Below are 71,033 nucleotides of genomic sequence, written 5' to 3' on the forward strand. Positions count from 1 at the left end.
GAATGTTGGGGTGGGTACAGTTTCCTCTGCGGTGGGGTAGGGTGGGCTGCTCCGGGTCCTGTGGGGCTTGGCGGTGCTGCTGCCGTAGGCCCCGGTCTGGATGGACCTGGGCTCCCTTGCCTTGGTGGGTACCAGAGGACGGGGGTGCCTACTGGGATCAGCGGGGGAGCTGGCCCTAGGGAGGGGCATCCTCCCCTCGCTCCTTTTCCTCCCCATCCCCGGCTACCTCCCTCTTCCCGCTCCACCACACTCACCCACACAGGTAGGGCCTTGGGGTGCGGGTGTGTCACAAGGGTGCAGGGGAGACATTCCCCCCCCACCTCTGTCCCCTTCTGGCCACCTGTGCCTCAATTTTATCTCACAACTTAGACATCCACATTACTACTCAAACCTACCTCTGGCGCTCGTGCCCACCTCTCAATTTTAAATCCATGTAGACATTGAGGGTTCTCGGGAGGGGCCGTGTTAACACCTGCTGCTCTCTGGCAGCAGCACCATGCTCTCCCTTGTTTTAAATGCACTTTAGAACAACACGCAGCAACACTACACATGAGCGGGAGGAGGGAGGTATGGGGTCTTCACACACCCCCCGTTCTCTGCTAGCCATTGGGGCGGGGCGGCTGGGAGGAGATGTTAGCTGTCTGATAGGCCTCCCTGCTGCTGCGGAGCCTGGGACGGTCTGCTTGCCTCCACCCCGGGGGGAAGGGTAACATCTCTTGGGTCTGGGTTCTGTTTCCCCCTCTGGGGGCGAGGGTACCTGGACCCGGGGTATAGAGTATGTTTGGGGAGTGTGATTCTGTGTACATGTCCATTTATGTCAATCCTTACGTTGGGTGAGTGCTGAGTGTTTGTACACTCAACAAAAATATAAACGCAACACCTTTGTTACTGCTCCCATTCCCCATGGGATGGACGTAGAGACCTAAAATTCATTCCAGATACACAATATAACCATCCCTCCCAAACAGTGGTCACAAATCAGTCCAAATGTGTGGTAGTGGGCACATCTGCTATATTGAGATAATCCATCCCACCTCACAGGTGTGCCACATCAGGATGCTGATCTGACATCATGAGTAGTGCACAGGTGTACCTCAGACTGCCCACAACAAAAGGCCACCCTGGAATGTGCAGTTTTTTGCGCTATTGGGGGTCTGGGGACCCAGAACCGGTCAGTATCTGGTGTGACCACCATTTGCCTCATGCAGTGCAACACATCGTCGCATGGAGTCTATCAGATTGTCAATTCTGGCCTGTGGAATGTTGGTCCACTCCACTTCAATGGCTGTGCGAGGTTGTTGGATATTCGTGGGAACTGGTACACGCTGTCGTATACGCCGGGCAAGCACATCCCGAACATGCTCAATGGGTGACATGTCCGGTGAGTATGCTGGCCATGCAAGAACTGGGACATTCTCAGCTGCCATCTGCCCTGAACAATGTGAACCATGATTCATCCGTGAAGTGCACCCCTCTCCAACGTGCCAGACGCCATCGAATGTGAGCATTTGCCCACACAAGTCTGTTACGGCGACGAGCTGGAGTCAGGTCAAGACAAATTTCCCACGTGTGGGACTAATAAAGGTTATCTTATCTTATCTTACCCCGATGAGGACGACGGGCATGCAGTTGAGCGTCCCTGAGACGGTTTCTGACAGTTTGTGCAGAAATTGTTTGGTTGTGCAAACCAATTGTTCCAGCAGCTGTCTGGGTGGCTGGTCTCAGACGATCTTGGAGGTGAACCTGCTGGATGTGGAGGTCCTGGGCTGGTGTGGTTACACGAGGTCTGCGGTTGTGAGGCCGGTTGGATGTGCTGCCATATTCTCTGAAACGCCTGTGGAGACGGCTTATGGTTGAGAAATGAACATTCAATGCACGGGCGACAGATCTGGTTGACATTCCTGCTGTCAGCATGCCAATTGCACGCTCCCTCATTGCTTGTGGCATCTGTGGCATTTTGCTGTGAGACAAAACTGCACATTCCAGGGTGGCCTTTTGTTGTGGGCAGTCTGAGGTACACCTGTGCACTACTCATGATGTCAGATCAGCATCCTGATGTGGCACACCTGTGAGGTGGGATGGATTATCTCAATATAGCAGATGTGCCCACTACCACACATTTGGACTGATTTGTGACCACTGTTTGGGAGGGATGGTTATATTGTGTATCTGGGATGAATTTTAGGTCTCTACGTCCATCCCATGGGGAATGGGAGCAGTAACAAAGGTGTTGCGTTTATATTTTTGTTGAGTGTATATGTGTGCATGAGGGTGGGAATGCATGATTGTGTCTGTGTGTGCCTGTTTGTCTGTGTCTATATGTCAGGTCGGGTCTTAGACTCCACCTCTCTGGGAACTCCCAGGCCCTCCAAGGCCTATCTCCCCTCACCACACTCCCTGCCGGTGACTGATGCCCTCAGGGGTCGGTGCATTGGTGGTTCTTGGTGTCCAGGGCTGGGCACTCAGGTATGTACCGGCTCACTCCCGGCGGCTACCTGGCGGGGCCTGGCGCCTGTTGCTCGGTCAGGCCTCCTCCGGGGTGCGGGGGGCCCTCAGGCCTCCGGCCTCTGGGCCTGCGGCTCGGTTCACTCTGGCAGAGCCGGCGGGCACGCCGCTGCAGCCCCCTCTAGCTTCTGCTCGGTGGCTACTGGGTGACGCCTCGTCTGGGGATCCTCAGCCCTTCCCATGAGGGTGGCACGGATGCCCCTCCGGTGGTCCTCCTTGGGCTCTCGCACTCTGAGGCCTCTGGATGTCTGGGGCCTGGATCTCCTCCATGCCTGCTTCATGCCCTGGGGGACGGGGCTATGGCTCACTACATCCTCTTGCAGACCATTACATGTGGAAACAAGTTCATACCCTTAGGGGATTTATTGTACTTTGTCCACTCTCAGTGTTCTGTTTGTTAAATTGTATTATAAGCATTAAACTAGAACAAAGTTTGGTTTGGAATGTATTTTTTATAGATAAGACTGTAGATCCAGTATATTCGATTGAGGGTTTTTTTTCTTTCTTTCTTCTTTTTCTTTCTTTTTTCCTCCTTAGACTAAATTATGGGTTCAGCCTGGACTATCGGGGTACGGGAGAGCGGGGCTCAAGGCAGTGGTAGTTAAGTGTATGATTACGGATTTTGGTAAGGGGGGAATCATTGCCTGGGGATCCCCAGCATGGTTGAGGTATTGTTTTAATAGTTTTGTTTTATGTGGGGTTTTTTTCTTTTATTAATTCTTGATGCCAAATTTGCTAATCATTATTACAGGTTTCTGAACCTCTTGCTTTATATGTACCTTAAAATTATCTATTAGTAGAAATAATCTGAGTATCATGAGCTGGAACGTCAAGGGCCTCAATAATTCTAGTAAGAAAAACAAAATATTGTCCTTTATAAAATCTAAGAAGTGTGACATTGCATTTGTTCAAGAGACCCACCTGTTGCCTCAAGATTCTCAGAAGCTATGCGTGGGTTGGGTGGGATACGTAGGGGCAGCCAGTGGTACTAGTAAAAGCAGAGGAGTGGCCACTTTGATTGGTAAACATTTACAGTTTAAATGTATCCAAAAGAGTAAGGATGATGCTGGGAGAATAATGTTAATGTTGTGTGAAGTTCAGGGGAAGGCGGTCATCTTAGCTAATGTATATGCTCCTAACGTAGATGATCCATCCTTTTTTGGACAATTAGAGAAAAAAATATCTGACATGGGAGATTACCCTATTATTATTGGGGGGGGGGGGGGGGGATTTTAATGAGGTTGTGGACCCGGTACTGGATCGGAGTTCCAGATCAGTCTATGCTTCTAGGGCTCATAGGGCCCTAAAAGGGCTGACTGAGGCGTGTGGCCTCATAGATGTGTGGAGGTTACAAACCCCCTCTGGAAGGGACTATACTTCTTTCTCCCCCCCTCACCACTCCTTCTCAAGGATAGATTTTTATTTGGTATCCCAATCACTAATGCCTGCTGTTGTATCGAGTAATATTGGTACCATAATCCTCTCGGATCATAGTCCTGTTTATCTCCTCATGCTACTATCTAATGATACAGCTAGGACGCCTACATGGAGACTTAATTCGACCCTTCTATTATATGCAACATTCAGAGAGTCTCTTCGATTACAAATCAATCTGTATATAGAGACAAATGTTCCTACTGCCCCTTCAGCAGGAGTAGCATGGGAAGCACTAAAAGCTTTCCTGAGAGGTTATATAATACAGTATGCCTCATTTAAAAAGAGGGAAAATATTACTAAACTTCAAAATCTAGAACGTCAAATTAAACTTGCTGATTTAAAATTTAAAAATGATCGTTCTTCATTAAATGTGAATGAATTGACCAAGTTAAAATATGAATTTAATGCAATACTGTCACAAAAAGCTGAATTTTCTCTATTTCGTGCTAGACAAAAACACTTCGAGGAAGGGGATAAGGCCGGAAGGCTCTTAGCGAGATATATTAAACAGAGAGAGACTATGGCTATGATCTCAGCTGTTAAAGATAATAATGGATGCCTTTTCTTTAAACCTAAAGAAATTAATACAATATTTAGTAATTTTTATAAAGATCTTTATAGCTCGGAATCAAGCTATAAAGATCTTTATAGCTCGGAATCAAGCATTTCAGAGAGTGATATAAAATTTTTTTTGTTATTTTTAAATCTTCCTAGGGTGACAGTGGATCAACTGAAATATTTGGACGCTCCCATTACCATTGAAGAGATAGTGGGAGTTATTAAACACCTGCCTTCTGATAAAGCACCAGGCCTGGATGGCTATACGGCTGAATTTTATAAATCCTTTCCAGAAGATCTAGCGCCACTGCTTTTAAACACTTATAACGAATCCTTTCAAGAGGGTAGGCTCCCACCTTCACTATCTGAAGCCATCATTACACTTACAGTATCCTAAAGAAGGATAAGGACCCCACTGACTGTAAAAGCTACAGACCGATAAGTCTGACCTCCTATGATAGTAAGATTTTATCTAAAATTCTGGCTAATCGATTAAACCGGGTAATAACCTCTCTTGTACAGGTAGATCAAGTTGGTTTCATAAGCTCACGCTCTTCAGCTGATAATGTTAGGTGGTTAATTGATATTATGTGGGCGGTTCAGGACAACCATTCTCCCATAGCTGCGATTTCGCTGGATGCCGAAAAGGCATTCGACAGAGTCGAGTGGAGATATTTATTCGCCACTTTGGAGTGTTTCGGTTTTACCAAAAGCTTTATTAATTGGATTCAGCTTACATATGTACACCCCAAGGCATCAGTACTCACAAATGGAATAATAGGGCCTTCTTTTGAACCAGGTAGAGGAACCAGGCAGGGGGATCCCCTCTCTCCAATTCTTTTTGCTCTGGCCCTTGAGCCGCTGGCAGTGGCTATTCGTAGGGAGCCCAATTTTCCAGGTGTCAGTATAGGGAGAGATTGTCATAAACTGATGTTGTACGCCGATGACATTTTGCTTTTTATATCAGACCCAGAAAAGTCTTTAAACTCCTTGCAGGCAATAATAAATACGTTTTCAGCTATTTCTGGTTATAAGGTGAATTGGACCAAATCAGAGGCCCTTCCGTTAACTAGTTATTGTCCTAGGTCACTTTTTCAAACCGGTATGTTTTCCTGGCCTCAGAAGGGCATTAAGTATTTAGGCATCACCTTCCCGCCTCATTTGTTAGACCTGATAAATATAAATTTTGAACCTTTACTCAGCGATATGAAAATTAATATTGATCGCTGGTCTCAGATGTATCTCTCAATGTGGGGAAAGGTAAACGTAATCAAAATGGTATGTACACCTAAGTTCAATTATTTGTTGCAGGCTCTACCAATTCATGTTCCTTTGAAATACACCAAACAATTTGACCAGCTCTGTAAGGCTGTCAGGGTTCCTGGGTCGTTGACCCAGTGATTTCAGTTTGTTCATGTTCAGTTTGGTTCGCCACATTAATGTTCTCACTTCCTGTTTTTTCCCGTGTCAGCTTGTCTCCCGTGTCATTAGTCAGATTATGTTCAGCCCTGTACTCACCTGTTTCCAATCATTGTCATCATCCACCTGTGTATTTAAGTTCCTCGGTTTCACCAGTTCTCTGTCGTGTCATTGATGTTGATGTTGATGTCGTCCCTCCGTCTGTATGTTCAGTTAGTCAGCCAGCCATTCTTCCAGTCTTTCAGCCAGCCAGTCACTCCATCTGTCCTGCTTTGTTCACTCGCCCTCCAATAAATCCCCTTCATTTCTGCACCGTGAGTCCAGCGTTTGGGTCCTCCTTCTTTCGTCCACGACCTCATCCTGACAGAATGACACGACCCGTGCCACGAAGACACGATGTGGACCCAGCGGACTCGGACCTCTTCGAGCGGCAGGACGCAGCGCTCTCCATTTGGGCGGAAAAACTCAAGGAGAGACAGCGGCTCTTCGCAGAGCGAGAGCACGTCTTCGAGGGCACTCGCTTGGCTCTGGGCGGGCCTCGGAGACGCCGCGTTCCCCCACCTGCTGCCTCGCCTGCACCGGAGCATTTGCCGCGGAGAGTGGACGTTTCACGCCGCGTTGCGGCCGCTCCCTCTCTCGCCGCTCCGCTCCTCGCTCACGCACCTGCCGCCTCATTCGCCGGACCTCCACCATCGCCACGGCACAACGGCTACGCCTCCCACCTCGGCTCAACGGAGGCTACCGCGCCAGAGGCTCAGCTGTTTATCCCGGCCGCTTCCTCTTCCCGGAGAAAGCGGCGCACACGCCGCCATAAAATGGACTATTTGCAGCAATTCCCCGTGGTGAATTCCAGCGACTGTTTTCCACCCTCATTTGACTCTCCACTTCAAACCAATAGTAAACCCATCTCTGATTCATGGGACGTTTCCCTCCTAGAGGATGAAGTGGACTGGGAGGATTTTTTCTGCTCTGCTCCCCCAAAGACTGTTCAGTCAAAAACTGTAAATAGTGGTGGCAGAAGGACCAGAATAAATCCCAATAGACCTGTCAGTGTCACTCGCCCAGTCGTTATTTCCACTCCTATCAGTCAGCCTACACCCACTCCAGTGCCAGCTCCCAGGAGGAGGGCAGCTGCGACCCAGTCTACCTCCACACCCGCTCCTGTTTCTCGGGTGGGGGTGACTGGTGTCCAGCCACCTTCTGTGCCTGTCCCAGCGCCCAGGCTGAGGGCAGCCAGAACCCAGCCTGACCTCCCTGGAGGCTTGGAAGAGCTAACCGGTCCACCTACTACTTCACCCTTTCATCCACCTCCTGATCCGGCTTTTCACGCCCTCGCAGTATCCCTAGTTAGGTTAGCTGAACTGTCCCCTGCCCAGGCACCAGCCTTACGAGCCCAAGCCGTAATGTTATCTCCGTCACTAGCTCACTCTTTAGCTCAGCCATTAGCCTCACCGGCCTCTGTTTATCCGTCAGTCTCCTTAGTTCATTCGGTTCCCTCACCTGCTGTCCAGTCTCCTGCTGCCCTCCAGTCAGTTCAGCCACCTGTAGCTCAGTCTCCACCTGTCCTCCAGCCACCTGTAGCTCAGTCTCCACCTGTCCTCCAGTCACCTGTAGCTCAGTCTCCGCCTGTCCTCCAGTCACCTGTAGCTCAGTCTCCACCTGTCCTCCAGTCACCTGTAGCTCAGTCTCCACCTGTCCTCCAGTCACCTGTAGCTCAGTCTCCACCTGTCCTCCAGTCACCTGTAGCCCAGTCTCCACCTGTCCTCCAGTCACCTGTAGTCCAGTCTGCCGCCCAGTGCCCTGTAGTCCAGTCGCCTCCTGTTTCCCAGTCACCTGTCCACCATCCCGTCCAGTTCCCGGACAGCACCCAGAGCCAGCTGTGAGCCTTCCTGCTCCTCAGCCAGGGGTTTCCGCACCCGCTGGCCCGGCCGCTCCTCAGCCAGGGGTTTCCGCACCCGCTGGCCCGGCCGCTCCTCAGCCAGGGGCCTCCGCGCCTACTGGCCCTGCCTGTCTCCGGCCAGAGGCCTCCGCGCCTGCATCGCCCGGCCCGGCCTCTGCCTCAGCTGCACCCACGCCCGGCCCGGCCTCAGCTGCACCCACGCCCGGCCCGGCCTCAGCTGCACCCACGCCCGGCCCGGCCTCAGCTGCACCCACGCCCGGCCCGGCCTCAGCCTCAGAGCCTTCGTCTGCGGCAGCCTCAGAGCCTTCGTCTGCTGCAGCCTCAGAGCCTTCAGCCTCGCCTGGCCCAGCCTCGTTTGGGTCTGGAGCTAAACGGCCATTTTCTAGACCGCTGGCTGAGCCACTGGCCGGGCGCCATCGCCGTCGTGGGCGGCCCCCGGACCGCCTTCGCCTGAGTGGCCGCCGTCGCCTTCCGCGCGGCCGGCCCCCGGACCGCCTTTGCCTGAGTGGCCGCCGTCGCCTTCCGCGCGGCCGGCCCCCGGACCGCCTTCGCCTGAGTGGCCGCCGTCGCCTTCCGCGCGGCTGGCCCCCGGACCGCCTTCGCCTGAGTGGCCGCCGTCGCCTTCCGCGCGGCCGGCCCCCCGAACTGTGTCCACGTCGCCGCCGTTGCCTTCCGCGCGGTCGGCCCCCGGACCGGTGCTGTCGCCGTTGCCGTCCGCACGGTCGGCCCCCTGAACTGTCTCGTCTCGGCCACGGGCCGCGTGGACGCCCACCTGAACTGTCTCGTCTCGGCCACGGGGGCGCCCACCTGTACTGTCTTGGTGTGGACTCCGTCCCTCCGTCCTGGGCCCCCTCCGCCCACCCTGTTCTGGTTTTTTTTTCTTTCTCTTTTGGCCGTCGGGTGCCGGCCTTTGGAGGGGGGGGTACTGTCAGGGTTCCTGGGTCGTTGACCCAGTGATTTCAGTTTGTTCATGTTCAGTTTGGTTCGCCACATTAATGTTCTCACTTCCTGTTTTTTCCCGTGTCAGCTTGTCTCCCGTGTCATTAGTCAGATTATGTTCAGCCCTGTACTCACCTGTTTCCAATCATTGTCATCATCCACCTGTGTATTTAAGTTCCTCGGTTTCACCAGTTCTCTGTCGTGTCATTGATGTTGATGTTGATGTCGTCCCTCCGTCTGTATGTTCAGTTAGTCAGCCAGCCATTCTTCCAGTCTTTCAGCCAGCCAGTCACTCCATCTGTCCTGCTTTGTTCACTCGCCCTCCAATAAATCCCCTTCATTTCTGCACCGTGAGTCCAGCGTTTGGGTCCTCCTTCTTTCGTCCACGACCTCATCCTGACAAAGGCATTTATATGGAATAATAAAAAGCCTAGATTGAATCTGAGAAAACTGCAGAAACCAGTGGACAGAGGTGGGTTAAGGATGCCTAATCTACTTTTATATCATTATGCTTTTTCTCTTCGGCATTTGGCACATTGGTTCTTACCCCCTGAGAAAGCGCCTCCTTGGCTTTCCATTGAAAGTACTGCTTGCTCGCCATTTACACCATTAGCTTATCAACTAATTTGTCCCCCCGTATCCAATCACATCTGGTACTTTCTCATTTGAAAGAAGTATGGAAAAGAATGTCCAAATTATTCAAATTTGATCCATATCTTAACCAATCTGCTGGTATTTGGTATAATCCCAAACTTTCTATTGCTAAACTACCCTTCTTCTGGAAGCTCTGGTTTCAGAGAGGTATAACAGTGTTGGGGGATCTTTACGAAAATAGTATATTTAAATCATTTGGAAAACTTGCAGAAGAATTTGACTTACCTAGACAGGAATTTTGGAAATACCTGCAACTAAGACATTTGATGGCCAATACATGTGGTTCATTCGCAAAGTTCCCTTTAAGCTGTGACTTTCTGGAGGAAATAAAAAAAACCTTTGGGCGTGGACAAGAGGCATCAGCTTATTACAAAATGCTTTTATTAGCTTCTGATCCTAATACACTGTCCCTCAAAAGAACGTGGGAAATGGACTTAAATCTCAACTTTACAGTGGAGGAGTGGAATGGCATCCTCAGGAATCTGAAAAAAATGTCACGCGAATTGCGTTCAAGATTGGTTCAATTTACTGGACACCCTCACGGTTGCATAGGGTGGGTCTAGCGACTGATGATGCATGCTGGAAATGCCAGCAAGGAAGTGGCACACTTTTACATTTGCTTTGGGGGTGCTCCAAAGTCCAAGATTATTGGATTCATATTTACACTGTAGTAGAGAAGGTTGTAGGTCAAGGGGTCGCATTTATGAACAGTCTTTATGTATTAGGAGACCCTTCAGCTTTGAGTCACTTATCCACTTCTCTTGCTCATTGGGTGCAAACGGCGATTATGCTGGGGAGGAAGCTGCTGGTGAAAGAGTGGAAGGCCTCATCGACTCCTACCTTCTCTCAGTGGTATACCTCTTTGGGACAAGTGGCAGCTTATGAAAGATTATCATATAGACTGCTAAATAGATTGGACGACTATAAAGATAAGTGGGCTAACTACTTTTTACATACAGGTCAGTGACGTATCCGGCTAAAGTAGTTAAGGTCGGACTAAATAGGATGGCTGTAATCTGGTCTATGTGAAATGTTGGCATCATTTTTTTTTTTTTTTGGGATGGAAATATGCATTGATTCTCAATTTGTTCTGTTTTTGTTACTGGGAATGTCCATTCTGCTGTCTTTTGGGTGTTTTTTTTTTTTGGGGGGGGGGGGGGGGTTTGTATATTAAAATCTAATAAAGTTTGAGTCATAAAAAAAAGACTTCTAACTGCACTTTTGCACATTGTACTTTTTTCCACAGTGTTGATAAAGCAGTATTCTTCATATTTACACAATACTTGTACCATAGCTAATACCATGCAATGAGTCCCTTGGCTTTAAAAATTATATTCCTTTACCAGGGAACAAAAAGTAGTTGGTAAAAAGGAACTGTCCTCCAATAAACTGTTCAGTTCCCTTAATTATGAAGACATATGACAAGGACAGAATCCATCATAATTCCCCACTTCTTGCTACTAACACCCCTGTTGTCTGTTCCTAGAACCACACCTAAGCTTATTTGCTTCTTTTTTAAAACCTATTTTAACAACTTGATTTTCCTAATGATTTACATGTTGGTGAAGTAGAATCACCTTTGTTTAACCTTGATTATGTTTCTCTAAGCATTGAGGCACGTCACTTACAGAAAATTTGGTATGGTATGGTCCCATGACAAAAAATACCATTATATTTAGTGGCACTACTTCCAGAACAACATGTTGTTTTTTTGTCAATAAAAATCTTTGAAACATGATCATCATAAAACGCTTGTTCGTCAGTGACATAATCGGCCTTAAAATGCGGCCTTTAAGGCTGTAGACCCTGAATTGGGATACAGCCACAGAGAGCTGCGCTGCTAAACTTTGATCCCTGAGAGACTGAAGTTTTTGAGTTGGAAAAAGTATTAGATAGTTACAACCAACTGTGCTGCACATAAGGTCGCTGGTTATCAGTTACCTTTCATGTTAAAAGTAGCCACAGTGAGTAAACAGGCGAATGCTGCAATTGGCGACTTTAGAAAGTACCGCGTGGAGCTAAACTGTTAGCCTTCATTATCTCTAGTTGTTATCAACTGCCTGAAAGTTCATCTCAGTCTGCTTCCAGAAGTAAGGTAACACTAGAAGCGCAACTTATGTATACTTTCCTTCACGTCGTATTACTGTCATTAAAGAGAAAAAAAAAAGTCCTGTCAGGTTATTTAGAGCCCCGCATTTTCCGACCGAGAGACACCATACCATTGTCTTCGGCCGTGATGCACTGAGATCAGTTAGCACATATTGTCTGTCTCAGTTTAAGCGTGTATTGCACTTTATTGTTCAGTAACTGAATTCATTTGAATTGCTTGATTAATAATTGTCGCATATGCAATAACTTTACTTAGTTTGGTTGTAAGTTGTAATGTTTTCATAATATATTTGAAGAAGTGTTCTGCAGTGTACAAACAGGAATATTGACAATATATTGCAGTAATGCACAGTGTAAAAGAGATGTTTTATTTTTGCAAATTCGAGTATTTTAATTGCTGATTGATGTCGAATGTGATGTCAACAAAATTCCTAAGTTGTGAATTATTGTCATGAACCGAAGTTCAGCGCACAAGCTGGACCCAGGAGCAGAGCCAACACACACAGGAGTACGAGAAAAAAAATAAACTTTATTTTAACTGAAGGCGTCCCGGGAGGGTAGAAGGAAAACCCGTGTGAAACTCGAGAAACCAAGGGACCGGGAGATGAGTCGCGCAGGAACGCCGAAGACGGGACTGTGGGAGGCTGCAATAGAAAAAGGACAAGAATTATTGGGGCGCGGGGAAAAAGCAGCATACGTGGGGGAAGAGTATGAGTCTTACAGTGACAGCGGGGCCGTGGGAGCCAGAGGGAGGGGTGAGGGTCCGTGGGGGAGCTCCAGAAAAGTAGAGGTGGCGAGTACTGAAGGCGATCCAAATTCCAGACGGGCAGGTGGACAGGCAGGTGGCTCAAAGAACACGCCGAGTTGTTATCTGAGTGCACAGGACAGAATTAGCGCTCGTTTAGACAAATGAGTTTACACAATCGCTTTCCCGCAGGTGTACGTTACCGCTATGAGGCGAATACGTTCCTTCGCACGCAGGAGGGCGCGGCGAACGCTGAGCCACACCCGTTGACAGCGCCGGAGGTGATGTGGAGCCGACGGGACGGAGAGAGCCACGTCCTCTTCTGGAAAGAGCGGAGGCTGATAACCGAGGGACGCCTCGAAAGGAGATAAACCGGTGGAGGCGTACTCCACCCAGGGCAGGTAGGTGACCCAAGAGGAGGGGTTTTGACTAGCTACACACCTTAGCATAGTCTCCAGCTCCTGATTGAGACGTTCGGTCTGCCCGTTGGACTGCGGGTGGAAACCGGAGCTCAGATTGACCTTGGCGCCCAGAATGGAGCAGAAGGTCTTCCATACTTCAGGAAGACCAGGAAACACTTGACCCCTGTTTCAATCCAGGGGGTCAGTGTTGACATTGTGGAGGACTATAAATACCTTGGAGTACACATTGACAATAAACTGGACTGGGCTACAAACACCACAGCACTTTACAGGAAGGGCCAGAGTCATCTCTATTTTTTGAGGCGACTGAGGTCCTTCAACATCTGCCACAAAATGCTGAGGATTTTCTATGAGTCTGTTGTGGCCAGTGCGATCCTCTATGCTGTTGCATGCTGGGGGAGCAGGCTGAGGGTCGCAGATGCCAACAGACTTAATACACTAATCCGTAAGGCCAGCAATGTTGTGGGGATGGAGCTGGACTCCCTCAAGGTGGTGTCGGAGAGGCGGATGCTGTCCAAGATAAAGACAATGTTGGATAACACCTCCCACCCACTCCATGACATGCTGGTCAGTCACAGGAGCACGTTCAGTGAGAGACTGAGATTACCGAAAAGCACCACTGAACGACACAGGAAATCTTTCCTGCCTGTGGCCATCTCCCTGTACAACGCATCCACTTAACACACTGGTTACTGCTACAACTACACATGTTTCTTTTCCAGCTATTTATTTATGAGTGATTTATGTATATATGTATATATTGTACTATTCTTAGTTAGCGTATTGTCTGTCTTGTCTTAATGTTGGATTATAATGGAGCACTGTAACAAAAAATAATTTCCCCCAGGGATCAATTAAGTAGTCTGATTCTGATTCTGATACTTGTGAGGAGAACTGGGGACCTCGATCGGAGACGATTTCATGGGGGATTCCGTGGAGCCTAAAAACATCAGTAATCAACGTTTGGGCTGTTTCAGCGGCTGAAGGCAGCTTGGCTAGTGGGATGAAGTGAGCGGCCTTAGAAAACCTTTCCACAACGGTACTGTCATGATCCTGGGTCGTTGACCCAGCGTTTTGTGTTTCTTTTTGGGTTCATCTTGTGTTTGGTGTTTATTCTGATTCTGTATTAATTCTTTGGGTTGGTTGTCGTGTTTATTATCCCTACCTGTGTCTCCCCTCTGTGCTCCGTTCAGGTCCCTGCGTTTTTGTTGCAAAACAGTCTGGGTGTTTCCGGTTTTACTTTGTAGGTCTGCCTCTCATCATGTCCATTAGTGTCAGCTGTGTCCACCCCTGCATGTCATCTCCTCATTACCTAGTGTGTATTTATAGTGTTTGTTGGCTTCTGTTCATCGTCGGATCGTCTGTGTTTCTCGGTGTAACTACGTCTCTCTGCATTCTCCGCTCCCCATTTCATGCTTAGGTTTGTTATTTAGTTTTCCCAGTCTAGGTTTTTTCAGTCATTCGTCTTTTCTCACTACCTGTTCAGTCGCTCCACTTCTGCAAATAAAACTTCACTCTCATCACCAGTCAACTGCCTGCATTTTGGGTCCTTTTCCTCCTACCCCACACGGCTCACCCCGCCAGCCGTGACAGTTGAGAACGACACACTTTCCGGAAGCGGCAGGGAGACCGGTAACAAAGTCAAGGAAGATGTGAGACCACGGCCGGTGGGGTGTAGTGAGCGGGTGGAGCTGACCTACGGGGTGCTTGGTGGATGACTTATTACGGGCGCAGACGGCACAAGCAGACACATACGCCTTCATGTCCCTTATTAGTGACTTCCACCAGAAATGTCTTCTGAGGAGGTGTGTCATTCTGCTCACGCCCGGGTGGCATGTGAATCGTGCAGTGTGGATCCAGTGGATGACAGCCCCACGGGCGGCAGTGGGAACGAAGCGCCGTCCGGGTGGTCCGGTCCCTGGATCAGGGTCCTCCGGGAGAGCTTGGCGGATGGTCTCCTCAATTTCCCAGGTGAGAGCGCCCACCACGCAGGCGGCGGGTAGGATGGTGACGGGAGAGGACGCTTCACTGTCGGAGGAATACTGACGGGAGAGCGCATCGGGCTTGATGTTCCGTGACCCTGGACGATAGGAGAGGGTGAAGTTGAAGCAAGTGAAGAACAGAGACCAGCGGGCTTGGCGTGGATTCAACCTCTTGGCGGTTCTGAGGTACGTTAGATTCTTGTGGTCTGTCCATATAAGGAAGGGCTGTTCAGCCCCCTCCAGCCAGTGGCGCCATTCTTCTAAGGCGAGTTTAACAGCTAGGAGTTCCCTGTCGCCGATGTCGTAATTCTTCTCCGCAGGGGTGAGTCGGCGCGAGAAGAAGGTGCACGGCCGGAGTTTACTCTGAGGCCCGGACCGCTGGGAGAGAACTGCTCCAACTCCAGCATCAGACGCGTCAACCATAACGATAAACTGCTTAGAAGAGTCTGGATGGGTTAGAATGGGTGCGGATGTGAATAATCGCTTCAATCTGACGAAGGCTGCGTGGGCCTCCGGGGACCAGGTGAAAGGCACCTTGGATGAGGTGAGCTGGGTGAGAGGCGCGGCCACTTGGCTGTAGTTCCGAACGAAGCGGCGATAAAAGTTCGCAAACCCCAGGAAGCTTTGGAGCTTCTTCCGTGACTCTGGGACCGGCCATTCCAGCACCGCCTTGACCTTCACCGGGTCGGTCTTCACCTGCCCACCTGCTAGGATGTAGCTCAAGAAGGAAATAGATGAAGCGTGGAACTCACATTTCTCTGCCTTGACGTACAATCTGTTTTCGAGCAGCCGCTGTAGCACGCTCCTCACATGGACGTGATGTTCCTCGAGCGTTCTGGAAAAAATCAGGATATCGTCCAGGTACACAAAAACAAACACGTTCAGGAAATCCCGTAACACGTCATTGACTAGGGCCTGAAAAACCGCCGGGGCGTTGGTTAAACCAAACGGCATCACCAGATATTCGAAGTGCCCTAATGGAGTATTGAAGGCGGTCTTCCATTCGTCACCCTCTCGTATCCAAACCAGGTGATAGGCGTTCCGCAGGTCCAGCTTGGTGAAAACTGTGGCTTCCTGGAGTGAGTCGAAAACAGAATTGATTAGCGGGAGGGGATATTTATTCTTAACAGTGATGTCGTTTAGACCCCTATAATCGATGCACGGTCGGAGTGACCCGTCCTTCTTCCCCACGTAAAAAACCACGCAGCGGACCATGACAATTATAGCTAAAACATAATAATTAATATTTGAATTGCTGTTCTGACCTTGTCTGTCTACAGGTCGCGGCTTTTTTTGTATCCTGAATTGTTCCTGAGGTGGATTCCTCCAGTGAAATAGATGGCGAGCCTTCCCACCTGGACTTAGAGAGACTGAGATTTGCTTCTTTTCCACTTGATGGTCTGCTGCACCTTGCGGCGTGGTAGGACTGTATCACTCACACTTTCACACACAGCTGGTTATACATGAGACCACTGACTGACATTCTCTCACCCATATTTTCTTTCACACCCTGGGAATCTTTTGGACTTTACCCCTTGGACATTTTTTATTTGGGACTTTGAATAATAAGCCGTTGTGTTGAACATTCTCCACATGTGAAAAGAGTGTGAGAGTTACATTTGAATTTACATTAGAGTTGTGTAATCTGTTTCTATAAGAGTTAAGGAGTCAGGTTATTAGGGTGCACCCGAGCTTTGAAACCCTACATTGAGAACCAGAAGTAACACTTGGCCAAGTCATTGTTTTAGTAGTTTATGTGTTTTACTTTTTTTCATTTTTTCAGTTACATTGTTGTCTGTGTCTCATATAAACACACCCCTGTGCTCCTATAGTCGAACCCATTTGCCCATTCATATATTCTTTTCAATAATTCCCCTTACTGTGTTACAACAACATTAACTAATTGTTATTTACTGGCTAATCTTAAAATGACTGTTCACTACAGAAATGAAGCCCAACAGTCATGTTTTTACATACTTATGAAATCAAAGTGATGTTATAAAAAAAAATAAACAAACAAATAAACACTTTTTCTCCTTCCTGTCAAACAATGCTGTATGAAACGTTTCTTATGGTTAATATCATGGTTGCTAGACAACCTGAGCAGCACGACGAAGACCAGACTGTCCCATTTCACAAGCCTCTCACTTCTGCACTTCACACAGTCGTAGTACCCATCGTAAGTAGTCAACGGAGTACATGGACTACGAAGCGTGCGGTCGCTGAATTGGGACACAGCCTATGTCAAATGTGAACAACCATCTTTTAACAGAGGCGGTGGCTTATGACACAAAATGTCTGCCATCTATAATCTACTACAATCATTAAACATCTATGAAAATAACTTGATAAAATAACAATAGGAAGTTAAACAAGGTGTGCTTTAGATGGTGTCAGTAGTCGCTAAAATAGACAATCCTTCACCTTCTCCATTTTCTCAATTCGACAGCCAGGAGGACTGAGGTACTGAGGAGCTGTTTTCATGTGACCAGATAGACCATCCTGCCCACAATACCACATTGTTATGGAAATGTAATTAATAAAACCTGCAGAGACAATGAGCAGTAGCCACCATCTTTTAATAAACCTAAGCTTGAGTGAGAGAGAAGCCATCGCAGCACTGACAGCAGTCTCTCTGAAGATCCCAGCATAGTCCTGGGTTACATGTTACATAGCTGTTGCTTACACATTTGATCTCTCCTACGGAAAGATTTTACAATCCCTTATCACCTCTTTGCCACTTGCCCAATCCTCAAAGACATGGTAAACAAAGGGTCTTGAAATGAAAAGTTCATGTTCATAATGATGATATGTTAAAGAAAAGTGAAACAAAATGTTCTCCCGTACCAACAAAAAACACCTGAGAGCATCTTGACCACAGCAGAGAAAGAGTTGTATACTGGGGGTGATTTTGAACTATGGAACTGTTGGCAGTCTGACCCAACTTCAGGTTTTGGGTCAGACTGCTGCAAAATCTTGAGCCATCAAGCCAATTGAAAAATTCCAACAGTTTCTGAAAGCAACAAACCCTCTTTTGTATATATTTTGTAACCCTCTTATGTACAGTGGGGCAAAAAGTATTTAGTCAGCCACCGATTGTGAAAGTTCCCCCACTTAAAATGATGACAGAGGTCAGTAATGTCATGATCCTGGGTCCTTTTGACCCAGCGTTTTGTGTTTTCTCTTCGCGATTTTGGTTCTGTTCTCCTCTAATTGGTGTTTACCCTGTTCCCCCCCGTGTGTTCCTGTTTTATTGTGAAGGTCTGCATCTTATGTGAGTGTTTTCAGTTTGCCTCCCTGGTCTCGTCATGTTAATCACTCCCAGCTGTGTCTCCCACCTGTGTGTAATCTCCCTGTGTTCTGAGTGTATTTAAGTTGTATTTTCTGTCTTAGTAATCGCTGGTTCGTCTGTGTTATTTCCCTTCCACCCTTCTGTGTTGATTCTCTGGTCATTCTCCCTGCAAGTCACGTTCGTATTCCGGTTAGTGTTTTATTTAGTTTTCCCAGTTTAGAGCTTTCACCGTTCTGTTCCTCGCCACCCTGTCTGTTGTACCTTTTGGTTGCAAATAAACTCACCCTCCACTTCAGCAGCCTGCAGTTTGGATCCATTATTATTCACACGGCTTGCCCCGGCAAACCGTGATAAGTAATTTGCACCAGAGGTACACTTCAACTGTGAGAGACAGAATGTGAAAAAAAAATCCATGAATTCCCATGGAATAGGAATTGTAAAGAATTTATTCGTAAATCAGGGTGGCAAATAAGTATTTGGTCACCTCAAACATGGAAAATCTCTGGCTCTCACAGACCTGTAACGTCTTCTGTAACATGCTTTTCTGTCCCCCACTCGTTACCTGTATGAATGGCACCTGTTTGAACTCATCATCTGTATAAAAGACACCTGTCCACAGCCTCAAACAGTCAGACTCCAAACTCCGCCATGGCCAAGACCAAAGAGCTCTTGAAGGACACCAGGAACAGGATTGTAGACCTGCACCAGACTGGGAAGAGTGAATCTACAATAGTCAAGCAACTTGGTGTGAAAAAATCAACTGTGGGAGCAATCATGAGAAAATGGAAGACATACAAGACCACTGATAATCTCCCTCGATCTGGGGCTCCACGCAAGATCTCATCCCGTGGGGTCAAAATGATCATGAGAACGGTGAGCAAAGATCCCAGAACCACACGGGGGCACCTGGTGAATGACCTGCAGAGAGCTGGGACCAAAGTAACAAAGGTCACCATCAGTAACACACTACAACGGCAGGGAATCAAATCCCGCAGTGCCAGACGTGTTCCGCTGCTGAAGCCAGTGCATGTCCAGGCCCGTCTGAAGTTTGCCAGAGAGCACATGGATGATACAGCAGAGGATTGGGAGAATGTCATGTGGTCAGATGAAACCAAAGTAGAACTTTTTGGTATAAACTCAACTCGTCGTGTTTGGAGGAAGAAGAATACTGAGTTGCATCCCAAGAACACCATACCTACTGTGAAGCATGGGGGTGGAAACATCATGCTATGGGGCTGTTTTTCTGCCAAGGGGACAGGACGACTGATCCGTGTTAAGGACAGAATGAATGGGGCCATGTATCGTGAGATTTTGAGCCAAAACCTCCTTCCATCAGTGAGAACTTTGAAGATGAAACGAGGCTGGGTCTTCCAACATGACAATGATCCAAAACACACCGCCCGGGCAACAAAGGAGTGGCTCCGTAAGAAGCATTTGAAAGTCCTGGAGTGGCCTAGCCAGTCTCCAGACCTCAACCCCATAGGAAATCTGTGGCGGGAGTTGAAAGTCCGTGTTGCTCGGCGACAGCCCCAAAACATCACTGCTCTCGAGAAGATCTGCATGGAGGAATGGGCCAAAATACCAGCTACTATGTGTGCAAACCTGGTAAAGACCTATAGTAAACGTTTGACCTCTGTTATTGCCAACAAAGGTTATGTTACAAAGTATTGAGTTGTATTTTTGTTATTGACCAAATACTTATTTTCCACCCTGATTTACGAATAAATTCTTTACAAATCCTACCATGTGGATTCATGGATTTTTTCTTCACATTCTGTCTCTCACAGTTGAAGTGTACCTCTGGTGCATATTACTGACCTCTGTCATCATTTTGGGGGGGGGAACTTGCACAATCGGTGACTGACTAAATACTTTTTTGCCCCACTGTAATAATAAATACATGCGTTATGAAAGTCGGGCAGCACGCTAACGTCCTCCACTCTGTATGCTCGTACGTGTCTGACCCTTTAACTCCTTTGATTTTTTCCTCATCCTTTTTTTTGCCTTTTCATCAAGTCTGTCTTTGTACAGACCTGCCATGATCTCTGTTGTTTTGTACATAACTGTTTTGGGGGCAAATAAAATGCAAGTAGGGATTAAAACCGCAGAATTCATGATTACCGATGCTGGAAATGCTAGCGCTTGATGCAGTGTTTTGATTTTGTTGCCACGGGTACCCACAAAGCAATGCACGAAAGTCACGTGGTCTGTCAATCTCTATTGTGCTTTGTACATTGTGCTTTTTCCACAATGTTGACACAGTAGTGTTCCTAAAATTTAGACAATACTTGTACAATATCTAATTCCATTCAATCAGTCTCTCTTCTTTAATAATGATATTTCTTTACCTGACAACAGAAAGTAGTATGTAAAAACAAATTGCTTGCTAATAAAAACTTCAATTCCCTGAATCATGAAGACAATTTATAAGCACACACTCTATAATCCTTCCCGACTTCTTCCTACTAACCATGTTGTTTGTTCCTAGAACCACATCTAACCTTATTTGCCTTTCTTTTAAAACCTACTTTAACAGCTTGATATCCCTAATGATTTGAATGCTGGTGAAGTCGATTCACCTTTATGTAACCTTGCTTATGCTTCTTTAAGCATCAAGACACGTCACTTACAGAATTTATGGGTTTAAAGTAGCATAGGTATGGTTACATGAGAGAAAAATGGCGCTACATTTAATTTTGGGATATCTCGAATAAGAGATCTTAATCTTAAATTACAGAAGGTAAGGTGAATAATCATTAAACTGATTTTGCCTTTGATCAAAGCTCAGAACATACAATACAAGTATAATACTTGTAATACTAGATAAAAGTTTACAGCGTTTCCTTAACTACAATCTCTGATCTGAACTATCATTAACTTCACGTCTCGATTTTCTAGAGGATATTCACTCTGTTTTCGTGTCCTCATTTGACAGTAAAATCTGTTAGAAGAGTAAATAAAAACCTTGTTTAAAGCTTCAGGCATGTTAGCATTTATTCTTTTATAGGACATAAATAGACAGAGACTAGACTAGAGATGGCACCAGAAGTATGGCTGACTCTCTGAGAGAAAAAAAAAAACAGAGCAATCAAGCAGTTATTAGGGAATGGCCCCCGCTCGCTTTACAGGCCTGACAAGAGATGGTTGCCATGGTGATGTTAGAAGCAATGTCTCCTTATAGGGAGATGTCTGAAAGGTGCAGGAGATGAAACATGAGCTTTTGAGCTTTTTGACCAATCACGTTAACATTCTGTTTTTATGACATGTAATAAAAGTGTTTACTGTCTGGGTGCGGCAGCACTCTGTGTCGGAGCCAGAGAGACGCAGGTCCATGGTACCACTGAAAACTAATTTAAAATTCTAAATGTTTGATAATAAGTTATAAAAAAGTATAATTTAAAACATATTTGTCTTCTTCTCTGAGTGAAGAGTCAACAGATGAAAAAATAAACTGCCAGGTAAGTTATACATCATTACTTTATTAATGATAAAACTTATAAATGATTATTTAAACATTTTTTAAGACATGATAGATATATATACATGTAAACATTGAAAAACTATCGCATATATTTATTTTGCAAATATACATATTAAATATATACCAAGCAGCTATTAGAATGGAGATAAGAAATTTTAAATGATAAAAATCTTATATCATAAATAAATATGGCACAGTAATGACTGAATCTATTATAGAGACGCAAAGAATGGAAGAAACCTGTTTACTGCTCATCCTACTGCTCTCAGGTCAGTAATAATTATCTTAAGCATTCAAATTATAGCATATGAACACACAGTGACAGACTGAAACCATTTGGGTAATTTGATTACATGTAAGGGTTTTAAAATGTAATTTATTAAAACATCAGCCACAAGTACAAAGACAAAACCTTTTTCTCCTTATACCAAAATACCTGCATTCACTTGTTTGAAACATTATATAAACATTCTAAAAGGAATTTATGACAAAAAAAAATGTTGAATTTATTTTAAAGAATTTATTGGAGCATTAAAAAGTAATAAAGCTGGGCTTGGGCTTTTGGAGCCTTGACCTGACTTTTAAAAATAATTAGAAAAAAAGGACTATGCTGCTGAAAAATGAAAAATTCTGACTAAATATATATTTTTCCTGGTTAATGTGTGTGACGGGGCGTGGTCTTCAGCGCCGCTGCAGGGTAGGCGGACGCACCTAAGCGGCACCCGCAATCACGCCTCACTGCCTTAACGTCTGTGCTCTCTCTGCTGTTGTGTTGGTGTGTGTCGGGCTGTGAGCTTTAACACCACCTGTATGCGTCAGCAACCATGTGTGAAAAGTGGTCAATAAAGAGATGCTGAAAAGCGTGTTCATGCAAACATCATCGGGTCTGCCGTGATATGTTTACAATGCGACTTCTGCTTCTGAACCTCTGCACACAGCCTCTGCAAATCGGGGCTGTACGAAGTCACTTTCATCTTTACGCAGGACTGTAAGCTGTCATCTGTGAGGCGTGAGTGGTGTTTGTTTTTAACATAGTTCACTGTGGAGAATAGCTGCTGACATAATGTGGATCCGAAGATCCATAATTGGCTTACCTGGGGTTGAAAGTCTCAATAAAGGCACGGCGTTTCGGCGGGTATATCGGCTTCTGCAAGTGTGACGCTTATTTTGAGCGATCAAAAAATAATAGAATATAATTTTATTGTTATATTTCAATATCAAAATAATCTTCCAAGTTAGAACTACAATTTAAAAAAGAACTAACATAAATAAAATACACTTCAGCTAATTACTTAGAAAAAATAATTTATTTTCCCAAACCACGCGGAGCCGCACTAAAAGGACTAAAGAGCCACAGGTTGCCGACCTGGGGTATCCAACTCATCGATGGTGGCTGGGATTGCGGCACCGTGGCATCACAGAAAGAGCTGTGTTTTTACCATCAAGGTGACAGCGCCGTGCTGCGTTTGCAGGGAAGTAAAACCCGCCAGCGCTCGGTAGCGGCTGTTACCACTGGCGATAAGGAAAGGCTACTCTTTGTAGCGGTTGGTTTTCTGGTCGACTCTGGCTGCCAAAAGAGCCTCAGGAACTCTTGTGTTGTCTTTGCATACCTCCACAATGGTATATGTTTTAATCTTTTAAAAAAATTGAAAGATTTCATGCATACCACCAGAGAGAGCCAAAGTACCACTAGTGGTGCGCATACCTCCGTTTGAGTAGGACTGCTGTATTCAATTCAATTTATATAAATTATATAAATTACTACAACAGTAACATCAAGGCACTTTATATTGTAAGGTAGACCCTACAATAATACATACAGAGAAAAACCCAACAATCATATGACCCCCTATGAGCAAACACTTTAGCGACAGTAGGAAGGAAAAACTCCCTTTTAACAGGAAGAAACCTCCGGCAGAACCAGGCTCAGGGAGGGGCGGGGCCATCTGCTGCGACCGGTTGGGGTGAGAGAAAGCAAGCAAGCAAGCAAGCAATTTATTTATATAGCGCTTTCAGATCAGCCACGAGCTGAACACAAAGTGCTGTACACTTGACATGCCAAACATGATACATTGAGCATGTTAAAAAAAAATGAGAAAAATAGTAATAATAATATAAGATAAGTAATATATATATAAACACATTTAAAACAATAAAATCAGCACATTAGATTAAAACCATAAAATCAGGGTCAGACTGTGTCATAAGCCAAAGAGTAAAAATGAGTTTTAAGACGTGTTTTAAAAGTGGACAGTGAAGGGGCCTCTCTAATGTGCTGGGAAAGATTGTTCCACAGATTAGGAGCAGCAATAGAGAAGGCCCTGTCCCCTCTGAGCTTCCTCTTGGACCTGGGTACCTCCAGGAGCAGCTTGTCAGCTGACCTGAGAGACCTGGGGGGTGAGTAAGGATGCAGAAGCTCAGAGAGGTAAGTTGGGGCAAGACCATTTAAACATTTAAACACAAACATGAGAATTTTAAAGTGAACTCTAAGATATACAGGCAGCCAATGGAGTGAAGCCAGGACGGGAGTTATGTGCTCTCTTTTACGAGTTCTGGTTAAAAGTCGTGCAGCAGAATTTTGGACCAGCTGCAGACGAGAGAGAAGATGCTGACTAACTCCACAATATAGTGCATTACAGTAATCTAAACGACATGAAATAAAAGCATGGATTACCGTTTCAAGATGCGGCTGAGATAAAATAGGTCTTATCTTTGCCAAGCGCCTTAGATGATAAAAACTGGACTTGACAGTACCCCTAATTTGACTATCTAATTTAAAATCACTGTCCATCTTAAAACCCAGGTTTGTAACAACAGATTTAAAATACTCTGCCAGGGGTCCCAAATCAATAGCAGAGGGTTCACAAGGTCCACTAGGACCAAACAGAATGACCTCAGTTTTGCTGGAATTGCATCTTAGAAAGTTTAGGGACATCCAAGATTTAATGTCTTCTAGACATGCTAAAAGTGGCTTAATAGAGAAGGCATCGTTCTGCTTCAGAGGCAGATAGATCTGACAGTCGTCAGCATAGCAGTGGAAGGATATTCCATGCCTTCTGAGGATGGTTCCCAGGGGCTGTAAATATAATGAAAAAAGCAGAGGCCCTAAAATTGAGCCCTGCGGGACCCCAGACTGAAAAGTGGCAGAGGAAGACTCATACCCTAAAAAGTTAACACTAAAAGTTCTGTCGCAAAGATAAGACCTAAACCATTTCAAAGCAGTACCACGAATGCCTGCAAGATGGTGCAAGCGAGACAGCAAAATGTTGTGATCTACAGTGTCAAAGGCAGCTGTTAGGTCAAGGAGGACAAGAACAACATGATTGCCAGAGTCACAGGAAAGGAGGATATCATTAAAAACCTTTAAGAGTGCTGACTCCGTGCTATGCAAGTTTTTAAAACCTGATTGAAAGACCTCCAGGATACCATTCTCATTTAAAAAATCCATCAATTGGCAATGTACAATTTTCTCTAAGATTTTAGACATAAAAGACAACTTGGAGATAGGTCTGTAGTTAGCCAATACAGTGTGGTCCAGGGCAGGTTTCTTAAGCAAGGGTTGTACTACCGCATGCTTAAAATTAGCAGGGACTACACCAGATATTAAACTGCTGTTTATAACACTAAGAACAGCCTGGCCTATGCTAGGAAAAATCTCCTTAAAAAATTGTGGTGGGACAGGATCATTTGGGGAACCAGAGGGCCTCAGGTGGCCAACCACATCCTCTAAATAAGAAAGAGACACAGGCTCAAACTGGTTAAAAACAGCAGAGCAAGGGATCAAGACAGAGGGGTCAGACTCAGGAGAAGAAATGAGAGCCCGCGTGGTTGCAACCTTCTCAATGAAAAAACACATAAAATCATTAGACAGTTTATGAGAGGCCTCCAAACAGTCACTTTGTGGAGCATTTAAGACTAAGTCAATAGATTTAAATAACACACGTGGATTGTGACTGTTGGAGGAAATGATCTTTGAGAAGTATTTTCTTTTAGCCTCTTTGATTGCATCCTGATAGAGGCGCCAGCAGTCCTTTAGGATTTGAAGAGACACCTGCAGTTTGTCCCTCTTCCATCTGCGTTCAGCTCTACGACACTCCCTCCTCACAGTCCGAGTGGCGTCATTAAACCAAGGATCGGTTTTAGCCTTGGGCTTCCTGGTTTTTAATGGTGCCACAGAGTCCAGAATGGTTAGGCAAGAAGATTGAAACCAGGAGCTGAGGTTCTCTGTGTCCAAGGGAGTACGATCGGCGGGGATAGACAGCTGGTTAAAAGCAGTTGAGAACTGGGCAGCAGTGAAAGGGTTAATAATCCGACAGCGGCGAACAGGAGCACCGGTTTGAGCTGTAGTGCGTGAAAACACAGCATCAAATAATACAGCCATATGGTCAGAGAAAGCAGTGTCAGTCACTTCCACATTAGACACAGGTAGACTGTGTGACAAGACCAGGTCTAGTGTGTGTCCGTGTTCATGTGTGGGACCAGGTACGGACTGTACCAGATTAAAAGAGTCAATGAGGCTTAAAAACTCCTTCACCAGAGGTTTATCAGGACAGCAGACATGGATATTAAAATCTCCCACAATAAGAACATGATCGTAGTTGGGCATAATCCCAGCTAGAAATTCTGAAAAGTCATTTATGAAATTCTTATTGTATTTAGGGGGACGATAAATAACAGCAAAGAGCACAGAGTTAGAGCGATTAACTTCAAAACATGTGAGCTCAAAGCTGGAAAACGAGGGCTGTAAAACACACTGTTTAGATTTAAAATCCTTTTTAAAAACAACCGCCGTACCTCCTCCTCTCCCTGAGGGTAAAAGACATGCTGTGGGAGAGAGACAGAGATTAATAACAAGTACAATTCAATGCAGAAAGGTTTATTAATACATAGTGAGTGAGAAAGGTGACTGGAAAGGCTGATTATTTAAGACCTTGTATGTGAGGAGCAGGATTTTGAATTCAATTCTGGATTTAACAGGAAGCCAATGAAGGGAAGCCAAAACAGGAGAAATATGCTCTCTCTTTCTAGTCCCTGTCAGGACTCTTGCTGCAGCATTTTGGATTAACTGAAGGCTTTTCAGTGAGTTTTTTGGACATCCTGATAATAACGAATTACAGTAGTCCAGCCTGGAAGTAATAAATGCATGAACTAGTTTTTCAGCGTCACTCTGAGACAGGATATTTCTAATTTTAGAGATGTTGCGCAAATGGAAGAAAGCAGTCTTACATATTTGTTTAATATGTGCGTTGAAGGACATGTCCTGGTCAAAAATGACTCCAAGGTTCCTCACAGCGTTACTGGAGGCCAAGGTAATGCCATCCAGAGTAAGAATCTGGTTAGATACCATAGTTCTAAGATTTTCAGGGCCGAGTACAATAACCTCAGTTTGATCTGAATTAAGAAGCAGAAAGTTAGCGGCCATCCAGGTCTTTATGTCTTTAAGACATTCCTGCAGTTTAACTAATTGGTGTGTGTTATCTGGCTTCATGGACAGATAGAGCTGGGTGTCATCTGCATAGCAGTAAAAATGTATGCTATGTCTTCTAATGATACTGCCTAAGGGAAGCATGTATAATGTAAACAGAATTGGTCCTAGCACTGAACCCTGTGGAACTCCATAATTAACCTCAGTGTGTGAAGAGGACTCTCCATTTACATGCACAAATTGGAGTCTATTAGATAGATATGATACAAACCACTGCAGTGCAGTACCTGTAATACCTACAGCATGTTCTAATCGCTCTAATAGGATATTATGGTCGACAGTATCGAATGCTGCGCTAAGGTCTAGCAGGACAAGCACAGATATGAGTCCACTGTCAGAGGCCATAAGAAGATCATTTGTAACCTTCACTAAAGCTGTTTCTGTGCTGTGATGAGCTCTGAAACCTGACTGAAACTCTTCAAATAAACCATTCCTCTGCAGATGATCTGTTAGCTGTTTGACAACTACTCTTTCAAGGATTTTTGATATGAAAGGAAGGTTGGAGATTGGCCTATAATTAGTTAAGACTGCTGGGTCTAGAGATGGCTTTTTGAGTAAAGGTTTAACTACAGCCAGCTTGAAGGCCTGTGGTACATAGCCGATTATTAGAGATAGGTTGATCATATTTAAGATCGAAGAATTAATTAATGGCAGGACTTCTTTGAGCAGTTTTGTAGGAATGGGGTCTAAAAAAGACACGTTGATGGTTTGGAGGAAGTAATTATTGAAGTTAACTCAGAAAGATCAATTGGAGAAAAAGACTAACTTAACATCAATGGTACTAAGAGTAGCTGTAGATAATAATACATCTGTGGGATGATTATTGGTAATTTTTTCTCTAATGATAAAAATTTTATGTGTGAAGAAGTTCATGAAGTCATTACTAGTTAACGTTAAAGGGATGGTTGGCTCAAAAGAGCTCTGACTTTTTGTCAGCCTGGCTACAGTGCTGAAGAGAAATCTGGGGTTGTTCTTATTTCCTTCAATCAGTGATGAATAGTAAGATGTTCTGGCTTTGCGGAGGGCTTTCTTATAAAGCAGCAAACTGTTTCTCCAGGCAAAATGATGATCCTCTAAATTTGTGACACGCCATTTCCTCTCCAGATTACGAGTCATCTGCTTTAGGCTACGTGTTTGAGAATTATACCACGGAGTCAGGTACTTCTGATTAGAGACCTTAGCTTTCACTGGAGCTACAGTATCCAGAGTCGTACGTAGTGAGGAGGTGAAATTATTAACAAGATAATCGACCTCTGTTGGGGTAGCGTTCAGATAGCTGGGGTCGGTTCTTCGTACCTCGCTAAGTAAGTTAGCTGGATTTGATTGTTTACGATTTCGCGTGATCCTGGATCGTTCGGTTCTTCAAAGCCCATCCGGGACTTGCTGTCATAGCAACAGAGCCGTAAGCGTAAACCTGCTCAGGAGCAGGCTTACTTTATGTAAACAAGATTAGATCGCGGCCACTCAGGTATGTCCGCTTCATTTATACGAAAGCAACAGCGATATTTCACCACTGTTTTACCATAAATAAATATTATCAATGTAACTAAAGTTAATGCAGCACTTGATCCTTTTATTGATTCCATACAGATACATACAGGTCATTTCCTTAAAAAAGGGAAATGTACTATTAACATTCTATTACATGTATGTGATTATTACAGATGTAATTCATATTTCAGAGTAGTAATTGTAAATTACTTCGTGTAATCAAGATGAGAGACCACGGCTATAAAAGCGAAGGTGGATTTGGGAAGTCTGTAGCAGCCATGTCCTGTCCGTATACGCGAGCCACCCATTGCGGAAGGTGCAAGATTGATAAGGAGAGTCCTCAGAATTCAGCGTATATTGCGGGATAGACAGGATCCTTTAGCTCAGCGCGACAGTGTGCTCATTGAGAGATATCGATTTTCCCGTGAGGGTATTATTTACTTAACCAACTTGTTGACGAGGGGGTGCAGGACCACCACCCGTCTTTTTTTGCTCTGCCCTTTTCTTGGTTGCTGTTATAAACAAACAAACAGATTATTTCAGGGTCTCTTTTCAAGAGACTAAAAGCAATATAAGTGATAAATATTACTATTCTGTAGAATATTCTTATATTTCACTTTTACTTGTTCCCATGTTCTAGTGGGTCCTGTTGTGGCTCTAATGTGAAAGAGGATATAATGTAATATAATATAATATAATATAATATAATATAATATAATATAATATAATATAATAAATTTACCCTACCGCCTACTGGTGTTGGCCAGAGGGGCCGATGGCGCAATATGGCAGCCTGGCTTCTGTCAGTCTGCCCCAGGGCAGCTGTGGCTACAACCGTAGCTGCCTCTACCAGTGTGTGAATGTGAGAGTGAATGAATAGTGGCATTGTAAAGCGCTTTGGGTGCCTTGAAAAGCGCTATATAAATCCAATACATTATTATTATTATTATTTAATTACTTATGAGTTTAATTTGTCAGCAACTTTCTGCCAGCCCTCTCTCCTTGCTTTTGCAGCCTTTGCAGTGTTCCCTTGCGTTTTAATTAAACTCTGAAACTCCTGAAATCCCTCAATCAAGAGTTCTTGCTCTGCTGCCGAAAAATACTGAGCGCGCTCCTTTGACATTTTTGCCGACCAATCAAAGGGTTGCCGATCAATGTTTCTACTATCGATGCGTAGCCCCTGTTAAGCCACCCAGTGATCTCACATTACTTCATCCAGCTATACTAATCGTCAACAACAGGTGTGTTCGGAGAACCGGAATAGCGAGCTCAAAGTTGGCACAATGATTTGATCTTGGATGTGTCATTTGATCTTGGATGTAGTAAGCGAGGTACGAAGAACGGACCCCTGCTCTGCTCTGTGTTGGTACAGGGCATTGAAGATGATAACAGTGGGTGGATTATATTCTTAAACTTAGTTACAGTGCTTTCAGAAAGACATCTACTTTGATAAAGTCTACTCTCCACTGCTGTGTAATCAATTATTGTAAATGTAAATGTTATCAGGAAATGATCAGACAGGAGAGGGTTTTCAGGAAACACTGTTAAATGTTCAGTTTCTATGTCATATGTTAAAACAAGGTCTAGAGTGTGATTAAAGTGGTGGGTGGTTTCTTTTACATTTTGAGAGAAACCAATCAAGGACATATCTGAAATTGAAATTAAAAAAGCTATTTCAAAATTAAAACCTAATATATCCCCAGGCCCGGATGGATTCCCATCAGATTGGTATAAGGAAATGAAAGAGTTATTGATTCCCTTGACGAGAACATCATTCAATTATATTTTAAAGACGGGAGTAATTCCCCTATCTTGGAATGAGGCTTCTATTTCCTTAATAGCTAAAGAAGGAAAGGACAGGCTTGATTGCGGAAATTACCGCCCTATTAGTGTTCTTAACCAGGACTATAAGATATTCACATACATCCTTGCCAAAAGAATTGAAAATATTCTTGTTCAGATAATTAGCTTTGATCAGACTGGTTTTATTAGGCAGAGACAAACGCAAGGAAATGTTCGCCGAACATTACATGTTATTGATTATGTTGGAAAAAATAAAATTCAGATGGTCCTTATGAGCTTAGATGCTGAAAAGGCTTTCGATCGGGTTAATTGGGAATTTCTATATAAGGTCATGGGCAAGTTTGGATTTCATCAATCGTTTATCAGGATTATTCAAGCACTATATAAATCACCAAGGGCAAGAATTAAAGTTAACGGGGCGCTTTCTAATGTTTTTAATTTACAGAGAGGGACACGTCAGCTGTGCCCTTTAAGTCCCTCACTCTTTGCTCTTTTCATAGAGGCCCTGATACAAAGTGTTATACAAAGCAATAATATTACTGGAGTCAAGATCATGGGTCGAGAGCATAACATTTCCTTGTTTGCTGACGATATTTTGATTTACTTGACAAATCCAAACTTTCCCCAAGCTGTTATCATTTCTGGAGACCTTTAGCTCACTATCAGGTTATAAACTAAATATATCGAAGACTCAGATATTAACTTTTAATTATAAGTCAAATCAGGAAATTAAGTCTAAAGTCAATTTGAACTGGGAGTCGGAGCAGATGAAGTATCTTGGAGTAAATATTACTAAAGATCTCTCTAAGATATATAATGCAAATTTTAATCCTTTGTGTTATAAAATAAATGAGGATATTAAAAGATGGAACTTATTACCATTTTTTAATTTTGAATCACGTATTGATACAGTTAAAATGAATATCTTGCCCAGGATGCTTTATTTGTTCCAAACACTCCCAGTTGAAATAACTGATAAACAATTTCAGGAATGGGACAAAATAATCTCTAGGTTCATATGGCAGGGGAAAAAAACACGGATTAAGTACCAAACTATCCAGTTGGCTAAAGACAAAGGCGGGTTGGGGTTCCCATGTTTGAAAGATTATTATATTTCAGCTCAATTGAGGATATTAGTGTGTTGGTCTAATGTAGACTACCAAGCGAGATGGAAAGAAATAGAAACAGAAACAGTGGCCTTAAGAGGTTTTCCAATTCAGGCAAGCTTAGGGGATGTGACACTCATTAAAAAACAAATTAATCAAGGAAACCAATGGATTAACTTGCCTTTAAAACTTTGGTTACAATTTCTTAATAAGAATGATTGGAATGAAGAGGCCAGGATTTTAAGATGGTGCCTGGTAAGCCTTTGTCAAGGCTTACCAGGCAGATCCCGGCCTCAAGGTGATTTCTAGATTGTATAAGGGTATACAAGAGGTTAAGAAGCAGAATACTACCTACATTAAAAAAAATGGGAAAGGGAAACAAATACAGTAATTTCAAATGACATTTGGTATCAGCAGTGTGCTTTTCAGTGGAGAATTTCTAGTTCTAATATATGGAGATGTTTTGGTTGGAAGAGTCTCTGTGGGTTTTTTATTACTCCTGCACAAAGTAAACATTATTCTAATCACTCTAGCTGCTGGAGAAACTGTGGGGCCCAAGGAATAAAACACTTCCACTTGTTTTGTACGGTGGCCCCTAGAGACAAAGCATGTATAAACTCCAAAACACTTACAAATTCCAAATAGCACGCACAAACTCCTCAACACATACAAAATCCAAAACACATGCAAACTCCAAAACACATGCAAAATCCAAAACACGTACAAAATCCAAGACACGTACAAGCTCCAAAACACATACAAAATCCATAACACGTACAAAATACAAAACACGTGCAAAATCCAAAACACGTGCAAAATCCAAAACACGTGCAAACTCCAAAACACGTGCAAACTCCAAAACACGTGCAAACTCCAAAACACGTACAAAATTCAAAACACGTACAAAATTCAAAACACGTACAAAATACAAAACACATGCAAAATCCAAAACACGTACAAAATTCAAAACACATGCAAACTCCAAAACACGTACAAAATCCAAAACACGTGCAAAATCCAAAACACGTACAAAATCCAAAACACGTACAAAATTCAAAACACATGCAAACTCCAAAACACATACAAAATCCAAAACACATGCAAAATCCAAAACACGTGCAAACTCCAAAACACGTACAAAATTCAAAACACATGCAAAATACAAAACACGTACAAAATTCAAAACACATGCAAACTCCAAATCACAACGGAAGTGCTCCAGGACGCTAGGGGCAGTGTTGAGCTCGATTTGTAAAATAAACGGCAAGTTTGTTGCAAACACATGGGCTCTAGTCTCCGTTGCGCTTCCCAGGTTGCCTAGCAACTATGATACTAAGAGCTGGAAACGTGTCATACAACTTTTTTTGACAGAAATGAAGGAGAACATATTTTTTTTCATTTGTTTGTTTGTTTCTACAAGAGCTTTGTGTGATTTGATAAGTATCTGAGGCTGAGACCACAGGACAGTAAAACATGATTTTTGGGCTTCATTTCTGTACTGAACAGTCATTTAAGATTAGCTAGTAAATAACAATTAGCTAATGTTGTTCATGAGACTAAAGTCATATCACTTTGGTAATGTAAATATAATATGGGCAATATTATGGTTATTATATTAGTCATTATTAGGTATTACAGCAGTGAACATGAACTCTTTGTCAAATACTGAGCTTCAGTACAGATTCAAGTTGCAGTTATTTACATGTCTTACCACCTTAAATCTTCACTCAAAGACAAGTATATAGGAATGACTGCCAAATTTATTTGCCACTGAAGCCGAAGGATGGCATCTGAATAAAACCTCTCTTGACATGCCTAGATGACATTAAAGCTTGGTTGGCTCTAAACTTTTTAAATTTGAATGAAAAGAAAACAGATTTGTTGGTGTTTGGACCCAGTGGCCCCTGTGAGTCCTCTTCTTTTCATTTGGAACCCCTGGAGGTTTATTTTAAACCTGTTGTTACTGCCCTTGGTTTTAAGTTGGACCAGTCCATTTTTATCATTTAAGGCGACTGGCAAGAGTGAAATCGTTTCTTTCTAGGCAGCACTTTGAAACCGTGATCCATGCTTTTATTTCTTCCCCTGTGGACTACTGTAACGCACTTTATGTGGGGGTCAGTCAGTTGTTACTCTGACATCTGCAGCTGGTTCAAAATGTATATTGACAGTGCATATATAGGTGTATCATATATAAGAGACAAATGTTGTTCCTTCAGTATGTTGGCATTACTAAATTTGGCTCAAATGCTTACATACATGTGTAAAAAGAAAATGTACAAGCTGTGAGCTGTTTCAAATCAAATCACTTTTATTGACACATCACATGTGCAGGTACATTGGTACAGCACATGTGAGTGAAATTCTTGTGTGCGAGCTTCACAAGCAACAGAGTTGTGCAAAATACAATAATGTAAACAAGCAAAATACAAGAATGGCTACATCTGAAACTAATAAATATATGTACAATATATAATAGTATATATATGTTTCTGATAAAATGAAGAGTAGACTGATGTATTAAATATTCCTTTATTGGGTGAGAAAGTCAGACCATGTCATAACTGCTTTAAGTCATACAGAATAGATATCAGAGCTTTAAACAGGATGACGTCTGCTAAATGGGTCAAACTGGGCAGAAAGTATACAAACACATAACATCCTTATAGAATATGATGTAACACTATAGATCAACTTACCTCAGAATATATAAAGCATATAAACAATTACAGCAATATGATGCAACAAACACAGCAGTGCTACTGATCCAAAATACTCAAAGCTTCATAGAACTGAAACAAACATTTATTTTTAGCTCCATTCTGCTGCTGATACAGACTTTAGGTTTCTGAACATTAAACTTGTTGCTGCCTTTCATAGTGCGTAACTTGAAGGCCCTGAGTACTTTCTCCCACACTGAAAACACTGGAATGATAACATTATTTGAACATTACCTAATAAGACTGATTCAGGACAGACAATTAGTTATTTTAAACTTTTCTAGCAGTCCTTCACAAACAGGGAACAGTCTGTCTATTCTCTCCATCTGTCAGCTGCTGCTGGCTCTTCCTCCTCCTCTTCCTCACATACTGCTGAGATTGTCCTGGTGGATCATCAGGGGTGCAAAGCCTCACAGATGATGTAATGCAGTGGGTCCCTCAGTCTGTTCTCACTCTGGACACTTGCAGGTGTCACACATAGAAATCAAATGTGTGATAAGCTGCAGGATTCAAACACAAGTGTGACTTATAAATACATGTTCATACTTTTATTCCACAATCAGAGAGAAAGAAACAGAGAGAGAGTGCAGGACAGACAGACAGGTGACAGTCTCAGGTGTACACACTGCTACAAAACAGCACCAGAGAAGGAGGATTTAGTGTTTGTGTCATTACGAGTGCTAAACAAGAAGAGTTCCCAGATGGTACAGTGGACACATGTGTGACTCCTGTGATTAAAGCATCTTTCTTTCAGCTTAAGGAGTGAACCGTCAGCTGACTGACATGACTGACTTTAATTACGCATAAAATCATCACATTCTCTGTAAGATTAAAGTCAGCTATTGAACGGCGAATATTTTGAAGTGAAGGCTTTAAAACCAAGTTAGTACAAACGTCGCTAATGTCACATAACTTTCCCGACATGTTGCCAACAGTAATGTTTTAATGTTCTTCATTATAAAAACATTTGCGCATAAATAAGTGACATAATATTCAGTACTTACTTCTGGAAGTTTACTCTTCGTCCGCTCCGCTTCCGCCGTTTTTTTTTCGGCAAAATTATCCAAACCACCGCCGCGCTATGAAGTCTGGGATATGTTGGGCCATGAAGGCTACACAGACCCATCCTTAAAATTCAGGGAAATTAAGGACGCATTTGAGGGCCGCATTTCGAGCAGCCTTTGAATTGGGACAGTCTTTGTCGTGTCGCTGTGACATAATCGGCCTTAAAATGCGGCCTTTAAGGCTGCAGACCCCAAATCCGGTCATTGGTACTTCCTGGCTTGTGTAGTTACTAGGTAACAAAAGCTCAACACTGCCCCTAGCGTCCTGGAGCACTTCCGTTGTGTTTTGGATTTTGCATGTGTTTTGGAGTTTGCGCGTGTTTTGGGGTTTGCACGTGTTTTGTATTTTGCACGTGTTTTGTATTTTGCACGTGTTTTGTATTTTGTACGTGTTTTGTATTTTGCATGTGTTTTGTATTTTGCACGTGTTTTGTATTTTGCACGTGTTTTGTATTTTGCATGTGTTTTGTATTTTGCATGTGTTTTGGAGTTTGCACGTGTTTTGTATTTTGTACGTGTTTTGGATTTTGCACGCGTTTTGTATTTTGTACGTGTTTTGTATTTTGCACGTGTTTTGTATTTTGTACGTGTTTTGGAGTTTGCACGTGTTTTGTATTTTGCACGTGTTTTGTATATTGTACGTGTTTTGTATTTTGTACGTGTTTTGTATTTTGCATGTGTTTTGTATTTTGTACGTGTTTTGGAGTTTGCATGTGTTTTGGATTTTGTACGTGTTTTGGAGTTTGCACGTGTTTTGGATTTTGTAAGTGCTTTGGAGTTTGCATGTGTTTTGTATTTTGTACGTGTTTTGTCTTTTGCATGTGTTTTTTATTTTGTAAGTGTTTTGGAGTTTGCACGTGTTTTGGATTCTGTAAGTGCTTTGGAGTTTGCACGTGTTTTGTATTTTGTACGTGTTTTGGATTTTGCATGTTTTTTGTATTTTGTACGTGTTTTGTCTTTTGCATGTGTTTTTTATTTTGTAAGTGTTTTGGAGCTTGCATGTGTTTTGGATTTTGCACGTGTTTTGGATTTTGTACGTGTTTTGGAGTTTGTACGTGCTTTGTCTCTAGGGGCCACCGTAGTTTCCCTTTAATTGGGATGAACTTTTGTTTGGATATTTATACTCAGTGAATGTAGATAAAACGTCCAAGCTGTTGTATGGTATTCTGAGTCTGGCTGCCCGTAAGACTATTACCAAGAAATGGCTTAGTGTGAAAATTCCATCACTAAATGACTGGTATGAGATTGTTTATGGGATGTTTAAAATGGAAAGAATTACCTTCATTAATAGACTCCAATATGACATATTTAGTGATATTTGGGTTAAATGGAAACATTACATTTTGTCAAGGAGACCTGATTTTGTTTGAATCTCTGTAATTATGTATGCCACATTTCTGAATTGTTATGTGTATATATGTATATGTCAGTATGTATGAGGGTATAGGCGAATATATATGTATGTAGGTATGTGTATGTATGTCTAAGTATATGGGTGTGTGTGTGAGTGCATCTATGTGTGTGTGTGTGTATATACACACTAGATGGTACACCCGTTTGTTTATTTTTGATTATTTGTTTATTTTAGTTTATTTGTGTTCTTATAGGTTGTTTATTAAAAAATAAAATAAAAAACAAACAAACAAAAAAAACCCCCAAAAAACCCCCTAAGAATCAGGTCTCAGGAAAGTACCACGAAACTAGGGAGCTAGAATCACTAGGACAGAAACCCAAAACACAAACAGTCACAAACCATGATGAAATCAAAAGTAAAAGTACAAAAACCAAAAACACTGGGTCACCGACCCAGGACCATAACATTTTATCAATCCCTTGGGTGGGTTCCTCCTTGGTTTTTACACCGCTGAATAAATGTCAAACAGAAAACTGATTTAAAATAGAAGTGTGAGATGGTTGAGAATTTACACCAGTGTCCTTTTATATTTGATATAGCTACAAGCAGATGGCTGAGTTTATTAAACTCCACCGAGACGGCGGTGAAAGCTAGACCGTCCAGTTTCACAGCTGTTTACTTCCGGCTTACCCGACCTTCTGAGGACCCAGCCCACGTAGACCACAAAGACCGGGTCCTCAGGAGGATGCAGCCTACGAATTTGGACCTTGTGGGTTGTAACGGGAACAGCAAGTGATACTCTACCACAGCGAGAGATAACACCAAGTGACAGTGCCACCCGAAGGAACCAACACGAACCATCACTTGGCCTGGCTTCAGAGGGTTGAAAACTAGTTGTACATTGTTGCATTACATGTAGTTGTTGCAGTTTAACAACAGAGAAGAGAAAAATAAATAGCATAAAAACTATAGTTCTATTTTCTGTTGTCTTAAACATATACAACATATGTTTAAACAAAAAAACTGTATGTTTTTGCCTCTTTCATCTCTTTGCATGGTTAAAAGTCCAGGTGGTGGAATCTCTAGCTGGACATTCTTTTCTGTTTTTGTTCCATTCATTTAGATTAAATACGTTTGTGTTTGACAACACACAGTGATGTGAAATACAGACTTTCCAAAATGTGTTAAAACACAAATGACACAAACACAAATAACACAAATGTGAAAAAAAAGAAAACAAACAGAAATCTGTATCTGTAAATATGTAAGGAGTAAAAGTAAAACACCCGGAAATTCTGTCTGTGAACGTTCTCAGTCATCCAGGTCATCGTAGTCAAAGGAGCTTGCAAAGAAAAGCGTCTGGACTTCTTTAAGTTACTTGAAGACGTTTCACCTCTCATCCGTCCGAGAAGCTTCTTCAGTTCTAAGGTCAAATGGTGGAGAGTCCCAGATATAAACCTAGTGGGAGTATCCCCCCACAGAGGGACAAAAGGACCCCCTGATGATCCTCTAATCGCCTGAGCCAAGGTGTGTAACTGGGTGTGGGTCCCAATCAGCCAGAGTTTCGGGTGAGTTCATTGTGAAACCTGGCCCCACCTTATCATGCGAATTCCTGAGGTCAGATGGCCCAGGATGTGAGTGGGCGTTAAGGCGTCTGGGAAGGGATCTCAAAACTCCCACTAGGTTTATATCTGGGACTCTCCACCATTTGACCTTAGAACTGAAGAAGCTTCTCGGATGAGAGGTGAAACATCTTCAAGCAACTTAAAGAAGTCCAGACGCTTTTCTTTGCAAGCTCCTTTGACCCGGAAATTCTATTTCTACTCATTCTACTTTATTGTTAGTGATGTTTGGTTAGCCTCAAACCTCAAATATCACATATTTGCAAAAGTGCTCCAATGTTTAAATTGGCTTAATTTTTAAAACCTTTTTAGCGATTCGTCTAACAGTCCAGTTTCACCAATAAAAACTTTGGCCCTTTCTCAATTCTCAAGTACGCAAATAAATACTCGCCGAGAACACCAGCGTACTTGATGATGTCACAGGTCCGGAGTTTTTACTGCCGTCCCCTCTTAATTTAACTGTGAGTAATATGTTATGAAGCTTAACTTTAATCACAGCCAAACCGGTTTACTCAGGAACAAATAAAACACTGAAATAAACGAAACATTAACATTTAGAAGTGATCTAAGTGACTTATATATCATGTTTTACCTCAGTAGTGAAATCTATCTTAATAAAAATAGTGTACATGTACATACGTGTGCAATAAAAACAAGCAGGTGAGATGTTAGAACGCTTTTATTTTTATTTTAGTGGACACTCAATACAATAGGTAGCTACTGGGGTTTGGGGTTTGTTTATCCTGAGTAGCGAAAAGACTGCGGGGGGGTTGAAAATGACGTGCCGGGAGTTCGCTGTTCTCGCCGGCTCTAATAACCCTCGACCTCGCTGTCTGCTATGGAGCTGGCGGGTCACAGACGTCTCCGAAAACGTCGGAGCACGTTTGGAAATATATGATATCTTGATAAATCGAGCAGATATTTGAAGTTTACACAGCTGCATTCTCGCTTGAAAATAACTTAAAAGTTTATTTTGTGACCCAGAAAGAGTAATATTTAAAAGTTTTTAGCCCCGCTCGTCCGCCATTGCCGCGTTTGAGTTTTGGACGAAATGCATTCTGGGATATTTACCACCACCGATGCATGCTTGATAAAACAGACGGAACAAGAACACATCCGGGACTTTTTCGCGTTCTCGGCTTGATGCCTGCTTCGAATTGGAACAGTACTTTGTCTCCGACTGATGACGTATCACGAGTACACGAGAACGCAAGTACGCACAAGTACGCATATTGACAACGGCCCTTTATATTTTTATATTTATATTTTTCTCAGGAGGACTTTCCACTCTTCCTCCCCACTCCAGAGAATACCACTTTGTGAAAATGCTGATGACCCAGCATGAAGCTCAGAGTTACTGCAGAGAACACTTCACTGACTTGGTCACCATCTACAACAGCAACATCAACCAACTGCTTTTCTCAATGTCACCAAGGATCAGTATTGGGGCTTGGATAGGGCTGTATGATGATCGTTACAGCTGGAAGTGGTCCATGGAGGAAAAACTTTTTTATGTTGGCAGTAAAAATGAATTTTTGATCTGGGCTAACGGCCAACCAGACTGTGTAAATGCAAAGGAATACTGTGTGGCTCTTCAGGGACAAACACAGATGAATGATAGACCCTGTGGAGCTTCTTACCCTTTCCTGTGTTACAATGGTAGGAAAAAAGATTTCTTGCCCTAGTTGTCCTACAATTTTATGAGATTCATAATGTGTGTTTGAAAATTCATCCTTTTTATTTGTTCACAGCCAAAAATACAAGTTACATCTTAGTGATGGAGAACCAAACCTGGTCAGCGGCTCAGTCGTACTGCAGGACATACCACACAGACCTGACCAGTATAAGAAGCAAAGAGGAGAAATCCAACATCACGCTCACTTTGAAAGGATCAGGGGTTCAGTATGTGTGGATTGGCCTCTACAGGGATCCCTGGGCCTTCTGGTCTGACAACACAACCTCCACATTCACTAACTGGAATCCTTCTGAGCCTAATAACTACAATTCAATTCAGTACTTTGCAACAATAAATTTTAAGGAAGGGACATGGTCTGATTCCGCCTGGTTCGACACAGCCTATGTTTTCTGTTTCACAGGTGAGGTCCAGAATGCAAACACTGTAAGATCCTGTCATCGTGTAAAATACTGATCTTTGTGTTTTTATATGTGGTTCATTTTTAGCAGTGACAAAGCAAACAGTGGTGAAAATGAAGCTTCAGTCAGAGGCAGACATGCACAGCACAGAGATCCAGCAGCAGGTTTCACAGCAGGTCAGCAGTTCAGTCACCAACACAAACTTGACACAAGTTCAAACTATGCTTCATGTTTTTCATCATCTGCACATTTTGTCCAGCTGTCAGGCCTCATGCTGTCAGAAGGACTGACAGACTTCAGGATTCGTTGGAGGAAAGTCCAGAGTTACCGTGACGACCAGTCAAAGAAGCAGGATGTGGACGGTGGCTGCAAAACTGAAGTCTGACTGGACTGAACCACTTCATGTGTGAAGTTAATAACATGCTGTGCTGAGCTGTCTCATCCTTTACATCTTTTATTTCAGAGTATATTGATTGCAGAAGTGCCACCAATAACTTGTTTGTTCAGCTACGGTTGTAGTTTTTAAGAAAATCTTTTAATTAGAGGTCCATGCACTAATTTTGTTGTTCATCTTGAAGTTTTTGTAGGCTGTAGTTTCTTGAATTCATCTGTCTCAGCACTATAGACACTGTTCTGGCTTTTTGTGCAAGCAGTTTATTAGGATCCATATTTCTGTTTGATTGTGACAGTAACCTCTGCTGACTTAAAAAAATGGTAAACATGAAAGTGAGGAGATGCGAAGCAAGAAAAAAAAAAAACCTTCCCTGAACAAAACGTTGTACTGTTTATTTCCTGTTTTTGCTCAGACTGTTTGATAACCACAAAAATGTAACCATAAGAGTATCAGACCTTACCCGATTTAAATTTGGACGCTCACTTTCAACTATGTGCAGTTTTAATGCAGGCTGGACGTCATCTTGACAGACACTTTAATTGAATTAGATTTTTCTCTGCTTATGAAAGTGGCTGTGATGGATTATTTCAGAAGAAATCTATTGCTTTCCTAATGGATTATTTTCATTAGAACACTGAGATAACAGATCTTCAGGGCTGATGTGCCCGTCTCCTCTCCAACCTCTCACCTCTTAAAGATAAGAACAGAGTCAGCATTAGCTCAGAGTAGATTAGTTAGACAATTGTAATTGATGTGATTTGATTATTATTTGATTTTTACTATCATTTCATTCTTCTTTTGCTTTTGTCTGCTACATTGCTTTAAAAAAATTGCTGCAATTAAAATTTCATTTGTGAAAAAAAATTCTTATTTTCTCTCAACCATTTATGAAATAGTAAGGGTAAAAATCTGAACATTAATTTGTCACAATCCAGAGGGGATATTTTGAAGGTTTTCCCTGTGGGAAAGTATACGTTTGAGAAGATGTGCGATTGATAGGTTCGTAGCTTGAACCCATCCGCTGGAACGTTAAGGACAATCTGCTACGCAGCAAAAAGCAAGACACAAGGCACCAAAGTTTTCTGGTTTACTCATGCATGAGGGAGACCTGGCTGGAGCCAAGCGTCGTTCCACCACTTGACCACCATCAGACTCTCAGCCAGGTTCCCCATAGCACTCCTTTTATTGTGGTTACATGAATATGCATAGGGTCATTAACATATAACATCTTACATAGGTATACATGTGAACAAAGAATACTGTGTGTGTGTGTGTGTGAGATTTGTGTGAGGTCAAGATGTGACCCTGTGAAGACTCCCCAAAGCTGGTGCCAGGAGTCTAGCGGGTCCATCTGAACAAAAGGCTCTTATACTTAAAGAGATATACGTGTGTTTGCTATACCATATATCAATAAAGAGAAGATAGGATCTCTCTTATGCTCCTAGGCTGTGGGTGTGCATTCTAGTGTGGAATACACACCAAGCCTTTGTAGTCTGTTAAAGATCACACAGCCTACCACTAAGCATCTATGGTTAAATATTTCCTAATACAAATGACAATAATAAAATCTAAACCCATCATCACCACAATGTATTGTCATTTTTTAAGGCTATACGGCGTATATATATATCTTCAGCTCTACACCACTTGTCAACATTTTCAGTGCAGGCTTCATTTCATACACACATATTAGCCTTAGCATCCATGTCACTCTGCTGCAACAGTATGAAATTGGTAAAGGTGTTAGCAATCATTTTATTCACCATCGATCTTACACATGGCAAGATGCAACCTGTAAACAAGCAAAGCAAGGCCAATAATGTAAGAATGGGAGTCAAAAACTTTAGAAACATATTCCACCATGGTCCAGATGTCAACCAGGCTATCCAGCCTTGTGACGCGTCTCCTCCTGATGTGTGGTCCTCCACATATTTCTGCAGAGCAGTTAAGTTCTGCAGTGCCTCATAGATGTCTCCTCCAGTCGTATATCCATCCGGAATAAACGTACAACACGTCTCTCCAATCAGCTTACACACTCCTCCTTGTGATGCTGTTATCAAGTCCAGGGTCAGCCTGTTCTGCAGTACCATCGTTCTGATGGCCTGTTGCTCCTCCGCTAAGGCTGTTCCCAGAGTCTTAGTGAGATTAATGTGTCGCAGTAAGGCATATCGGTTGATCTCCACATGATCCCGCACCTCTGCAACTCCGATGTTTGGGATCAGACTTTGGAAGAATTTAGCTCCTCCACTCCAAATGCGAAATTCTCGTGGCACTCCAGTGTCTACTGTCACTCCAAAAGAGTTAGGTGAAGCTATATTCACCTCACGCTTCCATCGGTTGCCAGGGTGATGTTCAACTCTGTCCATGAAGAAGACATGATCCGATAACTTCACCACGGCACACAATCCTCCCCATCCTTCAGGGAGTGATAGATAGGCTTTATGTCCACACAGGAAATACCAATCAGCCAAAACTCTTGTTCCTTTACTGCTCGGCACCGTCCTTGCACATCCTGTCCACTTCTGACTCTTTGCTTTTACTGGTATTCTGTAAGCCAGGTTGAACTTGCATTCAGTCCTCCTTGATGTCAAGTTCTCAGCGCACTTCGCACTGGTCAAGCATTTCATGCACCTGCTCTCATTCTCTGGAGGGCAGTAGGTGTATATGTACCCACATAAATGAAGTGGCAGCTGCCCCACTGACAGTGATCCATTGTTCATCACACACAACGGCAGTTGAGCTGCGTTCAGCTTGTTCAGCAATATTATGTCTGGCAGTGGGTCTGACACTTGAGGCCAGGCCAATAAGTCAGTTTGCTCAGAACAATTCACGTTCAGAAGTGGCGACTTACTCCAGGTGATGTTCAAAGGTGTACTGTAATTGGCCTTGGACCAGAGGACTCTGTTACCAGGATGAGTTGCTAAGCCCAACAGACACCAACTCCTGTCCTCTGGTATGCTGTACGGCCACAGTCCAGATGTATATGCGGATAACGGCATATGAGCACACACATAGCAGTCCGTCCTATTGTTCAAGTGAGCAGTTGTATTCATAAACTGCCACCAAAAGTTTGTAGAATAGCCATGAGGGTATTGGGTGTGGTTTCCTTGGACATACAGGGTCTCCACAGCTGACCATGATGACATCAAAGCCATTACACCCAGCAGGGTAGACAACACTTTACCAGCCATTCTGATGAGTACCTGTGGCTCAGTTGGTTTCTTCGCCGGATTGAGACGAGGGGCCCTGGAGGCTTTCCCCCCCCCTTTGTACCCGGTCTTCCTGCCACTTACTCCGAGCTGGCCTGGATGTGTGTCACCTTTTTGCAATGGCTTTGGTGTATCCAGGTGGGTCGTTCTGCAATCTTCACAGCAGTTGGTGTTGTCAGCAGAGCCTGGTACGGTCCGTCCCACCGTGGCTTCGACCAGCACTTCCTCTTTATGACCTTTATCAGTACCCAGTCCCCTGGCTTCAGACGTTCTTCCTGTACAGAAACAGAATCATCTGGCAGATTATTTGCACTCATGACTTCTTTGCTTTTAAGCATTTTAATCATCCAGTCTGCTAGGGTGTTTTCTTCTTCTGCTTTATCATTATCATTACAGAACACTGGAACTCTAAATGGCCTGCCATATATTATTTCAAAAGGCGTTAGGCCATTACCAGTTGGCGTGATTCTCATATACATTTTCACTAGCTCAATGCAGTCTACCCATGTTCTGCCTGTTTCCTCCATTGTTTTCCTGAGTCTCAGCTTTACTGTGCCATTAGTCCTTTCAACCAGCCCTGCACTTCGTGGGTGGTATGTCCGTTAAATCACTTCTAGGTTTACACTGTGTTTCTACATGCTCACTGCACACATGTGGTGTTTGCCCTGTAAAAAGTTGTTGTGCAGCTTCAGAAAGGATCACACTACATCCAGCCATGGTTTCACCATCAGTATATATTGCTTTTATGGTGATTCTCTGTGGCCCTAATTTCAGCACTTTATCTGTGTAGGCCTCATCAGGCCCAGGCATGGTCTTAAATCTCAGTGTGACATGCAAGTCTTCTGGTGGCTGTATGTCATGGCTAGTTGTCAACATTTCCTCAGCTGCAGCTAACAGTTTACAGTTTATTTGATCAGGTCTGGAGGCCGACAGGTCAAGTGTCCAGTAATAATGCAAATCCCCACTGTCCTGATGAACCATTGTCTCAGCAGTTTCACCTTTTCCTGCAGCTATCATCCCAGAAGTATTGAAATTCCAAGTTTCATCATCATATCTCTTCCCAAGAGGTTCACCGGACAAGTTGGGCACATTACAACTGAACCCTGAGCTGCCTCTCCTGTGATAGGATCTCTAATCCACACTGGTTTAGAGATTCTATGCTGATTTAACTGACCATTTGCAGACTTCACACAAATTGTGCCATTTGAAGGATCAACTCCTGACACATGATCTTTTAAAACGGTTTTATCTGCACCTGAATCACACAGAAATTGAACAGTTTTGCCTTGCACAGTTAACGTGCGAACTGGTTTTACTTCTTTCCCTGACAGATTTAACAATACTTCAGTCAAATCTAGAGTTTGAAACACAGGCTGTTGTAAATTCTGACAAAGTAAGGGATCATTTGTACATGTATGCGTGTTAGCAGTGTCAACAGGTGCTAGTCATTTATTATAATAAGGGTTTCTTGGATCAGGGCGTTTATACTCTTCAGGCATGCGATCAGGACACTCCCTTGCGTGATGGCCCATTTCTCTACATTCATAACATTTATCAAATCTCTTGTCCCGTCTCTCTTTAGGGCCCCAATTTCTTCTACTTCTCTCACCTCCGCCTCTATTTCTTCCCCGTCTGAACTGTCAATGGAAAAAGATTTCATCCGCTAAGAAAGCAGCGGCCTCAGAGTTTTGTGACTTCTTTTTTTTATTTTTAATGACTTCCTGTGCATGGCGGGCCCAGTTCATGCATTCAATGGACCCGTCAGTGTTATGACTAACATTTTGCTTTCTGATGAAATCAGCAATGGGTGAATGAAAGCCATTCATCAAAGCATGTTTTAACTGTTGCTGATATGGGCTGGCCTTCTCTGCACTCTCTTCAAGGCCGCTATGTTCTTTGAAAACTTCCTCTAATCTTGCCCTGAACTCATGAACATCTTCTCCTGCCTTCTGAATGCATTGGGCAATTTTGTTGTAATCTACAGAAGCTTTAAAAGTATTTCTAAGACGCTCATAAACCCCGTCAACTTGGCCTCTTAAATTTGCATGTCCATAGGGTAGGACGGTATTACCATCCCTCCCTGTGTAGGTGCCTCGCACCCGAGCCCAGTTATATGTGAGACACTTCCTAAAGGTGGCTTCTGTTTCCTGACCGTTTAAACGGTATGAGGAGCAGAGTTGCTTGTGTCGGGCGATAAATTCATCAACATTAGTCAACGGGTTTCCTAAATCTTTACATGCCTCTGCAAATTCAGATTCAGTCCATGGCCTGTAAACACAAATAACACGGCTTCGGTCATCTTCAATACCAAAATGGGGATTCGCAACCTCCACCATGGGAAAGGTATCATGGAAGGGGGAGGCAGGCATAGCAAATGCACTCGCCTTATCCCCTTTAGCTTTGGATCTAGTGTTATAAGGGCTTAAATATTCTGCTGCGGCATCCCCAAACTCCAGCCGTACTCTGTCCTCCTCCTCTCTCTCTCTCTTCTCCTGCTCCTGCTTTTCTTCCTCCTCTCTGGCCTCTCTCTCTCTCTCTCTCTAATGCTGCTCTACGCTGTTGGTCCTTTAACGTCAGCACCACTGAAGTAGACCGCACTGTCTCATCTTCAGGTTTCACAGCTAATGCCTGCAAAGCTGCTCTCTTCGCATTCACTGCCTCCTCTCTTTTCTGCGCCTGCTCTAACCACAGTTTAGCGGACGCCAGTTGTAACTCTCTCTCCTGTTTCAATTTCCCTTTTGCACAAGCTGCCTTTACTATCAACTGGTCTACTAACATTTGACATTGTCCTACAACCAATTTACCTTCAAAATCATATTTCTTGGGCCAATGTCCTAAATACTTCGTGCTACCGGGAGCGAATTTCATCATAAACTTCTCATCACCCTCTGACACACTCTTGGTTGCTTGGGAACCCATAATAACAACAACAGCTGCTGACGTCACAGACCACGCGTTCTGCTCCGCACACACTCACACACCCACAACAACAACAAAAAATATCCTCGCACACAAACAACAAAAATTAAGCCTATTGTCTCAACGCAGTCTCACACAGGGGCCGCGCGCTTTGCCGCACACAGTGGCAAAGACTTACATAGCAGTGATCACGCGCTTCATCGCACACAGTGATAAAGACTTTCAACGCAACCTCACACAGTGGCTTAGATTTTTCACATACCTACTTGGTGTTGCTTATTGCGAGTAGCATCAGCCCCGGATCCTGTCAATCTTCATCCATCGAGGAGAAAAAACAGACGGCTAATCCACCGGCCCAATGACGAATTCTCACGCCTCGGGACTTTGCTGCAGGACCTCTATAAGTCCTGGCTGACGTCAGTCTGTCGGCGTGTCTCTTTTCCCCTCGGTGAATGTCGACTCCAGGTATCCGGCTCTCGAAGGACCAATTAATGATGGGTTCAAGCTACGAACCTATCCGCTGGAACGTTAAGGACAATCTGCTACGCAGCAAAAAGCAAGACACAAGGCACCAAAGTTCTCTGGTTTACTCATGCATGAGGGAGACCTGGCTGGAGCCAAGCGTCGTTCCACCACTTGACCACCATCAGACTCTCAGCCAGGCTCCCCATAGCACTCCTTTTATTGTGGTTACATGAATATGCATAGGGTCATTAACATATAGCATCTCACATAGGTATACATGTGAACAAAGAATACACTGTGTGTGTGTCTCTTAGCACTTAGACTAGAACAGACATAGCTACGTTAATCCTACCATAAAACAATAAGACAAGGTACGACCTCTTGTCACAGTCTGGCGAGGGCAGACTGTATGAATTGAAAAAGGACCCAAAACGCAGACGCCAAGGAACAGGGAACAGAACTTGAAATGTTAACAAAAGGCGAGCCATTTAATATGGCTAGTAGAAAAGGTACAAACAAAGGGCAAGGCAACTGAAGCAAAATCAACACAAACCTAAACTTGGGGAATCTAAACAAACAATAAGAAAAACCTAGACAAGAAACTTGGAGGCGAGGAGGCGAGGCGAGGCGAGGCGAGGCGAGGCATGGCATGGCATGGCATGGCATGGCATGGCATGGCATGGCATGGCATGGCATGGCATGGCATGGCATGGCATGGCATGGGAAGCATGGCATGGACAACAGACGACCTGCCAATCACACACTGAAAACAGAGGACTTAAATACACAGGAGGTGATTAGGGGAAGTGGAGACACATGAGGAAACAGCTGACTAGGATAAACATAATGATGCACAGGCAAGAGTAAAACTAACCGCATGAGCACAGAACACAAGACCCCTTTTCAAAATAAAACAGGAAACATGCAGACTTAGACACGACAACCAGAACTTGACAATGTAAGACAGACATGAAGGGCATGAAGAGCAGGGGAGATTTAACATGGTTGGAAACACGAGGGAGAAATAATAAGAACTAGAAACACTTAGGCATGATAATACAAACTTGATAACATAAGACACACAGCATGAAACACGAAGGGTGAGGGGAAGCTTAAATACAGGAGAAGAAAACACAAGGAGTCTAATAACCAAATGAACTTAGATAACCTAATGAACAAAAGAAACTCAAACTTAAAACGCTGGGTCAAAAGACCCAGGATCATGACACCTCTTCCCATGCTCCCAGGATATAGCCTGTTAAAGATCACACAACCTATCACTACACAATTGATTATACACCTCTAAGAATATATGGTTAAATATTTCCTAATACAAATGACAATAATAAAATCTAAACCCATCAGCAATCTATCAAGGAATCCTGCTTTCCAGATTATTTCCACAGAGCACTGAGGTGGAAAACTTTTTCTTCCATATCACCACCAATTTATCTCCCTCCAAAGAGTGGAGATTAAATAGTGGATTAAATAAATAAGTAGAATTGATGTGATTTTATTATCCTTTTCTAAAATCAGTTTTGCTTTTGCTTTACTTTAAATTGTTTTAATACAATCTTCTAGAAAAAAAAAGTCTAAATAATGAACATTCATTTTTTAACCTTTTTTGAAACAATATATATACACACTGTATACTACAGAAATGTATAGCAAACCCCCAAACACATTTTTTCTGTTTCAATCACACTGAATTTTTGTAAACTATTAAACAGAATGTTTTTGATATATTTACAACATCAGTGTGTGATTATAATCAAATTTATTTGTTAATACTACAAATATTGGGAACAAAAACAGTGAAATACTTTAATACTCATAACAAAACAATTATGTTAATTTGACATACAAATATTGTAAAAACTGTAGTTTTAGTCAGTTGTCTGTAAAAAATGCATGAATTATATGTAAGTCACTTTACAAGTTTATACTGTAGACCTGTAACGGACCTACTTTTAACATGATTACATGATGAAATTATGCAAATTCAGGTATAGGGCTAATAAAAATGTTTTTCACAGAAAATGTCATTGTGAACCAGAGAGGTTACTTCTCTATTTTTATGCTATACAAAGATATACAATTATAATGACAGCTATTTGCAGCCTATTGTAGAGTAACCTATAAGAAATTATTATTATCGATAGCCTAAGTAACACTTCTGTTCAGTAATAATCCTTGTGTTCTTTATGTTTCTTTTAATTGTAATGTGATACTTAGACTAGACTATTGTTTTTGGGTTAGGTTAGCAATGTATCATATCACAGGCTAAACAACCTAACAGTGCCTCCCATAGGATGTCTATGGTGCCTCATCTCCACAGAGCTGTAGGCTACTGTAGCCTGCACTGAGTGCGCCTAATTTTGAATGCGCATCTGTAGCTCGTCTCCGATTGGATAATGACGTGAGGGCAGGAGGAGCAGGAGAAGAGCTGCTACGGTAGTTCACAGCTACGGCGAACGAACCAGCAGCACGCACCATCTGCAGAGTGGAAAGAGAACATGGGAGCAGAAAACGTTGAGCCTCACTACACACTTTATACACTTTTCTCAGACAAGCCTGAACATTTTCACACTTTTCGCTCTTGTTTAAACTCTCTCAAATGTCAAACCTTAGTGGAAAAATAAGTCCAGTATTATAGAATGGTTGTATGCACATGTTTACAAAAAAGTAGGGAAAATGTGTAGGACGCATAAAGCATGTTCCCCAGATGGTATTGATGTACAATCTCACCCTCAGCCCCCAAATGATAGTAAAGATTATTAAGAAAACAAACATAAAACCATGTCACCTGCTAGTTCAGCCAGTGATACGCCAGAGAATGATAGTCAGTCTTATCTCAGGAACACGTGTCTCTTTTACCTTAAACTGCGAGGACAGCTGCTAATTCCTGCCTCTAATATACAGACTACTTGGATTTGAAGGGGAAAAGGTCTTCTGGACTGCATGACCACAGTTGGTGTCAGCAAAAGCAAGACGTTCCTTCAGACTGATGCAAGGCTTAAGAAGATATGGGGACACAAAGTGGCTGCTTAGATGATGTGAAAGAGGTGGTCCTGCTTCTGTTCAGCTCCTTTGAAGAGAAGTAGGAGTTCATGCGTTTCCATGTAGAAGATGGAAACGGCAGATGAGGTGCAACTGGAGCAAGTGTCTCTGACACCCACTATTTCTGTCTTTGGTAAGTCTGTTTCATAGCTCTCTCTCTCTCTCTCTCTCTTTTTAATTGCACTGTTTATAGAATGTCATGTACATCAGTGCTTATTAATATAACCTGTTAAATAATTTGTTCAAAGGTGAGCAAATAAGTCTTTCTTATTTCTCAGACCTGAGAATCTCACGTTACAACAATTGTGATTGAGACTCTGGGATCTGGAGTCGGGCTCTGAGGTGGCTGGAATCCAGGTCTGGCTCTGACTCTTGGCTGGGTTTGCACCTGGATTGAGACTGTTTTTATAAAATAACAGTCTGAATCTGGGTCCAAGCCTGGCTAAGACTCGGGGCCAGACCAAGACTCAGCTGACGTCTGACTAACCTTTGCGCTGGATTTTTAAAATGCAAAGTGCGATTTATCACTGCAAAAGACACGTTGTTAAGGATGCCAATACTTTTGACCATGCAGTGTTCACTTCCCAAAGCATGTTGGTTATATTTTGTCTTGAATTTGGGGAAACCAATTGTTGTTGCAGTTTCGCCATGGCTGTGTATGTGTACGTATATGCTTGTACTTATTTTTTAACTGATCAATTAAAATGCTTAATATGCTCCTATATAATTTTATTCTACAGATGTTTCTTCTCCATAAACCCAGAAAAAGGAACCAAAAGAGAGAACAACAACTCAAAGCATCTTTCCAACAACGTGGCGTTAAGCCTGAATATTGACTCTGTGGATTTTTAGCTTTTACTTTGTTAAATCCACAATGTCTACTTTGAAACTTTTTCTGGTCAACAGTCCGACACCTGCTTGTTTCATGAAGATGTTCTTGCTTTGAAGGAATGTTCCACAGTTTTTTTTTTCGTTTGTTTGTTTTTCTACAGTGCTGTTACTGCAGTGTTTATAGGTTTGTTTGGTGGTCTCCTGATGTTTTGGTATGGTAACTACACATGTGTGTTCTATGACCAGGGCCACGGTTGTGGTGACAGCAGAGTGCGTGCTGCGCGGGATGGTGATTACGGTAATTTTCGCACAATATGTGTCACGGCGAGTGAGGTGAGCCGTGTGGAAGAAATGAAGGAGGATCCAAATGCAGGCAGTCGTGAAGGTGTAAAGGTGGTTTATTGAACATGAAAGTAAATACAAATGGCAAATGGAGCTAGAACTAAACTATACTGGGATCAACTAAACTACAGAGCACAAACCTTAACGAGAACGACCAGAAGAGACTAACGGCGGACAGCAGGGAGAACACACGGGTGAGACATGGTAGAAACGCAGATGAAGCAGGGTGGAATACACAGACGGACCAGCAACTACAATGACGGCAGACATGACTTAAATACACGGAGAATCACAGGGGAATTACACACAGGTGGTGGACACAGCTGGGAATGATCAACAAGACGAGACAAAGGTAAAACTGAACACACTCACATGAGACGCAGACCATCACAATAAAACAGGAACAAGAAACCATCACACTAAGACACAAACTCGACATAGAGAGACAGACAGACAATGGCACATGGAGCTAGACAAATACTAAGCAGACACAACCGAAGAACAAATCCTAAACACCACAGAAACATGAAACTCAAATAATAAACATCATCATCATCAACACTACAAGAGAACAAGAAAACAATCCCTGATGCAAACTAAAACCAAAACATAATAAAACTCAAACTACTGGGTCCAACGGACCCAGAACCGTGACAATATGTCATTTTTGTTTTAACAGGTTACTATGTAACTTTTTCTGGTAGAGGGTGTGCTTGTTTCATGAAGATGGTTGCTTTGCGGGAATGTTCCACAGTTTTATAGCATTTGATTGAATTGTGTGACTGTTGTGTAAGTTGGAAAAATGCATCCAATTGTTGTCAATTGTTTTATTGATGATGGCTGCAAAATAAATTTCCCTAAAGTGATATTTTCCTCACTAGTCTTTTCTGAAGATGTATTTTTGCATGTTTAGGTGTAGGCATAGCAGTAAGATGGTCTGCAGCTTTATGATTTAAACTTTTACATTAAAACATAAAAATACAGCATAGTAATAGATTTTATGTATAATATACAGAACAGCTCCATTTAAAATGCACAGTTTCACAGGTGTTTTACCAGTTCAAATGAGTTTTTTGTTTGATATTTTCCTGTTCATTTTACAAATTATGGATCCACAATAAGCAATTATTACATGTAGAAAATACAGGAAATATTCTATGAACATACAACAATTGTTGTGTGAAATTAACTTATTTTTTTGTAGATTTAACAGTTGTGAGTTTCATTCACTGTAAATAAGTTTACATATTTTGTATGTAAAGCTATCTACTGTATTTTTACAGGAAGTCTCTGGTAACCCCAGCTGCCAGCGTTTTCCTGTAAAAAAAGTGAAAAATACTATATATACACAGTGTGTATATATATATATATATATATATATATATATATATATATATATATATATATATATATATATATATATATATCACTCCAAATAGCTCAAAGAGGTTGCTCTAGCCTTCCAAGTAATATCTATCTTTGGGGCCTGCTGTCCAGGCTCTGAAACCAAGTCAGATAAAAAAAAAAAAGTGCCATGATCAAGAAGGGAGCTGCCATAGTAGGTGTGACTGATTTGACGATTTGAAGATTTGACCCGCAAGACTACTCAGGTTTGAGGGTGAGCAAGGGAAAACACGCAGATGTCAAGGCAGTCAGGCTGTGTGAGTCCTCCCACCCACATCGACTCATAGGATCAGGGATTAGAACTTCTACAAGGAGCTGAACCACACTTCCTGTATAGCGGGTTCATGGGCCTACCAGTTGACATCAGCTTAAAAGGTGACTGCAAACGTCACCTCAATCTTCAGCTATGCTAGCAACCTTACTCTTCTCTCAACATCATGGCAAAAAAACAAAACAAAAAAAACCAAAACATCATGGCAGGTGTTGAGAAAAGCGGAATAGAGAGAAAGATTCAGCTTTGATCTTTCATATTTGTGTAAATAATAAACAGACTGGTTCTTATATTGTATATAGCACTTTTCTGATTACTCAGATAAAGTAGAGTGGGTGAATGAGGCAAGTCACACAACTTGCCTCATTCACCCATTCACACACGCACTTTTTCTAAGATTTTATTTCTATTTAAATGCTGGTTATCTAACATTCACTCACATTCATATAGGGCTTTGGAGCGTGATGTCACGGGGGTGGGCGTGGAAAGAATTTTGGCCCGATCCGCCATTTTGGGGGTCTAGCGCAAGTGAAAAGGGAGCGAAGGCACACACAAAAGCCATGGTTCGTATTTGCTGTGTGGTCGGCTGCAATGTTTGATGACACAACCGGCAAGAGAATAAGCTTGAAAATGGTTTATCTTTTCATTCTTTCCCAACCTGGAAGCAACATGAGGCAGCTCGTGTATCGGATGTTAGCAAACGAAGGCGTCTAGCCTGGATAGCAGCTGTGAGATGAGCTGACGTGCAGTTCTCTTCCATCTCCAGATATCTGTTGGTGCTCCAGACATTTTCATTCCAGTAACTTCTAAGTATGTTCATATTACTCTTTATAGCCTATTAGTTTCATTTTCTATGCGCTCTGAGCTCATAGCAAATCAGAACAAACATCCTACTGAGTGATTTTGCAGAACTACCTGCTATTTATAGAGTTGCTAATTATTTGGCATTATTGCAGCAAACCAGCCAATGAAATGGATGAAACATCATGACTGGGTTCCAGCGCTACACAAGGGACCTGCTTCAAACATACCACCATGCCAATCAGATTACTTCTTCCATGTGAGGGTGAAGAGGTGACCCTTCTGGATAAGATGGTGAAGGTTTGCTGCGTTTGGTGAACAGTGTGATAATAAAAACAGGGAAAATAAAACCTGCTCCTGTTAAATATTCTTAAGTCTTTTGCTGTATAAATAGCGGTATTTATTTTTCAAAAGATACAGTAAATAAAGTAATGTTAGTAGTGGGTGATATCATGTAAACACTCATGATTTTGTGTAAACATTTTGTCATTTGTAAACTATAAATGACATGGATTCTACACTGTAACTGATGTGATGTTCTATATGGTGGTTTTAATTTAAAAAAGAGGCAAAAATTAGTTTGTTTCTTTATTCAACTTTTGAACAAATTATTTACACAGCAGTGCACTTCAGGCATAAATCTAGACCCCTAGATAAAACATTATGGCATTATAGCAGTGACAACTCCTCCACAGTGGCAGGTGGGATTTTTCTTTTTTGAGGACGGCTCCTTTTACCTGTCCCCACGCGTGTGTTCATTAAAAATCATTGTTTGACCGACTCTCCTGGACCATTGTTGTATTTGTGCTCACCCTCAATATTTGAACTCGTAACAGAAAACACTGGGTCACCGAAAGAAATGTATGTATGAAATGTTTCCAGTGGTTAGTATCATGGTTGCTAGGCAGCCTGAGCCTAGACGGTCCCATTTCACAAGCCTCGCACTTCTGGCCTTCTCGGTCTTCAAGGACGTGGCCTACGTAGACTGCGAAGGCTGGGTCCTCCAAGGCTGCAGACTCTGAATTGGGATACAGCCATGGTCACTGATCAGTTTCCATTGATAACCTGTGAAATAGCCTCACAAATGCCCAAGAACTGCTGATTAGGTGTGGGTTTCAATTATCAATTTTCCAATTAAAATGGATTTTAGCTTGAATACCGCAATATTGATTCATTAAGCCCTGAATCGACTTTTTAAATAAAAATGTATTTTGCCAGAAACGCTAGAATCTCAGGTAAAAGCTCACGAAACTATTTCAACATCCCCCAAACAGCTAAAACAGTAAATGAGAGCAGATAAACAGATTACACACAAGGGCATAAACACAGAGTGCGGACCTGATGGATCAGAATCAGTGAGATGTTGGCAGGAACACGCCGTCGGGGCTGAAAGTTGACATCTCACAGATTCTGATGCATTGGGTGCAGGCTTTATTTTTTTTGCCCTCGATTCTGATGCTGTTTTGATATGAATGTTAACCAAGCAGGCACTGAAAAACAAGAACATTTTAGAGTGTTAAAAGTTTATGGTGCAATTAATTAAACCTGCTATTCAGATCTTCATGAGTATGTATCATGCCTTTAGTGTTTGATATTCTTTTAAACATGATTACTTCAATATTTCTTAAATATTAACAGTGCATTGTGTTATTGGTGGAGGCAAAGAAAATTCAGTTGAACTCAAAAAATTTAGTCAAGCTTTTAAATTTAGCAGCATTCAGCACAGCTGATCTTTGACTTTTGTGTAATAAAAAAAAGTTTACAAAAGTGATAATGCAAAATAATGCTTTGGGTAGTGGGAAAAGAAAGGTGAAGAAGAGAGTGCAGGCACGGTGGAGTGGGTGGAGATGAGTGTCAGGACTGATTTGTGACAGAAGGAAGCAGCAATAGTGAAAGCTAGGGTTGTGAGATGATGGTAGTGAAACCTGCTGGGATGTGTTGTTTGGAGACGGTGGCACTAAGGAAAAGACAGAACAACTTCTGTCTGGCTCCCCACACCCTCTAGCAGATCATTACATGAAGGAACCTTTTAAAAACAAGCGCGTCCATGCTCACAGGTGTACACACGGGTGATCACACCCACAAACTACACCCTTTTGGCTCCTACCTCAAAGCACACTGTGTTCTGTTGATCTTATGTGCTGCACAATAATGTTTAATATTTAGTATTTACTGTCATATTCCCATATATCATTGTGATGTTGTTTATTCTATTACTCTTGTTCTCTTCTGCTTGTTTTCTTTTTTCTTTCTCAACAGGTGATCCAGGTGATCGATATATGCATTTTTTTTAATTTTTTTTTCTCTGCTCATTCTGTTGGTTTTTGTCTTTTGCCCTTCTCCCCGTCCCTCTTCTCAGCTGTTTCTCTTTCCCTCTTTCTTTCTCCCCTTCTTTCCCCCAGTCAAGTCTGTCCCGTATTCAGCAAGTGAAAATAAAATGAACAATAAAAGGTGAATCAAATGGACCATTACGGCAAGGCTGGGATGGTCAATTTGGTAAAGTAAATCCGTTGGGCATCTTTCTTTGCCTTTAGACAACAATTCTGATGGCAAAAGAGCCAAACGGGACAGGCAAAAAAGAAAAAAGAAAAAAAAAATCAGTCAGTCCTAAAATGGTACTGATCTATCCAAACTTTGACAACCTGTGATCTAAACTTAAAAATGAACGACTCTACATATGTTGATTAGGTGTATTTCTGATATTTGGACAGTAGATTAGATTGAATGTTTCCAGTTGTTATGCTAAGCTGAGCTAATTGCATCTCTGATTTGGGTATATATGATTGCATTAACCATTTTAAACCTTCCAGGGACTCTAGATTCAGAAAAGGCCATGTTGTAACCTTAATTAATACTCGTGTGGTGACAGCTTTGGCTTTGGCTGCATCTCCCCTACTCTCTGTGTCACGTATTGTATCCATAGATCTACAGATCTACACAACCGGAGGACTATAAAAGTGATTAAAGGTGCTGGTGGTGCTCATACCCTCTGACTGAGCTCCATACATGTTAAACAGGCTTCTTTCACTGGCTCACTTCCTGTATCCTTGATGAATCCTTGATGCTTTTATTTTGCCAGCTGAAAGAAACACTGGCAACATGCCAGGAGACGTTTTGAGTTCGGGCATGTATGCAAGAAAGAGAAGCGATGAAGCCCAATATCACTTTTTTAAAAATGTAGACTTCTCTGCATTCACTCTCAGAGTGTTTCTGCATTCATACAAGTAAGAGGTTTATGTAAGATGGATAGAGGGATGTAGGTGGGGGAGAAAGGGACGGATGCATAAAGGAAGAAGGCGAGCAAGGATGTGCTAGTCACCATGGCAACCCAGCTGAGCGGCAAACAGAGCAGACGTGAGGCTGACATGCCATCAGACACATACATCTGCTCTGAGTGGTCCGGAGGGACACCATTCTGTGTTAGTGGCCAGTTCCCGTTTATTTTCTCCCATTCCCTCCCTCACTCCCCCTCCTGCTTCTTCACTCCTGCTGCTTGTCTTCTTAAAGATTTCTTTTCTTGTTCAGTGGCTCTCTTTCCCTCCCTTCATCTCCACCCTCATCTCTCTTGTCTCTCCTTCCTCCTCCTCCTCCTCCTGCACTTTGTCAAGCGCCTCCAGCTGAATTATGTCTCTCCTTTCAGTTTGTGCAACTGTATTTTTTTTTTACTCTTTTTTTTGACGTTAGGATTGAACACAGCAGTCCGAGTCGAATATCGTAATCTTGTTATAGTTGTAAAGGAATGAGCAAAACGAAAGCCAGCAATGGCCCTATCTGTAATCAGTGTGTAGCCAAAGTCTGATCTATCTTATTCGTGTAATACACAAAAGTTCATCAACATCAAAATGAGAGAACAGAATTTAAATTTACACCTCAGCTTGTCTCTAAAACTCCAACTGAGACAAATTCATCAATAATCAATCATTTTAATTTAGTGTGTTACCATGCTAACACTTGTTATTATGCACTCACTCTCCTGCCAACACATTCCCATTGTAGCCCATCAAATACTTTACACGTTGTGTCAGAAGCTGCTAGGACAAGGATACAAGCAAGGTGTCCTTTGGCATCGGTGCTTTGATGCACTGGCTGTGCTGATATTGAATACCAATAATTAATAATTATGTTTGAAAATGGGACAGTTCATCAACAGAGGGGCTGCAGTTGCTGTCCCTCCTTTGAGGTTTAAGTTCACGTTTTGCTACCCACACATTTAAGGCTTTAAGGACACGACACTTAATATGACACATTAACAATAATGATAAAGGAACAAGGAGAGCAATATTATTATTAATGATATCCTTTAATAATGACCTGGGCTAGGACTAGGACACTTATTTCATTGTTGCTACAACTCATCTTTCAATTCAATTCAGTTCAATTGTATTTATGTAGAACCAAGATTTTGGTAAAAGTGGGAAAGAAAAACTCCTTTTTTAACAGGTAGAAACCTCCAGCAGTACCAGGGAGGCTCAGGGAGGGGCGGGCTAGTTGGGGTTGAGGGGAAGGACACAGAGACATGCTGTCGAAGAGAGCCATTGATTTAGGCACCAGTGCCTGTGTCTGTCTCAGAGACGTCAGTATTTGATGACCTGGGATTGAGAACGGGGCTCACTCTGTGATGTAAATAATGACTCTGTGACACAAGATATCCTCCAGGAACTTTAAGGAGATTTTAGTTTAAATTCTGATCGTGAAACAGAAGAACTAAGAAAATAGCAACATTTCTCTTATATCCAGTGTGTAAAGTATCTGAATGACTTACTCTGAGAGAGGAAGGTCTTTGCCAATCAAGCCAATACAGAAACCCATGAAATCCCGCAGTCAGCTGATGTCATTTTTGTTACTGTTGGGTTAGGAACCATGAAAAGGACCAACTGAGATGTTTGTGGGAAAATTCATGCCATCAAGACTTCAAAGCATCACAAGTAATTATTAAGTACTGAATAAAAGCCTGTTTTAAAGTTTGATTGCACTTGGAATCAATTAGGAGAAAGAAGGTAGAAAAGCAAAAAGAAATGACTGAAAGCTGAACTAACAGCAAATTCCATTGTTTTTGTGGGATGTGTTGACAGCAATAATGACTCCGGCTTCCTCCATTAAGATTGTTGGAACACAGCTTAACAGGCTGACACAGGAGGAAATAGCTTGGCTGGCTTGGCTTGGCTGAATTTCGAAGAGAATCTTTAGGATTGAATTTCCTCCTCCAAAAGTCTTGCGTCCCCACCAGCTGCAAAGAGGTGAAATCAAACTGGAAAAGACCCTTGATCAGGGAGGAAAAAACTTTTACTGTTAAAGTAAAGGAGGTATTTCTGTAGTCTATTGATACTAGATAGTGGAAAAGGGGTGGGATTAAATAAGCTTATGCTTCTTCCTGCTCCTTTTTGAACATGGACGTTATTTGGAGTTGTGGTTGCTCGTTTTCCTTTTGTTTGCTTTGTTCATTTGTCTCTTTTAATTCTATTTTTTTTAAAATACTTTTTCAACATGTTCAAAATAAAGATTCAATCAATCAATCAATCAATCTCCTTCAAAAGCACCCAACTCCACTTTGGCTGAGATATGACAGACAGCCTCCCTCATTCTCAGTCCTTCCTTCTATAAAACTTCCCACATATCCCACAGCCCTTCCCTTTGTGTCCCACAGCACAGTTTTTTTCCCTCCCTAACCCATCATTATCTCCCTTGCCGCGGCTCACCACAGCCGCATTTAAAGCTACGTTGTAGCCTGGCAGTAATATATCGGAGTTAGACTTGGGGCATCCTGAGCCACATTAAAAAGAGCTAACAAATCCTCTCAATATTTACCTGATTATGCTGGCCTGCTGTGCTGAGTGAGGCAGATGTAACATATGTGTTAAATACTTGTGAATTTCACCCAAAACACTTTTTTTTTTTTTGGATTAAATATGTCATTTTTGCATCTCACTCTCCTACCTGTGTGATCTGAGTCTGTGTGCGTTCATGTGCGTGTGTGCGCTGCGTGTGCCCCGGTCACAGCTCCTTTCAGCATGGCCGGAGGTAAGTCACTGCCACGTTGCTCTCAGCTAATTAAAGTTTGTTCGGATCCCAAGCTGCAGTGTGAATACAGCCAAACCGCCGCGTTTTTGTTTGTCATTAAGAGACTCATTCGGGATAAGTTTTGTGGAGGGCGGAGTTCACTAATATACACTTATAATGAGTTTTAGCCGAGAACGCAGCTAAAATGCTAGCATGCTAAGTTAGCCTGATCGCTAGCAGCTTGAGAGCGTACTCGCGGCAGTCTCTCTTTTTTTTTAACAGCGTGCACTCTTTTTTCCTTCGTCAGGAGAGGTGTACTGGCAGTCGCGTGACACACACAGATCAAACACATATTTCTGTGTTGCAGATGTGCAGTAAACAGCCAAAGACCCAGTACTGTCTCCTGCCTCTTACTTTCACGCCAGAACACAACGCAAGAACAACAGGCGTAACACTTGAACGGGTTACACAGACAGAGTTTTTATTTAACTTGCAGAGGATGACAACAGTGCAGAATTGCTAATAGGACCCCCTGCTAGCTTTGATAAGGAGTAATGGAGGGTGAGAATGGAGGATATGAGGGGGGTAATGAGAAAAAAGTTAGGGTAGGACAGGGAACTGTGCAAGAGCAATGGTGTCCTCGGGATTCCCATATGCTTGTTTGTCATTCACTTAAAGACCATTTTTGATCCGAGGACACCACAAGGGTTACGATCGATGGATTGGAGCCAAAAGCAGATACTGCTACTCAGATTTTGGACAAATTGTCATACAGCTCCCATGCAATATAGCCTAACTTGCTCACCTTAAAACCAGGTGGACCCATGAAGAACTATGATAAGCATATTCAACCTTTAGCAGTTGGCATCCCGTGCTTTCTTCTGTTTTTGTTGTTTAATACCCTCCTTAAGGGAAAGTGATTATTTTGCAGAGTAAGGAGAGAACAAGCAAAGGGGAGATGCATATTTTATCAGGGTCTTTGGAAGGTTAGAGGGAGAAACAACCAAACATGTCTTATCTAAAAGAGCTGGATCTGGGGTGACAAGAGAGAACAAAGCTGGGTGTTTCCTGAATATTTTAGCATAAGTCCCAGATTTGCATTAAAAGCTGTGCTTTTTTCAAACATTGTTTTCCTTGAAGCAAAACACATTTTCTGATGCAATGACTCCAGAATGAGTATGAAGGGAAAAACTGAGTCATTCAGAAAGAGGTGAACGTCAGGATTAAAGGCCAGCGGAGGACAGGAGAGGGCACGGCACGCTGCGTCTGAAAACTATAAAACATAAGCTTTGATACTGGCTCTGAAACAAAACTTTGAGTTTCTGTTATTGAATGAAAATAAACATTCTCATTTTCCTAAGGGCTCTAGGAAGGTTCAGACAGAGGACAGGACTATAAAACTGGAGCTGGTTTAAAAACGTTGACGGAAAGAGCGAGGAAACACCGTGGATGCAGAGAGAATCTCATCAGACTAGAAACTTAATGAAGACAGAGAGTATAAAAGTTCACGGCTTATTGGTTTTGTTTTACCAAGGAAAATATGTTTGAATGGGCTAGAATCAAGTAGGGTACATGAAAAATACCCTTGACTTCACCAGCGCACTCAAAGACTTTACCCTCTGTATGTACAGGACTCTGCTTTCTGTGTAGTCAGAAATACCTCAGTCCAATCAAGAATTGGTGCCGAGTTTCTTTGATTTCCAAATACAACCACTTCTTAGTTAACTTGCACAGTTTTTTTTAAATACTTGACACAAAGGGTATTCTATTCTATTCTATTCTCATTCATCTGTCTGAAGAAAGTTGTTTGAAGGTTGTCAGGCTGTAGAATGAATCTAAAATCAATCAAACACGTCCTTGCGGGTACTGAATGACACATAAAGTCCCGTTTCAGATTAAATCTATCTACATATATAAACATACTAAGTGTTATAAAGTGGGACAGATAAGTCTTCATTTAGACAGTTAACAGTTAATATTTGGTGTGTGGTTACCAAATTATGGTGCTAAAACCTTTGTTGAGGCTTACCTAGTTTCTAACTTCCCTGCCATAGTCCTAGAACATGAGCAATGTCTCGACAACTGTAGTTTATAGAAAATCTTTCTGATCTTGGCTCAATGGAAAAAAAAGAGAAAAAAAGAGAGAGAAAAAAAAAGAACAACTTCTGTCTTTTTCTTAGTGCTGAAGATGACAGAGATGAAGATGTTAAGCTCTTCATTGGGAGTGATCAGAATGGAGGGGGAAACAAATTAGAATCAGAATCAGAAAGGGTTTTATTGCCAAATGTTGAGCAGGTTTACAACATTAGGAAATCACTGTGGTGCTTCAGTGCAAACATACTGTCATAAAATTACGCTAAAAAAGACATTAAAATAAAAATAAGAATAAGAATTAAAAGTGCTAAGTAGATAGATATATACATGATATATACATGAGTGCAGGTGGTGATCAGTGCCAAACATGGAATGATGCAGTGAACACAGCGTAGGGTCATGTGTTAGTGGTGGGAACAGTCATACGGTTATTGTTCATGTGTCCAACAGCAGAGGGGAAGAAACTGTTCTTATGGCGAGAGGTTCTGGTGCGAATGGACCGGAGCCTCCTGCCTGAGGGGAGCAGGTCAAACAGACTGTGTCCAGGGTGAGAAGGGTCAGCTGAGATCCGAGCGGCACGCCGCAGTGTCCTGGAGGTGTACAGGTCCTGCAGAGATAGGAGTCTGCAGCCAATCACCTTCTCAGCAGAGCGCACAACACGCTGCAGTCTCTGTTTGTCCCTGATAGTGGCTCCAGCGTACCACACGGTGATGGAGGAGGTGAGGATGGACTCGATGATTGCAGTGGAGAATTGCATCATCGTCCGTGTTGGCAGGTTGAATTTCTTCAGCTGCCTCAGGAAGTACATCCTCTGCTGGGCTTTCTTGATGACGGAGGTGATGGTGGGCTCCCACTTCAGGTCCTGGGTGATGGTGGTACCCAGGAAGCGGAATGAGTCCACAGAGGTGATGGGGGTGTCAGTTAGGATGATGGGGGGGAGTGGGGCTGTGTGCTTCCTGAAGTCCACAATAATCTCCACTGTCTTCTGGGCATTCAGCACCAGGTTGTTGTGGCTGCACCAGGACACCAGACGTTCAACCTCCCTCCTGTAGGCAGACTCATCCCCGTCCGAGATGAGTCCAATAACGGTGGTGTCATCTGCAAACTTGATTAGCTTGACAGACTGGTGGGTGGAGGTGCAGCAGTTAGTATACAGGGAGAAGAGCAGAGGAGAAAGAACACAGCCCTGAGGGGAGCCGGTGCTGATGGTCCAGGAGTCCGAGACATTCTTTCCCAGCCTCACATGCTGCTTCCTGTCCGTCAGGAAGTCAGTGATCCACCGGCAAGTTTGAATAGGTTGAGCAGTTTGGAGACAAAGTCAGAGATGCAAGGTTGAGATTGTCAGGAAGTGTACTAGTGATGGCCCGCTTGAAGCTGACGCTCCGGAGCATGTGTCGAAAAAAACAACACACTGGTTCAGAAGGACTGTGTTGAGGCTTGATTTGTTTGGCCAAAGTCACGTGACCAGTGATGTGCAAAGCTTCATTTTGCACGTAACTGCTTCGGTACCTGATTCAAATGGATATAAGGAAGTGAATCATTCACGGGATTTCTGGAGTGTTTTGATAGTGAGAGATAGCAAACCACTGATCGTTCTATTGAGAGAAACGGAGCCAGGGAGGAAAATGGGAGGTTTTGTGGTGTGTGGGAGTATTTTGAGTTGATTTTGGTCAATTTATTTTATCTGAAGAAGTGGAAAACTTAAAATGTCCAAAATCATCTTTTCATAATGGAAATATCATTACAGTATGTGACTTTAGAAACACTTCCATATGACTTAAAGCTAATAAAAACAACAAAAAAATGTATTTTAAAGTATACGTAAATTAAATTGCTGCACATTTTAGAAAATCATTTTGTTTATTCTTTTTAGATGATAGTCTGTAGGACCCAGGAAGACCATATACCTGCATATCTACCAACTTGCAGTGCAGTTTCTGCACCCCAGCCTCTTCTGTTCCATGTAAGAGGATTTTCTCTCAGGCAGGAGAAATTATCTCCCAGAAAAGAAACAGACTCAGTCATCGCACAGTAAAACAAATTCTCTTATTAAATAATATAAAATGAAAAAAGGGCTACCTTACATGGATCATGTTTTTACTTTGCAAGTTCATGAGTAGGGGTGGGGTTTGATTATCGATTTTCTGATTCTAAATTGAATGAAGTGATATTGATTCATTAAAATCCTGAATTGATTTGTAAATATAAACTTATTTTGCCTGAAACCCCAGAATCTCAGGTTAAACCTCACAAAATTCGTCAAACACCGAACAGCTAAAACAGTAAATGAGAGCAGGTTTACGGATTCTGCATAAAAACGTTTTTCGCTAGATTCTACAGCTGCAGGTTTCATCACTCTCCAAAAAAAATTGACTGAACCTCCAGTAAAAGAAGATCCAAACCACACTTCACATTTCGCTTCAGATAAACATCGTCATGAATTCCCTCTTACCTTTTCTGTTTTGCTTCCACCACGCTAAAGTCACACTTCATGCACAGCTTTCTCTCTCTCTCTCAGTGTACTTCAAGAACAGTTTCCCATCTACAAATCTCTGTTTTCTGCATTTTTCGCTTGCTTATTACCCACCGGTCTACCATTACAAACTGACTTCCAACAACGAAGTCTCATTTCTGCTGTTCAATACTGAAGAAATGTAAACTTTTTACAATCATGCGAAATTGCAAAATGCTCAGCTGTGTCTCTAATTAAACCTCTGTAACTTTGCTCTCCTTTACTTCAGCAGCATCAGGTGATGTTCACATGTTGATTCATGGTTTTCTTCTTTTTTTGGTTCTACTGCAGAATATTTTTAAGGAGGTTTTTTTGCTATGGAAAGCCAGGCCATGTTCTTCTGTGTTTTATTCTGAGTTACTTTGAAACAAAGGCATCTGCTGTGATGTTTACATCTCTGATGAAGTCTCACAGTGTCAGCTTTCTCTTTATAGATATAAAAATATGTATATATATTGATAAATGATCAGAATTTTAATATTTCTGACTGTGTGAGGCAAAACTTTCCCGATTCAAATCGCATTGAATCGAATCGTGGATCGGATCAAAATGATTCTACAAATCAGTGACGATACCCAGCCCTACTCAGCCCCCTAAGCATTTTCCCTCTCCAGTTCACAATCAATCCTACCCCCAGGTCAAAAATATGTATAGGAAAATTGGCCTAATATAATATTTTTTATAAACATACCTGTCCAGCTGTCTAGTGATTATTTGCATAAGTACATGGAGGCAGGATCTCAGAGCAGAAGCATTCTCCATAATGTGGTGTACATTAACATATGTATATTATATATACTTCTCACTTATTGTGTTTACCAACATCAAGAAGTCATAAGCAAAGAAAGACCACACCATGGTGCATGTTTGAATAGGGAAAGTTTATTGATCAAAATTATGTATTAAGCAAATAAACATAACAATTTTTTCACCCCCCCCCCCCCCCCTCCCTCCTCCAAAGGAAAAAAAAAACAATCACATGTTCAAAGCGACGCAACGGTGGCCCAATATCAAACAGAACTCCACTCTGTAGAGTGAGCAGTGATAATGAAGCAGTCCATTTTATTTTGTAGATTCAAACTGCTCTTCATATTTTTGACCACAAGATGTCACCAGAGAGGACTGTGTTGAAAAGCTTCGAGTAATGAACTGTTTTTCAATACAAGCTTCAATGCTTCAGAAAGCTTCATTTGGCCATCACTGGAAGCGCTGTGTGGCAGGCACGAGGTTTAAACACAAAGAACTCAGCTTTATTTGCTGGCAGTAGTGATGGCTCGCTTGAAGCTGAAGCTCCGGTGCGTGTGTCAAATAAATCAACACACTGCTTCAGAAGCACTGTGTCGAAGCTTGATTCATTTGGCCAGAGTCACGTGATCAGTGACGTCCGAAGCTTCATTTAGAGCCTAACTGCTTCGGTGTCTGATTCAATGGTTTATAAGGAAGCGAATCATTCGCGGGATTTGTGGAGTGTTTTGATGGTGACAGATAGCGAACCACTGATATTTCTACTGAGAGATTTGGAGCCAGCGAGGAATAGAGGAGGTTCTGTTGTGTGGGAGAATTTTGAGTTGATTTTGGTCAATCGGGTGGGTTTTCCAGCTTTGTGTTCTGGCAGTTTGCTTTTGTTTTGTGCGTGTTTATTATATCTGAAAACCGGAAAAACTTAAAATGTCAAAAATCTGCTTTTCATAATATAAATATCATTAAATAACTTTAGAAAGACTTCTGTTTGACTCATAACATTTAATGTTATAAAAAGATATATTATATTTTTTAAATAATCTTAAAATGTTAGTCTACAAAATGTGCAGCAATTTAATGTATTTATTCTCTTTAGCTGATAGTTTGTGGGGCCCAGGTAGACTGTATAACTGCATCTCTACCAGTTTCTGTGCACTCCAGCCTCTTCTGTGCCATGTGAAGGGATTTTCCTTAAGGCAGGAGAAATTATCTCCACGAAAAGGAACAGGTTCGGCCACTAGAACAAATTCTCTTCTTAAATAAAAATGAAAAAGGGTTACTTTAAATGCATCATGTTTTTAATTTGAAAGTTCATAAGCATTTTCCCTCTCCATTTCACAATCAATTCTACCCCCAGGTCAAAAATATGTATAGGAAAAGTTCCCTAGTATAATATTATTTATAAATATACCCATCTAGCGATTAATTGCATAAGTACATGGAGGCTGGACCTCACAGTATGTTATATGTAACGTGGTATTTTTCAATTATTGTATTTACCAACATCAAGAAGTCAAGAAGTCACAAGCAAAGAAAGACCACACCATGGTGCATGTTTAAACAAGGAAATTTTACTGGTCAAAATTATTTATTAAACAAATAAACCACATTGTTTAACACCAAAAAATACACGTTCAAAGCAACACAACAGCGGCCCAATATCAGACAGAATTCCACTCTGAAATCATTATGAAGCAGTTGGTTTCATTTTGTGGATTCAAGCTGCTCGTCATATTTTTGGCCACAAGATGTCACCAGAGAGAACTGTGTTGAAAAGCGAGTAATGAACCGTTTTTCAATACAAGCTTCAGTGCTTCAGAAAGCTTCATTTGGCCATCACTAACTGGCAGGGGGAAAAAAGCATACGAAAGCAACCTAAACTCACAGGGCACTTCACACAGCATGAGGGACAACACAACGCTGACACAGAGAAACACAGGTTTTAAATACACTGGGAAGTAACGAGGGGAATGAGACGCAGAAGGAGGGCACAGCTGGGAGAAATCAGAACTGACGAGACAAGGAAGCAAAGCAGAACACATTCACATAAGACACAGACCTTCAAAATAAAACAGTATAACGCAGAGACGTGAACTTGACACGGTGGAGACAGCAACTAAGAAACACAGAGACAAAAACCATAAAGCAGAGGACTCTAAGAACCAAAATACACAGAGGGAAATACTAAGCATGGGACACAAGAAACTAGACTCGAGGGAGCAACAAAAGACCAACCATGAGAACATAATTCACAATCCAGAGTGACAGAAAACACAAGAAACTCAAAACATGCAAAGACACAGACCAAGAAACACAGACTTACACAGAACAGAGGGGGCACAGAGAAACAAGGGAAGGGCAAGGGATCAAAACAAGAAACTATTGAATAAATCACATGAGTACAAAATACAAAAATCACAAGGAACTAAAAACGCTGGGATCCTGACAGAGATGGTTTGGACATGTGCACAAGAGGGGGAGTAGAGATGCTCGACAGAGGACGATGAAGATGGAGCTGCCAGGCAGGAGGAAATGTCAGATGCGTCGCAGTTTTCTTTTGTGTGTGAGACTCATTATTTGCAGCTGCTCCTTTGGTGTCAAGTTTCTTTTTTTCCAAAGCAGTTGTAATACGTGTGTTAGTATTAATAAATACACATTTGATAAGATGTTATTGGACAATGAAGTATTCACTGACATCTGTATATGTTGACTATATTAGTTGTACATAGTTGCACTACACACAGTTGTTGTACTTTTACAAATGTTGTGTGTTAGCCTCAGTAATACAGACATTATGTACTTATGTAGAAGTACAGATACCTGTCAGTGAGTTGAAGCTGTTAAACTGCAGCTGTCCTCCTGCTGCCTTGTTGTTCCAAAGCTCTTTGTTTCTCTTTTAGTTCTCACTGTTTCTTTCTGTTTCTGCTGTCCACCTTTTCACATGGAAAATCATTTCACTGTTTCTCACTGAATGACTCCCCAAACTAGCTTTGAAATTCTATCAAGTTTCTAATCATTACAAGTGATTCATGTTTCTATTTGATGTGTAAATGGAGATGATTTAGTTTGCTGGGATATGGACTGACATGTGTTGAATGGGAGGAGCAGTTTGTCGTTGGTTTTGATAATGAAATAACAGATATGTTGTGTAATTATGGAAGTTTTCCCAACAAAACAGGTGGGAAAAAGTAGTATAAATTGATCCATACTGGATAAAAAGCTGACCACTGTTCCACAACAAGGATGAAATCCACACTTTTCCCTCTGAATCACACTTCGACTAACAAGGTACAAACTCTCCTTTCCACCACACTGACATAGACCCTCCTGGGGATCCTGTGGGGTGTGATCCCCATGTAACTGAAGGACACACTCCAGTCCCTCAACACCACAGTCTGCCTATCCAAAGTTATGGTCTCCGATGACCACAGTGTTCCAGAGACGTGTCAACCAGTACAACCCTGCAACATCCCAAGCCTTTAGGAACTCAGGGCAAACCAAAACCAACCCAGGGGTCCAAACACCAATCACTACCTCATTAACACATATCTGCACAGACCAAGTGTGCCACGTTGGCTGGTGTGGGACTCAAAAAAAAAGCACTCTGAACTGTGCAGTCAAATCAAGTTGGTTTAATTACAACACCAGTGATATGTACATATATACAGTGGGGCAGAGAGAAGAGGGGTCCAGGGATTCCAAGGGTTGGTCCAGGGCAGGGAAAAAGGGAACTCTTGCTTACAATCCACTATGTACAGTCAAGATCACCAAGGCCACACACACCGTGCTCTCTCTCTCACTCACGCTCAACAGTGAAGGGTCCAGGGAAGACAGGTTTAGGGCCAAGGAAGTCTGTACAAGGGAGACGGAGACAGACGTAAGAAAATACGCCCAGGAACACAGGGAGGTCAACAAGAGACTAGGCCATGCAGCACTAACACTAATATGTACATTGCTCCAGCAAGGAACACCATTCCAACCATGCTTTAAATATGGTTGGTGTATTCAGCCATGATGAGAGTGGGCATGAAGATCAGGTGACCACAGACAGGCAGGCACCTCGCCCCAGGGCCGCCACAGATGCATCATGACAAAGTGCTGTGATTGCAGCCTGAATGGGGTGAATATTTTTCCAGCTGCTTATTTTACATTAAACATTTTTAATTTATACATATTATCTTCTAAATCTCTGCTTTTACTTTGACATGAAATAAGCTTTTTTAGTTAATATGTCTATTTAAAAAAATCTAATTTATAACGACCATGATTTCATTTAATAAAGCAATAAACATTAAACATTCAAGGGGGTGAATACTTTTTATAGGCATTGTATGTTGTCTGGTCCTGGAACCCTATAGAAGCCTATTTACATTTATTTTCTATTTTAATAACTTGATTTTCCTAATCATATGCATGTTGGTGAAGTGAGTCACCTTCTGGTAACCTTACCTATGTTTCTTTAAGCCCTGAGAAATATTATTCACAGAATTTTATTTTTTTAAGAAACATAGGTATGGTCACATGAACAAAAATCCAACTTTAATCAGTTCTGGGAGAGGCCCCACTTTTGTGTTGGTTTATTTGTCAACGTCTTTTAATCATAAACATTATGAAATGCTATTTTACCTGTTCCCAGAACCTCGAATGATCTTAGCTGCATTTGTTTCTTATTTTAATAACTTGATTTTCCTAATCATATGCATGTTGGTGAAGTGAGTCACCTTCTGGTAACCTTACCTATGTTTCTTTAAGCCCTGAGAAATATTATTCACAGAATTTTATTTTTTTTTAAGAAACATAGGTATGGTCGCATGAACAAAAATCCAACTTTAATCAGTTCTGGGAGAGGCCCCACTTTTGTGTTGGTTTATTTGTCAACGTCTTTTAATCATAAACATTATGAAATGCTATTTTACCTGTTCCCAGAACCTCGAATGATCTTAGCTGCATTTGTTTCTTATTTTAATAACTTGATTTTACTAATGATATGTATTTTGGTGAGGGAGAGTCACCTTTTAGTAACCGTACTTATTTTTCTTTAAGTCTTGGGACATAACATTTATAGCATTTTAGTTTTCAAAGAAACATGCATAAACATTTGAATGGTATAAACTTGACAATGAATGAGTCGGCTTTCCTCTGGACATAATGTTTAGCACACCTTCTGGTCCCCCTTCTTAATGATGGGGATCAACACCCCTTCTGCCTTTCCAAAGGTACTGCCCCTGATCACCAAGCAATATTGCAGAGGACAGCCAGGACAATCATACACCATCCTGAGCCTTTAGAAACTTAAGACAAACCTCGTGTATTCCAGGCGTCTGGCTACAAAGGAGTTGTTTAACTACCTTCGTGGCCTCTCCCCTAGTGATGGGCAAGTCTCACCAATAGGGATGAGAGGGATGAGTGAGTAGCTAACTGTGCTCACAAACTGAGGGTCTGGGCAGGAGGTAAATTATCGAGGCCACCAAGATATCTGTGACCTTTAAGAAGGAGTCAAAAGTTTCAGTGGCTCAGATTTCAGAGACTGTACATACAACACAGGGACTATTGCCTAGTTTCTTCACCAGTCAAAGCGGTATGGGAGTGGCAAAAGCGAAAGTCATGAATTTCCAGAGAGTGATGCCTAACACACAACAAAAGTTGCCTCAGGCTGTTTTATCTTGCGAGGTAAAAACCATACAATAATACAGAAGAGTCTTGACAATCATATGACCAATCATATGACCCCTGGCGATGGTGAAAAGGAACCAACAAGAAGAAGCCAAGAACAAGGTTTAGGGAGGGGCAGCCACATGTGACCAGTTAGGATAA

At 42.4% G+C, this 71,033-nt stretch overlaps 1 protein-coding gene across 1 annotated transcript; it reads left to right on the forward strand.

Annotated features, from left to right (window-relative positions):
- The first annotated feature begins 21,276 nt into the window (after positions 1-21,276).
- On the forward strand, positions 21,277-41,437 carry LOC113029666 (C-type mannose receptor 2-like). Its single transcript, XM_026180651.2, has 6 exons — positions 21,277-21,420; positions 21,662-21,712; positions 39,361-39,744; positions 39,837-40,181; positions 40,267-40,355; positions 40,439-41,437. Exons 2-6 carry the CDS (start codon positions 21,673-21,675, stop codon positions 40,562-40,564), a joined length of 984 nt encoding a protein of 327 aa, XP_026036436.2. The 5' UTR covers positions 21,277-21,420; positions 21,662-21,672; the 3' UTR covers positions 40,565-41,437.
- The last annotated feature ends 29,596 nt before the right edge of the window (positions 41,438-71,033 follow it).

The sequence above is a fragment of the Astatotilapia calliptera genome, chromosome 3 (assembly GCF_964374335.1).
Source record: "Astatotilapia calliptera chromosome 3, fAstCal68.1, whole genome shotgun sequence".
NCBI lineage: Eukaryota > Metazoa > Chordata > Actinopteri > Cichliformes > Cichlidae > Astatotilapia > Astatotilapia calliptera.

Coding starts and splice junctions, on each gene's coding strand:
- LOC113029666 (XM_026180651.2), top strand. CDS start 21,673: ATGGAAGAAACCTGTTTACTGCTCATCCTACTGCTCTCAG. Junction 21,713..39,360: donor GCTCATCCTACTGCTCTCAG/GTCAGTAATAAT, acceptor TATTTTTCTCAG/GAGGACTTTCCACTCTTCCT. Junction 40,356..40,438: donor AGCAGCAGGTTTCACAGCAG/GTCAGCAGTTCA, acceptor CATTTTGTCCAG/CTGTCAGGCCTCATGCTGTC.